Raw genomic sequence first — 72,089 nt, 5'->3', positions numbered from 1 at the left:
CTTTAATTCAACTAAACCTGAAAATCTTTTACTGTCTTCCTCTCGAGTGTCATGCATGTGAGTTCATATCTGACACCTCTCTGAAAGCCTCTTTCTCTTGTTCCTAATTTTAATGTCTGAAAACTGTTGAACGAATTTGAATGTTTAGATAAGGTAGTGGTGCCACACATGAGATGTGACCATGGTCAGTCTCCTTCATAAGGATGTCAGTTCAGACTGGATTCACTGCAACTTGCAAACTCCCAACACTCAGAGGAAAACAGACGACGAAGGCAGCCTGAGAGCATCCACCGGATATCACTCTCCAACCAACAGGTAAATGAAATCATCACCTTATTGTGTAACTTAATGCTGTGTATTAGTGGTGCTTTAGTTGTTGACAATTGCGTACTGAAAGAGTGAATGTTGAAGACAGTTGAGTCACATTGTCAGTGATGTTTTGCAGGTGCAGTCATTAAAAACATTTTTTCATTAAGCTGATTAACAACGTAATTCGACCAGCATTATGTTTTCCCTTAACGTATTTACTGTTAGAAAGTAGTAGTATGTAAAATGCCATGTTTAGGGGACAGGGTTGCAGCAGTTGAAACTTAAAATACACTTAAAATCGTGATTACATTACCCGTAAGGGATTTTACAATATAGATATGTATCACAGTATGAACATGAAGTCCAGGACTGAGGTCACAATCTGTGTTCCACTGTTGTGTGCACTGATTATAGATAGATAGACAGTTCACAGTGGGTGAATGAGGCCCAATGAATTCTCGCCCAGGCCTCTAGCAAGTGTTCAGGTTAGCTGTCAGACAACTCAACACAGCGATGGTGCAGATTTAAAATAATTCAACACAACATTCCTCTGCTCCTGCTCTTCATTAACTTACTTACCTTTTGCTGGTACATGAAAACAATGGCGGTTTTAGGGGGGGGCCAGCAGGGGCCAGTGCCCCCGTAACTCTGAGTCTGGCCCCCCTGCGGCTCCCCCGCCAACAGTCAGAGGGGCAACGCAGAACGCAGAACTAAATCGTCTCGACAGGCTGCCGGTCAGACCACTTAAAGAGGCGCACCCACTGGATCATGCAAAATACACCACACAAGGAGGAAAAGAGTGCGAGTTTTCCAGTGTTTAAATATAGTGTTTCCCATACATTGACTAATTTGCCCCACCATAGTCTCCAAAAATTGGCCAGATATAAAATGTCTCCGGTAAATGAACGTCACTCTGTAGCGCACTGACTGGAGCACCTACTGAGAATTCTTTGGCTCCCCCTCCCTCCCACTCACCCTCCCCATCCTCACCACAGACATCGCTCTCCTAATATGGGCTTGAGTTGATAAAGCAGAACGCATTTCCAAATGGAATACTGAGGAATACTAACATCCACTTCGTGAGGCATTCTTTGAAACACCCGGAAAACATCAGTAGAGAATTGTGTGGCTGTATTTAAGACAACTCTGAGGCTGCATGGCAACACACAGCACCACTGAAGTAAGCTCTGAAAACTTTCTCTGTCTGATTTGGCTCATGGTACTTACATGTCACATCATGTTGATGGAGCGATGTGAAATACAATCCAGAGTTTTCATGGGTGTCTTATTTTGATTTTTTGTCTTTTCTGCGCCTGACTTCCTGTTTGACTCATTTGGTCTGTGCAAATTGGCGTGCGTCCATCAGAAACAGACCTGGCGCGTATTTGTAGCGGAGGGGAGCGTCGAGCTGCTTCGAGGCTGTGGCTGGTGGAGCAGTTTACATTGACTTGAATGGCCGCTATTAGCTCCTGCACCTGCGCCTCGGCTGGATCGCGCACGCCTCGGATCCAGTGGGTTGCCATAAATGGGTCTGTCCCAGAGGCATTCAACTACCAGAGGGCTTTTGATACCTTCTTTTCGAAGCCCCATAAAATTAAATGCTCTGATTCAGGGTGCAAACTTGCAAATCTTGAGGGAGGAAGGGAGGGAAGGAGGGAGGGAAGGAGGGAAGCAGTAATTTGCGTCTGTTTGTGTGTAACTGATTTGAGTCTTACCTTTTCTTTTCTTTTCGTACTGCGTATTTTGTCTTGTTTTGCGTATCTGTAACTGTGTTTGTGAGTGAGAGAGTTTTAAAAGAACATTTTGTCTGCACATGATTTAAAAGAGGCAGATTAGTACATCAGTCATTTTTCTTTTGACTACTGAAATGTTTAACCACTCATCCTTAGCCGTATTTTAAGTGTAACCCTTCACCATAACATACCACTAGTTTTTTTATCAGTAAAAACAGAACATTTTCCACGCATAAAAAGCACAAAGATGTTGAGATCTAGGCATGTCCTGCCATCATAGCTTGGCTCTCAGAATTCACTAGATTGATGCCTTGAAATCAAATATATACAAAATGTTCTCCCAGGGGGAGTTTACCCCTGTGCCCCTGTATCAAAAGGACTGGCCCTAGCTTGGCCCCCCCATTGAAACTGGCCTAGAATCGGCACTGCACGAAACACACAACAACTGATTTCAGGCATCCTTTGCTGAATACTTTTCCCTCGTCAGTTATCTCAGACATGCGAGAAAAAAAGTAATTACAAGTTGGAAGCTAGTCAAAAATAAAAAAACAAGATAATTTCTGTAACTTCCACATGATTAAATAAGCTTCACCACTCTTGAATGTATATCTAACATATGTTGCACATACATATTTCTTATTCTTATTTCTACTTATGTACATATTGTGTTGTACATTGTAGCATTATACACGCGTTTTTACATTTCTAAACTTGGTGCCTTTACACATTGTACTGTAGCATAAGGCACACATTTTTATATATTTCACATTCTTTACATACTCAGCACATTATACATATTTTTAAATATTTTGCATACTAGTGTTAACACTGTAGTGTAATGCACATTTTTTATTGTTTTATTTTTACATACTTTGTACTTTATACTTCTTATTTCTATAATTCTCTAATTTCATCTGAGTGACTGTAACGTATCGCAGTTCTTCTCGGGGATCAATAAAGTATTTCTAAAAGAAGATATTTATTTTAGCTCTTTCTGTGTCTTTTCTGTTGTACTTTCTTTTCCAGATTGACTGACTCTGTGAGTAACAAGAGTGAAGGTAAGAGCTCACAAAACTGCTGAACAAGCAGAGCACAAACTTGCAGAAATGCAAGGTTGAGTGCTCCTCTAACTTGATGTCCTCTTCTAATCTACAACCATACATACAGAGCTTGTTATACTAACCGTGAATTGTTATGAATGATCTAAAAAACAGCTCTAACTGCAGGTAATAGTTGAGCCTAACCAGCTATGTATCTAAAAATTAGTTGAAATCCTGTAGGGTGCTGATATAGAAGTAGCCCTGTACAGAAGGACAACTTGTCAGGGACGAGAATTTAGAGACAAATGTTTTCCCTTTTTACCTACTCGCTTTTATGTTTAAAAATTGAGCATAGCGTAAGTTCAGGCAGGACATGATGTCAAGCTCAGCTGACATCCCAGCTACATCAGCTGATCTCAAGCAGCCCAATCAACTGATGGGGGAGTCAGCTGATAGATCACAGGATTCCTTTCTGTGCAACCAATTCGCAAATCCCATTCAGGGCTCCCTATTTAAACTGCTCTGGCCTGCCTACTGTCGCTGCTTCCTCTGCAACCTGCCTCCACCCCAGCTCCTCCTTTTTTATGCTGTGTCTGACTTATCAAGGTCATTTCTGTTTGTCATTGATGCTGCTCTGTTCTGTTCCCGGGGGTCTTTGCTGCTGCTCTACCCACCTTAGGCTTTCCATGTGGCCGCATGGAAGGGCATAGAGGTGTGCTCTCTCTGCCTTAAGATTTTCTACGTAGGTGCATGGAAGGGCAGAGAGGTGTGCTCTCTCTGCGTTAAGATTTTCTACATAGGTGCATGGAAGGGCAGAGAGGTGTGCTCTACCCACCTTAAGCTTTCCACGTGGGCGCCTAGAAGGGTGAGGAAAGGCAGAGAGGCCCCAGAACAGAGTCATACCGCCAAATACAATACTGCAGTAGAAATAAAGTTTTCTTTGACAAAAATGGTCCTGACTATCTCTTAATAACTTGATTTGTGTGCAGATGGCCGGTCTGTGTTGGATGGCTGTGATGCTGGCCTTCAGCATGTCCGTTGGAAACAGCTTGCCTGTGGATGTGACTTGGGTCACAAATCATGCACACATCCTGGACAAGTGAGTCAATATGCTGCTAGTTGTTGGGGGTGCAAAAGAAAGTTCAGCATTCCTTAACTTTTGTGTGAATATAGATGATGAGACTGTTGTTCTTAGCAACAACCATTCAGTTTTTGCATGCAGTAAATATGTTATTTTCGCCTCATCTAAAAATGGTGTATGTGAATATTACTGTGGTCCCAGACAGTCTTGGAATTGCATAAAGTGGGTATGTCTGGAAAACTGAGTCTCCTGAGGATCCAGTGAGCCTCAACCATAAACTAGAGCCTCAACTACAGACCTAGTTTAGGGCATTCAGAGGATGTTTGGCTTCAGGTAACACTGTTCCTATACCACACCCTCTGCAAAGCACTTGTGCATTTTTTTTGGTCACTCAATAGTCACTGACTGTTGAGTCATGAGCTAAGACCACAGCAGCGGCTAACACCCGACACCGAGCGTCTTAACGGTCCTAACAAACTCAAACAGACAGAAACAGCTCGACGGTGTTAAATATGTTTATAACTTAAGTTAACATAAGCCATTCTATGCTAACAGTTAGCCCCGCAACTGTGTGTGTTTATTTGCGTGCAGGCAGACTCTCACCAACTGTTGCCGGCCGGTGTGGAGCTCACACTACCGCAGCAGTAGTCTCATGATAAATACTGAGGGCCCTATTTAGATGGTCTAAAGCGGACGGCAGAGGGCGCATAATCCATGTCGCAAGTGTCATTGCTATTTAGATGCAGGCGCAGTTGTCATTTTCACGCCCTGCGTCCTCGTCGTCTAACTAGCAAATGAACTTGCGCTTGTCTGGATGTGTTGGTCTAAAAATGAGGAGTGGTCAGGCGCAGTCATGGCGCGTTGCTAGTTAGATGACGTAAAAAGCAAATGCGCCAGTGACCAACAAAAACCTGGTCTAAAGTCAACGGCGCAGCATTTCGCTGTTAAACAAGTTAGTAATATGCGTCTCTAGGCAGGTGCACAACACGCGTGCACTCTGCTCAGACACACACGGAGCAGCCACACATATGGAAAAGATAACAAATAAAAATATGATTACAATGTGAAAGGTTATTATTGTGCACTTTAAAATATTTATCAGAAACACGTCTTATGCCAGGGCCACACTGCCAGCGAAGTGCAGCGCACAGAAAATCTCGCGCGAGCCCGTTCACACCAGACGCGCATTTCTCCACGCTGGTCGACAAGCACTTCTGCACCCAGCTGTTGTCTCCGTCATGTTTGGGGCTGTTTTTCCATCATGGGTATCTCTCTCTGTTTGCGTGTGTGTGCCCCAACCCCTACCCCCTATAGCCGGCCCACACTCACTCACTCTCTCTCTCTCTCTCTCTCTTTCTTGTGTGTGTGTGTGTGTGTGTGTGTGTGTGTGTGCGTGAGTGTGTGTGTGTTCATCTCTCTCGTGCTCTGTTTAGATATCACTGACTAATATGTATAGCCTATATTCCTGCCCGGCTTGACACATTTGCTCGCGGCTCACGCAGAAAATAGACCAAACGCCGAAACAATCGCTGCAGGGCCAGCCGCGGAGCTACGTGGCGCGGCGCGGCTGGTGTGGATAACACAATCGGTTAACATGGGCGCCGAAAGGAAACTGGCTTTGCTTCGAGGCACTTTGAGGCTGTTCGCAGCGCTTCCGCGTCCGGTGTGGCCCTGGCGTTAATGGTCAGTCATTAATCAGAATGATCTAATCGCAGTAATAATGATCATCATAATTTGTAATAATGACAAATGAAATTGTGAAATTATCTGACCAATCAATCATTTTTTTCATTGAAAACCAAAGCCCACACATTGCATTTACTTTAACATGTTATACTAGGCTGCAATATTCTAGGCTACATTATATTATATTATTATATTGTTATCTGAGTGTAGAGAGGACACACATGCAAATAAAAGGCAGAACACAGCTCTAGGAAACATGTGAAAACAATTAACAAACGTGGGTGGGGGAGAAAACGCTAAACAGGTCCTAGCTGCAGGATCAGCACCTTGGGGAGCTCTGCGGCAGTCCTGACAGCTGTGCTCTGTTATATGATGAAAACAGGTTTGAATAATATTCCACAGATATTTAGTAAGATCTTTCTTGTGTTAGTGATCCCACACCTGCTTTACCAGCTGAGGAGATCCGTCTCCTCAGCTGTAAAACGCTCACTCTTTCCAGTTGGTAGGTCCGCCATCTAACTAGCTCTCCGCCATGCGCTCCAATCGCGCCTCTTTTAAAGGGAATGAGAGGTGACACTCTGATTGGCTTACTGAATGATACGCCCAAAACACACCCATGACTAATTCACAGAGTAAGTCCAACCCTTTTAGACTCTCCGCCATGGTGGACAGTCTGAAAACGCACTGTCTAACTAGCAAGTGACTGGGACACGCCCATGCGCCACACGCCTGGCGCTTTGCGTTTTAGACCATCTAAATAGGGCCCAGAGAGAGAAAAGAAAGAAAGAGCGGCAGCGGGGCAAGGGATTACTAATATGCTACACGCAGCCCTGACATAAGATAAGATTTTACCAATTCATATATAGTACACAGATGCATGCAAAAGTTTGGGCACCCCTGGTCAAAATTGTGTGTACTGTGAACAGCTAAGCAAGTAAAAGATGATTTCAAGAAGCACCACATCCTCCGCACTAAAGAAAGCACTTGTAAATTATTTTGGTCACTCAATAGTCACTAACTGTAGAGTCTGTAGAGCTGCAATTTATGTTCACTGCTTAAGTGTTTAAGTTCATTTCATTTATTTTATTGAGAACCTCAGAAATCTCATTGAGGGAAAACGTTAGTTCTCACAGAATCTCTTTCACATCTCGTATCCCTGCTGTAGACTTCTAGTGTTGTTTTATCTAATACTGCTGACTTCTTATTCCCCTTTTCCACCAAATTAACTCTGGTTCTTAAACCGGTTGTTAAACAGGACCTTGGTGCTATCAAGCAAACCAGCCTGCATTTCCACCAGTTTTGATTAGAACCACTGTAATCAACAATATGTCATCAACAGAGGGCATTGCACAACGTCAGCAGTAGAGACAAAGCTGTGGATTGGATTAATTACCTGCAAACTTTTGTTCTGCAACTTCAGATATTTATTTTTAACTAAAAAAACCCCAAGCATGAATAAGACCACTGCATGTATTTTTTTGTAATGATTTCTCACTTGACTTCTCCATCCTCTCTTTCCAACCTGTAAAATATGGCACGCCCACTGATGTTGTCACGGTTCACACTTTAGGTCAAAGAAAACCTGCTCTATTTTGATTCCTGCTGAGAACCAACTTTTATGGTTCTGAACTGATATATTTTGTGATAAAATGCTCTGAAGTGTTCAAAATTAGGGGCAGAAACCAGAACGGAACCGGTTCCATGTTGGTGGAAATGGGATATTAGTGAAGTCTCCACTATGTTTGATTCTAAACCTCTTTGGCTGACTGATATGGAGCTACATTAGGGTCAAATGTTTTGTACTTGAAAAAATAAAATTTGGAAATGAAAATTCATGTGTTGATCTTGAATTTTGAAAAATACAACAATGCATTCAAAATAAAAATAAGTCTATGAAATGTTTTTTCAGGTTAAATATAATTTTGATTCACTTTGGTAATTCTTTTGAATAAATAATTTATTTTCACTTTTCACTTCCATATATATTTTAACATTTGAGGTCTTATTTTTTTCAGTTGCATGTTTTATCTTTTCAGATTCAGATCTTATTTTATTCACTTTCAAATCCGTTTTTTCAGTTTCAGACTTTTGACCCTGATGTGGCGTGGGGGGCGTGGCATCAACTGAGAGGGGTGTGGAATCATGAGTGACAGTGCCTTCAGGGAACTAAAGGAACTAAAAAAATTCTGACTCAACACTTACATACACCATATTCATGTGGCCGGCAGTGTAAAAATTGATGCCAGTGACAAACTTCCATTTAGAAACATGTTTTAGACAGTACTGAGCACCAATTGCAGTACAAGAGCGATAAATTATGCCAGATTTTGCAGTTCAACAGCCACATTTTAAGTGGTGATATGTCCGCTTCGCTTGCGATGATGGCGTCCAGTCGGTCGGGTCAATCTGCTGGAGCCCATACATCCAGCACACCGGTGAGACATGTTAACTAAGTTTTGGGAAATCATAACAAGTATTAAGGGGTCGTTTTTATGACAACATACTTTGCTTTGTGACGTCTTTTAAGTGGCGAATTTGTCAGAGCTGGAAAGTGTGATTGTCCACAGCTCCATCATCACGGCCCTGTTGATGCTTCGTCATCCATTAAACGTGTCCCCTGGATGAAACCTTTGAGCTTGGGGAAAAGGAAACAATCCTAAAACACCTCCCTACTGACCTGACCTGGCTCCAGGTGATTTTTGTGGCACCAGGTGAGTAGGGAGGTGTTTTAGGATTGTTTCCTTTTCCCCAAGCTCAAAGGTTTCATCCAGGGGACGTCTGGCTGTGGAAGCATCAACAGGGCCGTGACGATGAAGCTGTGAAAATGTATGTTGTCACAAAAACGACCCCTTAATAATTGTTATGATTTCCCAAAGCTTAGTAAACATTTCTCACCAGTGTGCTGGATGTATGGGCTCCAGCAGATTGACCCGACTGACTGGACGCCATCATCACAAGCAAAACGGACACTACGCTGCGTTCACAGTGCTCAGTGGAAATCGGACATATCAGCACTTAAAATGTGGCTGTTGAACTGCAAAATCTGGCATAATTTATCACTCTTATACTGCAATTGGTGCTCAGTACTGTTTAAAACAGATTTCTAAATGGAAGTTTGTCACTGGCATCAATTTTTACGCTGCCAGTCACATGAATATGGTGTATGTAAGTGTTGAGTCAGAATTTTTTTAGTTCCTTTAGTTCCCTGAAGGCACTGTCACTCATGATTCCACACCCCTCTCAGTTGATGCCACGCCCCCCACGCCACATCAGGGTCAAAAGTCTGAAACTGAAAAAACAGATTTGAAAGTGAATAAAATAAGATCTGAATCTGAAAAGATAAAACATGCAACTGAAAAAATAAGACCTCAAATGTTAAAATATATATGGAAGTGAAAAGTGAAAATAAATTATTTATTCAAAAGAATTACCAAAGTGAATCAAAATTATATTTAACCTGAAAAAACATTTCATAGACTTATTTTTATTTTGAATACATTGTACATCTCCATCCATCAAACTCTGTATCTATAATCATACTCTGACACAAGGTAACACTGTGTGTGTTTTCTTTGGCAGGCTCCTCACAGAAAACGTGCAGGTCTGTTTGGCTGTAAACTTCCCAGTGGACGACAAAAAGCTCGAGGAGGAAATGAAAGAGACTCCCAAGGTGATAACAGGGTATGGAGGAGGTGATGTGTACAAAGGGACCAATGTGGTTGCAGCAATGCGTAAAGAAAATACATCACCATCTGGAAAGACATACACTGAACATGCAGAGGCACGTGTTCTGGACAATATACAACCTTTAGTTATCAACAGTAAGGATCATATTCTGGTCCTCTATTCTTACCTTTCTCCATGTGGTCAAAAGTGTACCAGCACAGATCCTAAACACAAACACACCAATATCTTGGACAAGATTAATAACGCCTTTCAGAATTCCAAATGGGCAGACCATGCCTTTGTGTTTACTAAAGTATTCGATGGGTACGGTAGAACTCAATTTTCCGTAGATGATATTAAAGAGACCTTTAATAGGCTCTCAGGGACTCAAATTGGTCAGAACATATTCCGTTGTTACTTCTCACATAAAGGTACCAGATGCATCGAGTGCTTCAACAATGGAGTACTTTCAGACGAGTGTGTTAAAAACTAGGCCTAGATGTGTCAAAGCCACAACAGGGACTGTGGTAGAGTTTCCATGGAGGAGAGGAGATCTGGGGACCACAGTGATTCAGGTTCAAGTGGAATTTTAAACAAGTTATTTGCTTAAAAATGCACTTTCCTCTATAAAACTACAAGCTATGTCACTGCTGCTGAGGACCCTCACACACTTCAGATGTGTTCTTTGGTCCAAACCATTCACCAGCAGAGCTTAGATTTCTTTGCACACATACTGTTGAGGTGTATGGTCATTGTTTACCTGAGTGTTGACTGATCTGGGCTTGTTTCATGGAACTGATGTGAATCATGTTGTGTACTCATGGCAGTTTGGTCTGAAGAGGACAGAGACTCATATTTTCAGGAGTCTCAGTGTGGTTTTAGGTTCAGAGGCATTTTCTGCCCTGTCCAAATTAATCGAAACTGAACTAACTGAAATACAGTAGACTGTGCTTCAGAGTTTAAACAGCCACACAATAAAATGACTAACTGTATTCAGTTTGAGTTTTGCTGATATAAACAAAACAACTTGACAAGATAAAAGGGAAAATTGAGATTTGGTAGAAAAGTAGTCTGACTCCATGAAACCTTAACAGTGACTGTAACTCTGAGAATAAAGCAAAAACATATTGTACCCTATTTCAAAAGTCAAAAGTAATATTTTGCGTTTACTTGATTACATGTTAAATAATAATAATAATAATAATAGTGAATGTGGATGTTTAAAGTATATCAACCTCAGGATTTTCAGGACGCATGTCATTGTACTCAATACTTGTGTAAAGCATTACCAAACCCTCTGATGTTCTGCTCTTTGTGATTAAAGCTTGGCTCAGCATTGATCTGTCTGTGTGTCAGTCATTTGGGAACTCCTGCATCACAAAACTGTTTCTGATAACAGTACTAGTTTATAGCTTATGTGTTTACACCTGAAGGGAGGTGTGCTACTACAGTGTGAGACTTTTCAGGGGTAAAAAGAAGAAAGAAAGAAACAGGTGTAGTTGATTTAACAAGATTATTTTGGAGGATGTAGGTTGTGGTGCTGTTGTTTCACTGCATTATACAGAGAGGTGTCTCTGTTATTTATGTTACCCTCTCTGTATAATTCTAGAGAGTAGTGATCAGCTTTCACAGTCATGCATTTTATAATGAAGACAACTTGATGAATTTTAGAAACAAACACATTTCCTTCTTACACTGACATTTGATAAATACCTTTTAAAAAGGTGTTTGTTTGTTCCCATGCTCTTCTTCACAGGCAGTAAAAAAACACACTGCCCTTTCTTCTCCATTTTGTCAAAAATCACCATCTTCAATCTGCAAGTCACGATGAAGCAGCAGACTTGGTTTTAATCTCTAATATGCAGGACACTTCCTGACAGAGGCAGCACAAGCTCTCTGAGGGCCTTTTTTCAAATGTTCCTACACACTGCCAGGGCATTATTAGTTACACGCAGGGCATTATTAGTTACACAACCTACTATATCTGCAGCCTTTTATCCTTTCATACCAGCAACTATTGCACTCGTTCTACAAAACAGGTTCATTTAACTGTCCCCTGTGTACGCACAGAGATAGGTAAAACTGCTTTCTCTTCTCATCCACCCTGGGCATGAAATGAGCTCCAAAATGCTGTCACTTTAGAAGTACTCCCCGCCTTAAACACTTTTTAAAAACTGTCCTGATGGGAACATGTTGTCGCTTTATACAGTCCTTGACCAAGGTGGTTTGTGTATGAACGTCACTGGCATGACCTGTTTACCTCTCTTCTCTCATTATTTGCCCTTGTTTTGCTTTTATGTAGTGTGTGTGTTTTACTGTGTAACATAGTTAATGTTTTTAAGATATTTTTTTGGCATTTTTAAGCCTTTAATGGATAGGACAGACAAGTGTGAAAGGGGGGGGGGAGGAGAGAGAGACATGCAGCAAAGGGCCACAGGCTGGAGTCAAACCCGGGCCGCTGCGGCAACAGCCTTGTACATGGGGCGCCTGCTCTACCACTAAGCCACCGACGCCCCACTGTGTAACATAGTTAATGTTTTTAAATGGAACTGATTATTCTGATTGTGTTGCCGACTTGACTAGGACCCGCTGGAAGAAGAGATCTTGTATATCCATGGGACTTCCCTTCAAAAAGACATTTACTGTCTAAGAAAATTGTCAAAATAAATAAAAACAAAATACATTTTTAAAGTAAATTAGACTACCCCCTCAGAATTATGGCGTACAGAGATAAATGTGTGCCTTTAAAAATGTCTTTCTCAGTCAGTGGTAAGACCTACTTGTTAGTTGGGGTCGACAACCATTGGGCAGACAACCATCAATTTTGCTGTGCGTAACACGTCTGACGAGGATTATCCTACTGATTTTGATCTCTCTTCTAGCGCCACCTTCAGGGCAAAAGTCTCCTTGTGTACAAGAAAGGAGAGATTACACACTCAAACATCTCATGGTGGTTCTCAAAGTCGAGGATGATTCGTGTCATACAGGGGGGGTCGTTCGACATTCCGAAAATTCATTTCCATTATTCGGAGTGGCGGCCCTTCCTCTTTTTTTTCAAAGGGTCCGCCATTCCGAATTCTGTTCCTTGAGTCCGGACAGTAGCCGTATTTCCCATGCATTTCAGCGATTTTCACTGGGGACGCACGCCAGTAATTCAGGCTGACATTAGACTACTTGTTTTTCAGCGAACTCCGGGGACGCTTGTGAGTAATTCAGGCAGACAATCATGAAAAGGAATAGGCACTCGACTGTGTAGACATGTGCCAAATGAAATGGACACTCCAAAATCATATGTAGCCTACCGTTGCACGTCTGACCACTGTATATCTATATAATGTATCTGGTGTGTGTAAATATTAACTCATTCATCAAACCTTTGCATTGACTGAATTCATCTAGTTAAAAGCTATCAGAACTGTCGTGAAAGCTACATCTGTTCCACATCAAATATATAAGTGTGTAAAAGCGCGCACAATTGCGTGTCCTCCCACCGCGAATGCTGTGATTTGATGGTCCAGTACTCATTGTTGCCCACTCTTATAAGACCCAATAATAATAACAATAATAACTTACTGTAGGCTTATATGCTATATGCTTTTTAATAAAATTACCAGACGAGTTCGCTGAAAAACAGGTAATGTCAGCCTGAACTACTCGTGTGTGTCCCCGGTGAAAATCGCTGACATGCATGGGAAATACGGCTTCTACAGGCTCGCCATAGCTTACTGTCAGAAATCAGGGACCAGAATTCGGAATGGCGGACCGTTGTAATGGCGACATTTCGGAGTGACTGCCTGTAACCATCATACAGAGGTTATGCCAGACTCTTTCCCTGCATTCAGTGCACACATTAAAACTGGCTAGCGAGTGCCCAGGTGTGCATCACTGAAGAGGCCCCGTGAGCCTCTTCAGTGATGCACACCTGAGCAAAGAACTGTGGGTACTTCATGCGGAGGATACACACATGCATCCTTGAAAATTCTCTGAAGGAAGGACTCTGTTCTTGGTAGAATTTGAAAGAACCTTGACATTAGAACAGTTCTTCAGTGGATTCAATGATATAGCCACCTTGAAATTCAGCCGTTTAAAGATCCTTCCTTGACTTTGAGAAGCACCATCAGAATCCACAGGGGAGAAGAAAGATTTAAGGTACGATTGCAGCCACACTGTTGACAAGACACGCAGCAGGTGTACACAACTAGGTAAGTATGTTTTTATAGTTGTGGTAACAAGAGGCATAAACACATTCTTTTTACACTACCTGGTGTACCTATAGTGTAGAAAGAAGCTGGAAGCAAAATGAATACATGAATACAGTTATAGAAGATCAACAGGTGGAGTTTGGTTACACCTCAGTCATTTTGAAATGTCCTGTCATACCCATTCTCAGATTTTACTGATAACATCTTAACCTTCCTCATTTCTGACAGGATGCAAAACGGGAAATATTTGTGTTGAAATAAGGTAACAGTACGTTTTTGAGGGCACTGCAACATTGTCATGCTCCACTATAAAAAAGTTCATCCCTTCTGACTGTATTCCCTGCAGCAACAGCTTGCATCCTGAAACAGGAGAAGACGTCAGCTACAGAGGTTCAATCAAACATCTCCACCAAGAGAGGTAAAGTTACAGCATAAAGAACACCAAAGATCTTTGTTAAATGTATGCAATTTTTATGAGATATGATTTTATCAGATATGTTTCAATGTGCATATTTTAGTTGCAAAGAATGGCAAACAAAAAAATACTATTAATCCTAGATTTGTTAAATCTGCAAAGCATCTATGAACATATACAGTATACATTCAGTATATGAATGTTATATTAGGGGTTGAAATTAGTCAGTGGTGCTCATTAATAAAAAATATATTTTTCTCTGTAACTTCCACGTGATGTAAATAAGGTGTATATTTATTTTTGCTCGTTTTGTGTCTTTTCTGTTGAAGTTTTTTTATCAGGCAGTCCGACCCTGTGAGCAACAAGAGTGAAGGTAAGAACTCTGCAACTTTTGTCTGCCATAAAACTCTTCAATAAGCAGAACCTGAACTTCTAATTGTCTGTCCCTCCTTCTTAACAGTGGAGTCAAGGCTTTGTAGAGTTATTCTAATAGTTTCTGTAGCCTATACAGGCTTGACAAAAGAGGATCATCAGGCAGTAGATGGCCCACAAATACACTAAGGTCGTGAATGTATGGTTAAAGTTCTCTAAATACTGTTGTTGTATCAGGAAAATAAACTTGTTGATCCAAAAATTAATTATTGTCCTTTTGACATTTTTGCATTTGTAAGATTAATAATATAGGTTATCGTTAGAGTTGTACCGATACTGCCTAAAATGCAGTATCAGCCTATGACCAATCCGATACCACGTCATGCCTCACGTCATTACGCATACGCACGCTACAGGCAAACGAAACGGAAACAGAGCAGAGTTTAAAAAGCATTCTACTGTAGCCTTTAAAGTGACTGAAATTGTGTGGCTGCACTTTAACCTGTGTCTTGATCTGTGCCAACACTGGATAATAATAATTAAAAAAAAAGTTTTATGGCATTCAGTCTACTATCATGTATTTATTTCTTAATATTTTAGTTTTTAGTTTTAGGAGTTGAGACATACAACAAGTCATATCCCATCCATTTTTTTTTTTTACGCGCTGGTATCGGATTGGTACTCGGTATCGGGAAGGAAAAAGTGGTATCGGTAAATCTCCAGTTATCGTGTTGGTATCGGTGAAAACACACAGATCATTTTCAGCTATTGTTATCTGACCTGAAATTCTATATCCATTAGAGATGCGCGAATGGCGTTTGAGCGCACCCGAATCCTCGTGCACTCACCAATCATCCACCCTCCACCCGACATAATTATCTTCTGAAATTTAGAGACCCGCACCCAAACATTAAGTTATTGTATTTACATTTCCTGATTTTAATTTCTCTCTCACTGTTTTGGCATCCATGGCAAGGAGGTCTGGCGCTGGTTTGATTCAGGACCCCTCACGTGGGGCGTTGCCATGGAGATATTATACAGGGCGTTGCAGACAGTCTGACATCTACAGTAGTTGGTCATTTTATGCCTGATGGAAAAAAAAATATAAATACTTTTTTTTTTTTTGAAAAGTGCTATATAAATATAGGTTATTAAATACAAATATAACTGACAAATCCACCCGCAATCCACCTGACATTAATTACAATGTTTTACTGGCCCACCCATCCGCAGATTGTGGATATCCGCAAAATTTGCATCTCTAATATTCATGTTCATCTACACAAAACTGCAGCTTTTTCTGTTGTTTCATGATTGTTGATAATTTAAGGTTCAGACAGACGTGCTTATAAGAGGCAGGCAGGATTGGGTGTTATCGTGAACTCTTATCAGACTGCTTTTCAGTGAGCAACAATTTTATGTTTTGCAGGTAATAAAAATATCCAAATGAAAATAAAGTCACTGTTTCAACAGCATCGCGCGGACTTCCACAACATCCCCATTCTCATTTCATTTCATGCGCTATGAACTTTATATGATATTTATTAAAGGGAATGACGTGTCAAGGACGAGAATTTAGGGACAAATGTTTTCACTTTTATGTTAACATCTCTTAATAACTTGATTTGTGTGCAGATGGCCGGTCTGTGTTGGATGGCTGTGATGCTGGCCTTCAGCATGTCCGTTGGAAACAGCTTGCCTGTGGATGTGACTTGGGTTCAAAATCATGCACACACCCTGGGCCAGTGAGTCAATATGCTGCTAGTTGTTGGGGGTGCAAAAGAAAGTTCAGCATTCCTTAATGTTTGTGTGAATATAGATGATGAGACTGTTGTTCTTAGCAACAACCATTCAGTTTTTGCATGCAGTAAATGTATTATTTTCGCCTTGTCTAAAGATGGTGTATATGAATATTACTGTGGTCCCAGACAGTCTTGGAATTGCATAAAGTGGGTATGTCTGGAAAACTGAGTCTCCTGAGGATCCAGTGAGCCCAACTGTATTCATGTATGATGATGTTCAGATATGTCTAGGATAATCAAAGCTCACAAAACTTCACAACCATAAACTACAGACCTAGGGCATTCAGAGGATGTTTGGCTTCAGGTAAACACTGTCCCTATACCACACCCTCTGCAAAGCACTTGTGCATTTTTTTGGTCACTCAATAGTCATGAGCTAAGACCACAGCAGCGGCTAACACCCGACACCGAGCATCTTAACGGTCCTAACAAACTCAAACAGACACAGAAACAGCTCGACTGTGTTAAACATGTTTATAACCCTAAGTTAACATAAGCCATTCCATGCTAACAGTTATCTCCATCCATCATCTCCATCCATCATCTCCATCCATCAAACTCGGTAACTATAATCATACTCTGACACAAGGTAACACTGTGTGTGTGTGTGTGTGTGTGTGTTTTCTTTGGCAGGCTCCTCACAGAAAACGTGCAGGTCTGTTTGGCTGTAAACTTCCCAGTGGACGACAACAAGCTCGAGGAGGTCAAGAGAGAGACTCCCTATGTGATAACAGGGTATATGAAACATGGTGTGTACCCAGGGACCAATGTGGTTGCAGCAATACCTCAACAAAAGACATCACCACTTGGAAAGCCATACACTGATCATGCAGAGGCAGTTGTTCTGAACTATATACAACCTTTAGTTGACAACAGTAAGGATCATATTCTGGTCCTCTATTCTTACCTTTCTCCATGTGGTCAAAAGTGTACAAATCAAAACCACAATTACAATATCTTGGGCAAGATTAATAACGCCATTCAGAAAGCCAAATGGACAGACCATGCCTTTGTGTTTACTACAGTATTCGACGGGCCTGGTATAACTCAAGATGAGATTAAAGGGACCTTTGATAACCTCGCAAAGACTGAAATTGGTCAGAACATATTCCGTTGTTACTTCTCACATAAAGGTCACAGCTGCATCAAGTGCTTCAACAATGGAGTACTTTCAGACGAGTGTGTTCATAACTAGGCCTAGATGTGTCAAAGCCACAACAGGGACTGTGGTAGAGTTTCCATGGAGGAGAGGAGATCTGGGGACCACAGTGATTCAGGTTCAAGTGGAATTTTAAACAAGTTATTTACTTAAAAATGCACTTTCCTCTATAAAACTACAAGCTATGTCACTGCTGCTGAGGACCCACACACACTTCAGATGTGTTCTTTGGTCCAAACCATTCACCAGCAGAGCTTACATTTCCTTGCACACATACTGTTGAGGTGTATGGTCATTGTTTACCTGAGTGTTGACTGATCTGGGCTTGTTTCATGGAACTGATGTGAATCATGTTGTGTACTCATGGCAGTTTGGTCTGAAGAGGACAGAGACTCATATTTTCAGGAGTCTCAGTGTGGTTTTAGGTTCAGAGGCATTTTCTGCCCTGTCCAAATTAATCGAAACTGAACTAACTGAAATACAGTAGACTGTGCTTCACAGTCTAAACAGCCACACAATAAAATGACTAACTGTATTCAGTTTGAGTTTTGCTGATATAAACAAAACAACTTGACAAGATAAAAAGGGAAAATTGAGATGTGGTAGAAAAGTAGTCTGACTCCATGAAACCTTAACAGTGACTGTAACTCTGAGAATAAAGCAAAAACATATTGTACCCTATTTCAAAAGTCAAAAGTAATATTTTGCGTTTACTTGATTACATGTTAAATAATAATAATAATAATAATAATAGTGAATGTGGATGTTTAAAGTATATCAACCTCAGGATCTTCAGGACGCATGTCATTGTACTCAATACTTGTGTAAAGCATTACCAAACCCTCTGATGTTCTGCTCTTTCTGATTAAAGCTTGGCTCAGCATTGATCTGTCTGTGTGTCAGTCATTTGGGAACTCCTGCATCACAAAACTGTTTCTGATAACAGTACTAGTTTATAGCTTATGTGCTCACACCTGAAGGGAGGTGTGCTACTACAGTGTGAGACTTTTCAGGGTTAAAAAGAAGAAAGAAAGAAACAGGTGTAGTTGATTTAACAAGAGTATTTTGGAGGATGTAGGTTGTGGTGCTGGTGTTTCACTGCATTATACAGAGAGGAGTCTCTCTTATTTATGTTACCCTCATTTATATAAATCAGGTCAGTATAACACTGTATAATTCTACAGCTCCACAAACTCCATCTTCAAAAATGATCATAAAGTTAATATAGTTGAGTTGTCTCAAACAGTTGTCTGTTTGTTCCCATGCTCTACTTCACAGGCCGTAAAAAAACCCACACTGCCCTTTCTTCTCCATTTTGTCAAAAATCACCATCTTCAATCTGCAAGTCACGATGAAGCAGCAGACTTGGTTTTAATCTCTAGCATGCAGGACTCTTTCTGAGAAAGGAGGCACAAGCTCTCAAGGTCTTCTTTTTTTCAAACGCACATTGTTATTCAGTGCCAAGATCTAAATCTTCCTCATTTCTGAGAAAATGCAAAAGAGGAAATCTCTGCGTTCAAATAAGGCCATGGTGCCAGAGTTCATTCCTTCTGACTGTATTCACTGCAGCAACAGCTTGCATCCTCAAACAGGAGAAGACGTCAGCTTCAGAGGTTCAATCAGACATCTTCTTCACCAAGAGAGGTAAAAGCTATGCCGTAAAGGAACACCAAAGCTCAATGTTTAACGTATGGATTTTTTAAATGGAGATATGTTTTTAGTAGCATGAAGAATGACAAATGATAAAATACTTTTAATTTTAAAACTGTCAAATCCGCTAAGCATCTGTGTACATACAGTACATGCATGGTATATTGGCCGTTGGGTGGCTCATGTTGAAGACAAAAAAATATTTCCTTTGAAGGGTCATTTAAGTCTGCAAAGTTTTGGGAACCACTGGCCTATGTACAACAATATGCCAAGTTGCTTTACGCTTTCCTTTGTGTTAAATAACAGAAAGGAGCAATGTCTGTAAAATAAGTAAAAGCACTCATTTGGCTACTATGGGGTATTAGCTATTACATCTTGCTCGAGTTGATGACTAAAATGCTTGATATCCAGAAGTGCAACACAACCCACCAGTAAAGGGAACAGTATGAGCAACTGATTAAACCTGTTGACAAACAGAACATAAACTCCAGAAATGTGACATCTTCACTGTCCCCTCATCATCCACAGTCAGTATGCTGTACAGAGACATACAGAGCTTCTCACGCTATTGGTTAATTGTTATGAATGAGCTTTAAATGAACGCAAATTGCAAGTAATAGTTGAGCCTATTTGAGGATTGGCTATAAGTGAGAGATGCCAATGCGAAACAATGACAGGGCAAATTCATTTGAATTAATCTAATACTAGGGTTGGGTGATAATATGGTAATAAGGTATCCCGCGGTATCTTAAAATAGCAACGGTATCAATTTCATTACCGTCATTAAAAAAATCTGCCACACATATAGGCCTATTGGGGCCTGATATAATATCAAATATAATTTATTTAATACCTAAATAATGAGTGTTTGTCCAGCACCTATGTATGTGTGGTTGAGTTTTCAATTTAATACTGATTACAATTTAAAACTAATAGTAGGCTATAATGTTTCTCATAACTGTTGTCGGGAGATGACATTTGATAAAGTTTTTGGATGTGGCGTCGTCACATGACAGCTCGGACGTGAGAAAGAGAAGAAAAGATGGCAAGCCGTGCATCAAGCGAGGTGGTCCCAAAAAAACCCACAACTTCTGCAGCAGCAGGTCCAGTGGCCATCAGTGGAGGAGGGAGAAGCGCAACCCGAACTACCCAAAAACAGATGACTCTGGGCCGTCTCCTTCGATGAAAAGCTGATGCAGCACCAGGTCCACTCGGCACCATACAGGAGCGAGCAGGAGCAGAGATACGGCCCATTGTCGCAGGCTTGTTATTCAGGGAGACGGAGACCTCCCTCTCAGGTGGAAGTGTGATGGAGCCAGGCGTTTCCCTCTGATGTCGACTGCTGCCACAAAGTACCTGTGCGTTTGTGCCACCATCTCTCCATCAGAGCGCATATTCAGCACCGAAGTTGTCAATTCACTACGTGCCCTGCTCCAGCTGGAAAAAGTAAACAGGCTGGTTTTTCTGGCGGAAAAACCTTGAATAGTTTTGAAGCGTAAGATGCTGCTATAGTTATCATTGTACTTTGTTTTTATTTCATTTTCAATGAGGAGTAGCCTGTTCTGACGGACAGAAAAGTTTGGACTTGGAGAGAATGAACTTTTCAGACTAAAGGTAGGCTCTAAAAATACACCAACGAACAGTATTTCCTGTTGCATCCTCAGGACAGGATTATATATGCCCATTTTCAGTCATGCCTTGTTATTTATTGTTCTGTTTTTCTTATTTGATAAGCCCTAGTACTGGATGCTGTAGAGCTGAGCGTTTAATTTATTTGATTTTGATAGGTTCTATAAATAAACCAACAGACTTTACCCTTTGCGGTCTGAGGATACGCTGTATAGCACACATTATCGTTACTGCCGTTATTTATTGTTACTTTTTTGGAAGTGGACTGTAGCCCACAGACAATTTGTTGTTATTTCATTCTGTTTGGTTGACTGCTGTATTTGTACTGTTTTAAATATTTTATTAATAAAAGTTGTTAATGTTGTATGTTTTGTTGTTATTGTTTCAGTATTCTTAGGCCTCTGTAATGTTTGCTATTCTGTTTCTGAACAGTATAGGCACAAGTGACATTTTGGCGACTCCCTCTGAGCCCTTCAAAGTGATTTTTAATTAGTCACGGTAATACCGTATACCCTGGGAAGATGTGGGGAAGGTTTAATTGTAACAAAATTTGGATATCTCCCAACTCTATCTAATATCACTACCACTACTAATAATAATATAAAAGCCTACATGGTTCGGAAAACGAGCCAAACGCCATCTTGAAAATGGCAAAGACATCGCCTATATTAGCTAATGGCACATGCAGGTGAGACTGTAGAGACCAGTGTGTCCCCTCCAGATGATCCTGTACAGTAAATACTGAAACTGGGGCGGCTGTGGCTCAGGAGGTAAAGTGGATCGTCCACGAATTGGAAGACTGGCTGTTTGATCCCCTGCTCTTTCAACCTGCATGTCAAAGTATCCTTGGGCAAGACACTAAACCCTAAACTGCTCCCAAATGAGTGTGTTTAAATTGAGTAGCAGGTGGCACCGTGTACAGCAGTCTCAGTCCCCGTGTGTTAATGTGTGTGTGAATGGGTGAATGTGACTCTCTAATGTAAGAGTGTTTTGAGTGGTCGGAAGATTAGTAAGGTGCTATTAAAGTGCAAGTCCATTTACCATTTATTGTATAGCTCTGGTTTTCTTAATTGTAACATGAATATGAAAATGCTTTTTAAAAAAACTTAATTTACATGTTTTGTTTTTTAGTAAATATGCTTATACACACAAACATTCAAACACACACCCCACCCTCCTCATACAGAGGGATAATAATGACAATGATGATAAAAATGTCTACATATATGTATGTAATGGAAATTGGTAATCAATTATTATATGAAAAAAGAGGGCATTGGATTGTTATTACAGTTAGAACTGCTCATATAGTTTACCTTGTACAAAAATAAGCTGCATACTCACATCAATTCTTTTTTAGAGAAGACTGCACTGTGTGTGTGTGTGTGTGTGTGTGTGTGTGTGTGTGTGTGTGTGTGTGTGTTAAGCTTGGGGTACCCAAAAGGAGATCTACAGCACTGTTAAAACACTAACACATTTTTTGTGTGTGTGCAGATGGCAGGCCTGTGTTGGATGGCTGTGGTGCTGGCCTTCAGCACGTCCATTGGAAACAGTCTGGCTGTGGATGAAAGAAGCCTCACAGTTATTGTAGGAGAAATCCTGGACAGGTAAATCAATTTGATTCTAGTAATACAAAAAGTTCAGCATTCGTTGATTCTTTGAAAAAGAGTTACTGATGTGTGAATACAGCTGATGAGACCACCAGTCACCCATTCATGTAGTGACATCATCAGGTCAAAACTGTAAGTTGTCCAATATGTTGGTTTATGAACAGATACTTGTTATACTGATGACACTCCCATCAGCCTCAGCTGCACTTTGTGTTCACTACTAATTAGCAAATCTAATCAAAACCCACTAAGGACAGCATTGTTACAGTGAGCATGTTAGCATGTTGATGCTAGCATTTATGCACTGCTGTGATGATGAGACTGCTAATCACCCGTTCATGTAGTGACATCATCCAAAAGGTGCGCTAAAAGCTCGCCAGCTGAAACCAGGTCTACTGTCAGCGCAGGCGGAGCGCAGCTGGTGCGCACACGTGATCAAAACCTCACAGGCAGGTTTCCAGAATGTCAGGCACATTAACGATGCAATAAATACCCACAAAAACCACAATTCAGTGCAACTATCTGCAATCAGCACATAAATGTATCTCTTATCGACTGTCCCGTCACATCTGATCAGATCAAAGGGGATTGGCACCGTTTGGCACGTTTGGCATGCGTAATGGAAACCCAACCTGATTTGATTAACACAGCTGCAAACTATTGAGTTCACATCCCTCTCAGCCAACCACAAACAGCCACAGCATCAGATAGGGAGTATATATTCAGCATCTGTCATCTTAGAAAAGTCAAAACAAAAGAAACAGAGTGAGACTGCGAGAGAGAAAGAGAGAGCGCGCGCACGAGAGAAACGCAACATTGATTTGCAATTGTGGTGACCTCCTCCCAGGCTACCTTTGCATCATCAGCCCGTGGAGGTCTGCTCGCAGTTCCGTATATTCGGACACTGCGAGCTTGGACGTCCCGGAACAAAACATCAGTTTCCTCCTGGGAGGAGTCTGGCCGTCTGACGCTGCTGCTCTCTTCTGCCATGGCGAATTGAGTAAAGGGCGAGGAGAGGGGCTCATTTGATTGGTTAGGGTTAGGCATGTGAATCGGATGTGTAAAACCCACTCCACGCCTTCTCTCCTCCCTCTTTCCGACTTGCGAAGGTAGGAGGGACGGAGGTGGGAAAGGGGAGTAGCTGCGCCAGTGCGCACGGTTTGCCAAACTTGCAAAATCCGCCTGGCCGCACTCAGTTGGCGAAGCACAGGTGCGCTGCGCCTCCATCGCGCCCGGTCTGCGAAACTAGAGGCCAAGGTGTCAACTGTGTCTGTGACTGTGTCTGCTTTCTTTGGCAGGTACTTCATGAACAACGTGCAGTTCAGTTTGGCCGTAAACATCCCAGTGGACCAGAAGATTAAGGAGGCCCTCAATAAAGACCCCTCTACCAATGTGCAAAACAAGGTTCGAAAGGGTGAAGTGTACAGAGGGACCAATGTGGTTGCAGCAACATTTCAAAAGAAGGACACATACACTGATCATGCAGAGGCACGTGTTCTGGACAATATAAAACCTTTAGCTGACAACAGTAAGGGTCATATTCTGGTCCTCTATTCTTACCTTTCTCCATGTGGTCAAAAGTGTACAAATCAAAACCACAATTACAATATCTTGGGCAAGATTGATGACGCCTTTCAGAATTCCAAATGGGCAGACCATGCCTTTGTGTTTACTAAAGTATTCGATGGGCGTGGTATAACTCAAGATGAGATTAAAGAGACCTTTAATAGCCTTAAAGGGACTAAAATTGGTCAGAACATATTCCGTTGTTACTTCTCACATAAAGGTACCAGATGCATCAAGTGCTTCAACAATGGAGTACTTTCAGACGAGTGTGTTAAAAACTAGGCCTAGATGTGTCAAAGCCACAACAGGGACTGTGGTAGAGTTTCCATGGAGGAGAGGAGATCTGGGGACCACAGTGATTCAGGTTCAAGTGGAATTTTAAACAAGTTATTTGCTTAAAAATGCACTTTCCTCTATAAAACTACAAGCTATGTCACTGCTGCTGAGGACCCTCACACACTTCAGATGTGTTCTTTGGTCCAAACCATTCACCAGCAGAGCTTACATTTCCTTGCACACATACTGTTGAGGTGTATGGTCATTGTTTACCTGAGTGTTGACTGATCTGGGCTTGTTTCATGGAACTGATGTGAATCATGTTGTGTACTCATGGCAGTTTGGTCTGAAGAGGACAGACACTCATATTTTCAGGAGTCTCAGTGTGGTTTTAGGTTCAGAGGCATTTTCTGCCCTGTCCAAATTAATCGAAACTGAACTAACTGAAATACAGTAGACTGTGCTTCAGAGTTTAAACAGCCACACAATAAAATGACTAACTGTATTCAATTTGAGTTTTGCTGATATAAACAAAACAACTTGACAAGATAAAAAGGGAAAATTGAGATTTGGTAGAAAAGTAGTCTGACTCCATGAAACCTTAACAGTGACTGTAACTCTGAGAATAAAGCAAAAACATATTGTACCCTATTTCAAAAGTCAGAAGTAATATTTTGCGTTTACTTGATTACATGTTAAATAATAATAATAATAATAGTGAATGTGGATGTTTAAAGTATATCAACCTCAGGATTTTCAGGATGCATGTCATTGTACTCAGTACTTGTGTAAAGCATTACCAAACCCTCTGATGTTCTGCTCTTTGTGATTAAAGCTTGGCTCAGCATTGATCTGTCTGTGTGTCAGTCATTTGGGAACTCCTGCATCACAAAACTGTTTCTGATAACAGTACTAGTTTATAGCTTATGTGCTCACACTTGTAAGTAAAGTTTATCAGTCTGTACTGAATTTGACTGAATATAGGTAGGTACGCAGTGTCCCAACTTTTTTGGTATTGGGGTTGTACCAGATGACATTAGTTTTATATATGTATGCCTATAAATAAAATAAATGTAATAAGAGTGGCGTTCAACTTACAACTTACATTAATATATTTTAAAATGAAGAAAACTTGATTCAATTGTTTTTCTTTTAAAACACATTTTAGTAACAAACACATCTCATTTGTGTATTGCCACTGCACTAATATTTTAAAGTATATATTAAAAAGGTGTCTTTGAATTTAGCCAATGTTTTTATGCTCTAGAAAATTCTTCCTCTTTTACACAGACAGTAGAAAGCACACTGCCCTTTCTTCCTTATTTTGGCCAAAACCAAAATCTTGAATGTGCAAGTCACAATGAAGCAGCAAACTTGGCTTTACGCCTTCTGAAGGGGCAGCACAAGCTGTCTGAGGATCTCCTTTCAATGTTTAAAGAAAAGCTATTTTAACTGCAAATTTATAGTGTCAGAGAAAAGTCAAAATGAATAATTACAAAATACTTTTTTAAAAAAAAAAACAAATGAGACGAATTTTGGTGTACAGAGCTGAATCTGTGCTTCTTTTGGGCTCACTGGTATGATCTACTTGTCAGTTGGTCTCGATAAATACTGGGCAGATTACCATAAACTCTGCTGTAAAAAATAGTCTGATGAATCCTAATGATTTCCATGACCACCAATCTCTCCTCTAGCACCACTATCAGGACAAAAGTTTCCTTGTGCACAAGAAAAGAGAAATGACAAGCTCAGACATCTGAGTGTCTGCAGCAGAGCAGGTAGATTGAGGGTACAATTGCAGCCACACTGATAATCTGGTTAAAAGACTGTAGCTGTACCTGGTGTAGACAACTAGGGGGCACAGGGCCTAAATACAAATCCAGGGTAAAGCACACATATAGTCCTGAAGCCACAGCTTGTGGGAAGTGCACCAAGCACAATAATACTGACCTCACCAGCCAGGGAGATTTGCAGGTACACTGTGATTCTAAAGTTTGTAATCTCCCGTCACAAAAGCTTGATTAGGTCCAGTCAGATGTGGTGGGAGGACTACTCTGTCTATGTTGGAGTGGTCTTTGCTTTCACACCACCAGTCATTTCAGTGAGGGGATGGCGGCAGAGGGGACGCGGTTTCCAACATGGCAGTAGGGGTATAAAGTGGCTGCCGCCCACGTGCATATTCACTGAGTTTGCTCTGAGTTCACCATGTTGAACTTCGGCTGCTGCCTGGCTTTGGCCAATCAAATAGTGGGCATCATGATAGCAGAAAAAAGACAAGATGGAGGAGCTGATAACGTTGGTGTCTGAATACCCGGAGTTACGCTGCTGGCAACTCATAAAGACAACCAGAAGAAAAACTGGGCTTGTGATGACATTTCCACCGAACTTCAGATGACTGGGAAATTGTCCAAATATCTAGAAATCTTTGGTAATAGGAGTGTGCCACAATATCTCGGTCATGGACCTTTATATGATGACATGAAATGATCTGAAAAATTCCTAACGTGATACTCGCAATATTTCGACTTGTTGACATAGTGACGTCATACTGTTACCCCCGGCGACAACAAGCATGGCTGATAGTGAAATTATTACCAACTCTGTGGTGGTTTTAGAAAGAGGAGCAGCTTCAGTAGTGTGGAATAAACTGTGGCATCCTGAATGTTTTACTTCTCACTCTTTTAGCAACTTACCGCTCAGAGGGAACTCATTCAGCGGGTCCTCTGGCAGCAGCACAGCGTCTCTCCCTCTCCTCTCTCGCCATGGGTACACGGGAGTCAGTGTCATCAAGAAATTTTGTCATAAACCTTTGGTAATGTAAACCTACGTGTGGGCACTGGAATGACCTATTTCACATTTTATACCACTTCCTGTGTCCACTATGTGGCGCTGGAGAAGACGCTAATTATACGTCATGTTGCTGTGAATCAATTGTAGACCCCTCCACATAAATTTCAGTTAAACTGAAAGAGAAGCGTCTGAACAGACATACTTCATGTTGCCAGAAGGCAGCACAATCACTATGACACCTAATGTGCATGTAGTTGGCTTCAGGCCTGGAGCGTCACAAAACAGATGAAGTTTGGTGCAGAATGAACAAGGTACACGGAAGTCACAACAACTTCCTGTCTGGTGGCGACACATGGAAATTTGACGGCTAGCCACGGTCACTTGGTTCGACAAAAACTCAAGCTTTAAGCAACTTTTGATGTTCAGTGTCTTAAGATGGTACAGACAAAATTTGAAGTCAATCAGATTAAATCTGTAGGAGGAGTTAGTTGAAGTACAACCTTATAAAATTACACATAACATTCAAAATGGCTGACTTCCTGTTGGATTTACGGTATTGCCCCATTTTTGCGCGTCTTGGGATGTTACATGTGCCTACCAAGTTTCGTACATGTAGGTGAAGCCAGCTTTGGGGACTGCTTTGTAGAAATTTTGTAGGGGGCACTACTGAGCCATTTTTTGGAACCCAGGTGCAAGACCCCTAAAATATAATTTTTTTTACTAGATGTGATGTGTTTGCAAAGTTTCTTGAGTTTTTCAGTATGTTAAGCCTCTCAAAAATGCGATTAATTTGGAGGAACAATAAAAATCCCTTGGATTTCAATATGGGCCTTGCACTGCGTGGTGCTCGGGCCCTAAAAACCAAGGTAATGTTTTCTGGCATTTCTACTTTTTTGCAGTATTAGAAACGTACTAAACCTTAACACCACTGTATCGTACTGAACTGTGAATTTCCTGAACAGTAACACCCCTAGTAGATGGATAGGAAAACACTGTGTTTACTCCATTGTGAATATTGATTAAATCTTTTACAATGTGGTACAACAAATGCATGCCTACAATGTAGAAATGAAACATCGGCCTTCAGCTCCTGCATCAGGCAGTAACAGAGGCAGTCATTTCCCTCCTTTGATATAACCTCTGCCCTTTCACAGAGAACATTACATGATCACATGAATGCAAATGACTACCTGAGAACTTTCTAAAGCTATGGCGAGAGTTGAACACTCCCACTGGTAGATTTCATTACTGAAAATGGAGACATGACTTGAGTTTGAGTAAATTGAATGAATCATTCTCAGAGTTCCCCTTTACCTTTTCTAAACGTTTATCTCCAAGGTAATCAAGTCTAATATGCTCTTTAAAAAAAATCGCTCCTACTCAAAACTTCTGCTTCGAGGGTGACTGTTGTTCCTGCTGTCTTTGTGCTGAAATCTTCATTACACAAGTCAGAACCAAGAGTTACAAATTCTTTCATACTGTACAACAGCTTTCTCTGACTGGCCTCAAGAAGCTAACAAAATACAATATAAAACAACACTGCATATTGTACAAAAGGTATTTAGGTTTTCTGCTGAAATGTGAGCTAGAGTCAGAGAACCGGCCCGTCCAAGTAACAACTGAGTGAAGTTTGCAAAACTTTAGGTCCAAATAACTGCTAACCATGTAGTGTCAGTGTGTCACTGTTTGTGCTGTGTGTACAAACAACTGATCAAATACATTTTTCAGTCATAAGATATTAAAGGTCAACAGAAGACAAATGGGAGACAGCACTAGAACAGATTCATAAAGTGTGTGCAAGACATGGCCTCCTACAATTCAAGGTAATACATCGCTTACACTGGTCTAAACAAATACTCAGTCGGACATTTCCTGAAGCAGATCCTTCATGTGTAAGCTGTGGGCTTGCACCAGCATCATTGGCTCGTGTCTCCTTGTGTTGCCCGAGGAAGTAAAAATGCTGGAGCAATATTTCAATAACTTCATCAAGAATTATAAGAAGACCTACAGACTTAGATCCTTTGATGGCGGTTTTAGGAGTTTCAGACTCAAACATAGTTAAGAACAGTGTGGAACACATCGTGGTGTCATTTGTCAGCCTTCTAGCATGCACACTGATTTCACTCAACTGGACACAGAGAACTGCACCAAAACATTCTACAAGGGAGGATGAAGTCCACGCCACGGCTGCCTGGGGTTCCTTCTCTTTAAAAAAGTTCCGTTGGGTCCCACCTTCTGCCACCGGTCGTGGGGAAGGTGGGAAGTTTGGGAGAAATGCAGCCACTTTCCTCTCTCTAGGGAGCAAGACCCAGGCAAAGTAGGAGTTGGCCTCTTCTAGATGACAAAGACCCAGGTAGAGGAAGCACAACTCGGGGGCATCTGACGGGGGCATGGGCACAGTACAGGTGAGGCCCAGCTTGTTGTCAGTCATATTCTTGAGATAAGTCACATAGAGAGAAAAATATGCGACACCAGAGGGTAACAAAACTCACGGAAGATCCGTTTCAAGGTGGCTGAATGAAAAAGAGTCGAGCTGCAGAGGTGAGGGGTTTACATAGAGGGAAGATGCTCATCGCCCACTACCTCCTAACTGGATGGTGCGTTAAAATGATTCTTCTTCAGGGCCCGTTAGAGGACTACACACATACTCATTGAACTGGAGTTTCATCCAGGTAACTACTATTTTTCTACTATATTTTTGTTTTTGCTGTGGTGTCCATTTGTCCATAACGTTATCAAAGCATCATACATTCAAAAGTATTGCTGCTCGACTTGGCGGGAGAAATGACACAGTTTGCAACCAATGCCTTGGGCCTTGGCACATAAAGTAGAGTACCACATGTCACTGTACACAAAGCACACTAATGCGTGGGTATTTTCCACTGCATTAGCAAATGCTCAGACACTATAAAATATATCACTACATGGTGTCAGTGTGAGTCACATATGGTCCGATACAGACTGATTTGCAGTTTGGTCTGGATCCTGTCCCTGGTCTGGGCTTTGAGGAGTTCTGTTTTGTTTAAGCTACAGTCTGTTGCAAAAATAAAACTTTTGTGAGAATTTTGTGAGAACTGTAACGGCTTTCGCCCTGTGACATAAGGTTTTCTTATCTTTGTTTCAAGTTTCTCATGAAAAGATGAAGAGGCAAGATGAAAAGAGGAAGATCTTGGTTTAGGGTTGAGCCTTCTAGTCATCCACCAAGCAGAAGTCTTCATCTTATCTAAACGTCTTCATGACTAAGCTATCAGCGAGCTCACACAACAGTGTGGGATTGCTGCTACAGTTTGTTCCCATTGAAGGAGTTGTGGGCTGTTGCTCAAAGGCACATCTAGGCAAAACTCACAGAAAAACCCGTCTGACAGACTATACTAATTAAAAAAGATAAAACCATGAAACTCCCATCCTTGCAACACTACACTGGCTACCTGTGAAGTGTTGAATTGATTTGAAACTTTTACTTATAACTTTTGAAGCTCTACATGGCCTTGCTCTAACATACATTATAGAATTATTCATGAGCCTGGGTGCTGCCTGCACTCCTCGGGTAGCACCCTGGAAATTTTCCGTTAGAGCCCCACAGCTGTGGAACTCCTTATGTGAGGAACTTAGGTTGGCACATTCAGTGTCTTCATTTAAAACACTTGTCAAAACATACTTTTATAGGAAGGCTTTTTTGTGTGTCTAAAACTGTATCCTTCATCCTATGGGGGGTGCTCTGGGATTGTGGGGTTGGTGGCCCCGTGCTAAGGGCCATCCAGTCCCTGTACCGAAGGAGCGCGAGTCTGGTTCACGTGGCCAGCAGTAAGTCGGACCTGTTCCTGGGAAGGGTTGGACTCCGCCAGGGCTGCCCTTTGTCACCGGTTTTGTTCATAACTTTCATGGACAGAATTTCTAGGCGTAGCCGAGTGGTGGAGGGTGTCAGGTTCAGTGACGGGAGGATCTCGTCCCTGCTTTTTGCGGATGACGTGGTTCTCCTAGCCCCATTGAACAGTGACTCCAGCTCTTGCTGGGACAGTTCACAGCTGAGTGTGAAGCGGCTGGGATGAGAATCAGCACCTCCAAGTCTGAGGCCATGGTCCTCAGCCGGAAAAGGGTGGATTGCCCTCTCCAGGTCGGGGGGGAGGTCCTGCCTTAGGTGGAGGAGTTTAAGTATCTCGGGATCTTGTTCACGAGTGAGGGTAGGATGGAGCGGGAGATTGAAAGGCGGATTGGGGCGGCGTCAGCAGTGATGCAGGCACTTAACCGGTCTGTTGTGGTGAAGAGGGAGTTTAGCCAGAAAGCGAAGCTCTCGATTTACCAGTTGATCTACGTTCCAACCCTCACCTATGGTCACAAGCTTTGGGTAGTGACCGAAAGAACGAGATCGCGAGTACAAGCGGCCGAAATGAGTTTCCTCCACAGGGTGGCTGGGCTCAGCCTTAGGGATAGGGTGAGGAGCTCGGACATCCGGGAGGGACTTGGAGTAGAGCCGCTGCTCCTCCACATCGAGAGGAGCCAGTTGAGGTGGTTTGGGCATCTGGTAAGGATGCCTTCCGGACGCCTCTCCTGGGAGGTGTTTCGGGCATGTCCAACCGGGAGGAGACCTCGGGGCCGCCCCAGGACACGCTGGAGGGATTACATCGCCTGGCTGGCCTGGGAACGCCTCGGGGTTCCCTCAGAAGAGCTGACGGAAGTGGCTGGGGAGAGCACTGTCTGGGCTTCTTTGCTCAGGCTGCTGCCACGACCTGGACCCGGATAAGCGGAGGATGACGAGTACGAGTACGACTAGTTTTTATCCTTCTTTTATAAATTGTATTATTATTATTATTTTAATTACACTGCTTTATCTGGTCTTAGCCTATAATGTTCTTATTGCTGATTTTATCTTGATGGTGTGTACTATTTTATTTGTCGCATAAAGCACTTTGTAACTGTGATGCCATACAAATAAAGTTTGTCATTATTATTATCTTCTTTGGCATAAAGGTCACATCCAGTTTAATAACCATTTACATCTTAATGAACGTCTCCGGGGATAGATGACAAAACATAACGCATTGTTTTGTAAATACGATCCTCTCTGGAGACTGAGCTACAGCATGACTGTGCTCACACACTGATGTCACGGAAGGTGCTGTGAGTTTTGCTTTTTGTGCCAAATCACAGGGAAGAAAAAAATATAGCGTCAAGAATGTCAATCACAATTTCCCACAGCAACAGGTGACGTCCTGCTTGTTTTGTCAGACCTACAGTCACAAAGCCAAAGATGTTCAGTTTGCTTTCACATAACACAAAGAAATGCAGCAATATTTAGCACTTGATTAATTAAATGTAACAGATTTTCTGTCAATCGAGAGATAGTTTGATGGTTTTTTACATGAACTCTCAGGAGAGGAGTTTTTCTGCAAAGGTGTTATTTCCTGCATTTTGTTTTGCCTCCAGCACTGATGTCTAAAATCTGACCTGCATATAGATAGTTTGTTGTTTAGCTCACTCATCCTCGTTAACTGTAGGGCTGCACGATTATGGTCAAAATGAGAATCACGATTATTTCTGATTAATACTGAGATCACCATTATTTATCACATTAATTCTTTATTTTTAGTGACAAAATATTTTACTACACTGTCACATTTGAATTAACAGAGCGCTGCTTTTACCTCCATGTTGTACTGCATTCCTGTCAATGTACAAATCTTAACATCAAAATTAGTTTTTATTAACAGTGCATCTTTTAGTAACTAAATATGAATAAAACTGTACCAAAACATTTTACCCAAGATTTAACCAACAGAGGACTGCTTTTACTTCATATTGTGCTACATTCCTGCTAAATAACAAATCTTGAATCAAAATAAAGACTTACAATAAGATTCTTCTTCACCTGGAGTCAGTGCATCTTCCACAGATATGTATCCGCTTCATACATTTTTTTCTTACAGTGGCCACAGGACTGTGACACACCGCAGTGTTGCTGTTAAGACTGTCTGAGTTGACACTGGTCAAGGTCGGGGGTCGGTGGTTATGGCACAGCAACATTAGTGACGTTATTCTACTTTGCCTTCATGCGTTCTTCATGCTATAGCAGATTGTGGTGTTTTATCAGGTGGTTTAACAAGTGAGTTGTGTTGCTTTGCGGCACAGACACATCTCATTCACTCTTTGCGCATAATTTGTTCTCTCCTGTGTCCAAACAACAGATGATAACAGTTGATGACAAATGATTTTTGCTCATCTACTGTTGAAACATTCAGAAAAGTTTCTCTCAAGCTGCAGGGTGCGTGTGCAGCAGACAGCTCTTAAAAAGTGCAGACTGCTGTTAGTTAAGGAAGTGCTTGATTTGACATGCAGCAGAGTTTTCTGTGAGCCAAGCTTGTATTTTTAACATCAATATCACAGTCAATCACGTTCATTTAACTGTGGGAAGCCAAAATTGTGACTGTGATTATTAACTGATTAATTGAGCAGCCCGAGCTAACTTTGTATCTTTATCTCTATCGTCCAAGCGGCAACCTCCGAGGTTGAAAGATGAAGCCAACACTGAATGCTGAAAATTGCAGTTCTCTTGATGGCTACTTGAGGCTGGCTCCAGAAGCAAGTCAATAAAAAATGTATAGCCTGGAACAAAAAACAGGTTTGGTCTCTATAGCTAATTTCACCCCTTCATGACAACTGTATAGGGCTGAATTTTTATAGAACTCACCAGTTAACATTTTATTAAATGTTAAAGTTATGCATAATTATGTACGGGCCATTTTAAGTGACAGGTTGTCTGCTGATAGTGTCTTTGGCTTCTAAGCCAGATCCACCCCTCACTCCTCTACAGCTCTGGACTCTTACCCAAATACGGTCTCTTCTGGTTTAAAAAAACAAACAGAGATGGCGACAGCTGAAATGCCAAAGTCAGAGTGTCAGAGTAGCTTTGTCCATTATCCATACAGTTTTTTAGAACATAGCGCTCTTAAATACTTGATTCTGATTGGTCAATCAACTAAATTCTGTGGTGTTTATTTCTTGAGGTATCACCGTTGCGCTGCTGCTCCATTGCTAGGGACGCCATAGCAACGGCCTTAGACTGAGGAGCATCAAAATCAGTTATCGTTCGTCCACACAGGCCAAATAGGAAACGTTCGCTATGTCCCGTCCCCGGATGCAGACTGGCCAATCATAACGTAGCATCGGGTCGGCTCAGACCAGGGTCCAACAACAACACCGCTCTAATGCAGTCGTTTCAGATTTCCTTCATTTTCAGGCTGGTTTTGTGGATTTGGAGCTAAATGTTGTGCCTGGGGCACGTCGTGTATTAATGATACTCGTTACCTGGAGAGGTTGGAAAAAGATATACTTTTCTTCCCTGTTCCAAAACCAAAATCAAACCCTGAAAAGTGTAGGGTTAGCTAGCTAGCTACTGAAGATATAGCCTACTGAATGTATACACATGCTGTTTTTGCTTTTTAATGATTATAACAGTGAAACAAAGACCGACCCTGCTGTACAGGAACCAGTGAAGGGAAGCAGGGGAACTTTGCTGATATCCAACCAGCTGTGTGTCAACGCATTGTGCGCAGATGAACATTATTTGATTTCTTCTGCAGCCCCCTGACAGTCCAGCTGCCAGTCTGGGTACTGGGAGTGTCACGAGGGTGAAGCTAAACACTGTTCATCTGCACACACTGTGTTACCTTGATTTCGTTGCTGTGTCAGTCTGACATCCTGAATATATCCTTCAAATGCATATTGTAGAATTCTGAAAGTATTTCTCCAGGGAGTGCAGTTAGCGACAATGGGAGCGCCATGCCAGCCTAGCTCCGAAACCGAAAGTTTGTCGGACTTAGCAACCGTAACTAAGAGGGGCGGGCCTTAGCGAAGGGTGAATTCAATATTAATAATCATTAGGCTGCCGTTGCCATGGATACAGAGTACAGACACATTTCGTTTTGCAAATTTTAAATCAATAAAACATGCTTTTGTCATTATTTTGTGTTACATCACTGGATGTTTTGGTAGTAAGCCATGTTCTAAAGGGATAATGTATAGTGAGCCGGTGACAGTTTAAATAACTCCCTTCAGGGGAATGGAACCCCTCCGCTGCGCAGTCACCGGCTCACTATACATTACCCCTTACATGTTGTGGTCCTGTAAATTTGTTCTCTGCACTGTGTTATGTATGCTGAAAGCGACTGAGAAGAGCCTGACAGTTAATTCTTGAACAGAGGAACTGTAGTCGGACAACAGACGAATCTTAACGCAAAGTTGAATTATCTCATCCTCTTTTAACCTCTCAAACCACATTGTAGTCATACCATACCTCTTTCTCTGATCTTCCTCTTCCTACATTTTGACAGACATGTATAAATTAAAATATAATAAGGGGTGTGGGGTTTGGCTATGTTCTCTATAAAGAAAATATGCATTCCCTCTGACTTCACTGCAGCAGCACCTTCCCTTCCAACACAGGAAATCTTCAGAGCATCTGTCAGACATCTCTCTCCACCAAAGAAGGTACATGCAAAAAAAGGGTGTACATTTTCATTCTGTCTGCAACTGATGATTATGTTCAATGTTGATGAATCTCCTGATAATTTTTATGATTTTTAATTCAATTTATATTGAAAACATCAGAGAATAGTGGACAAAGACCAATCACTATTTCCTACAGCACCAGGTTACATCTTCAGCATGATTTTTTTTGCTGACTAACAGTCAGAGACTCAATAAGACGGTTTAATGTAAGAAAACAAAAAGTATCAAGTTCTCAAATTTGAGAAGCACTGAGTAGCGTATGGGGGCAGAGAGGCGTACAGGTGAGCTCACCAGGACAGGTGGCAGGTGACTGGGAGGGACTGGAGACCAAGATGAGCACAAAGTTTTGATCATGCACATGCTATTGTTTGTTGTATTGTTGGTCGTAGAATAAACCGTCTTGCAAGCTAGAAGTTGTCTGTACTGAGTTCACACGTTCAATCTAGTTTTACCCTACCTAGCAATGAGTTGCACGAGTCACTAGGATTCAGTAGGATTTCTAAAAAGCTTGTTAACAGAATATCGACATTTCTAGAAATACACATAACAATGCCTATTTGTGTAATTTCAGTGGGTGTTAGAACCAGCACATCCTGCTGGCAACAGCGATAAAGGTGAGTTATTTATGTTTATATGAGCTAGTTCTCTTAATATAATTGAACATTGTGTTCAGTGGGCTAAGAAGAGCAGCAGCGGACTCGTCTGCCTGACTGCTGGCTGTAAATTATTTCTTTGGAATCCACATTTTAAGTTTGTTGGTTTAGTTCTTTCTACTGTCATTGCTTATAATCAGCTACGTGACAAACCCGCTCTGCTATTTAACCTGACGTGTGTGCAGATGGCTGGCCTGTGCTGGACGGCCGTGGTGCTAGCCTTGTTTCTGTCTACTGGACGAAGTTCGGCTGCTGTGGACCAGAACTGGCTCACCAGTGTCATAGAAGGCATCAAGAAGGAGTGAGTCCACAAAGACTGTCACTCTCTGCCTTTAGTGATGACTTTTCTACTACTACTTCTGCTACCACTGGTACTAATTGGTGCTAAACGATAAGTTGTATTTTGATCATCACAATAGGAACATGCACAATCGACACATTGCAAAAGATTGATATGCAATGAATAAGAAAAATAATAATAGTAAATAGTAACTCTCACGACAATGTTCATACCAAAATAGCCGTGTAATAAAAACTATACAGAGTATATGACATTTTGGTGTCATTTACGGTCACACTGCGTCTGTCCTCTGCTGCCCTGACACAGGAACAGGAACTTCATGGTGCATTCAGGTGCACCTTGCACACTCGGTGATCTATACTGAAATGGCCACAAAGGTTGATTAAAACAGGAAGATTTCTATTTGTTTTCTTGTTTTCCCTGTTGAAATACATGGGTCTGCTTCAGTTAATACTTTCTAATTCTTTCATTGGATCATTTTGAATAATTACATGCAAAAATCATTACAGTATTCCATTCACGTCTACACAGGCAAATTTTAAAAAAATTATGTTAAAAAATCAAACTGTTATTGGCAAACTCCACACTGTTCTTGTACAGCAGGTCCCCAAGTGTCTCTGTGAACATTTTCAAGTTGTTTTACAGCAGTATTTTCAATAATTTAAAACAAAGTCATACCCAATGTGACTATAAGCCCCTCAGTGGTATCCCGGATTCTGTGTGCAGTCACTAAACTTCCTCTCTGACCATGTGAACCTTCTGTGAGACAAAAATGTTGAGGACTACATCAGATCAGTTTTTTAAATTTCATCAATGTATGAGAACTGTGTGTATTAGCACTTCAACTATTGAAACTTTCCATCTATACTGCCATCTACAGTATTTTCTTTTTATCACATGAACCATTATATGGTCACTTCACCGTTATGCACTTTTATTACAGTTTTACTACCTGTTGCTTTCATCACCGCAGAACTTCTCATTACCGATATGCATCATCATATTTCTTGATTTCATACAGTTTATTCCGTTTGCAATTACCTGTCTTACCAGTGTACTATTTTATATCTTGAATTCTATTTTTATTTACTTGCGTGATTTTCTGTCTCACACTTACTTAATGAGCATTGTTAAAGGGAGCCTGTGACTTAAAGGGATAGTTTGGATATTTTGTAGTGGGGTTGTTTAAGACACTTATCCATAGTCAAGTGTACTACCTAAAGTACTGTAGATGACAGTCAGCATGCCCCCAGTTTAGAGAAGCGGGCATGTAAGACACCGAAGTTAAGCAATGTATTGCTGTGAATGGGGGCAGTGACAAAATATTTTTTAGCCACCTAAAGGAAAATCAATATAAGTTTAAGTGTATGCTATATTGAGAGTATTTTCCCATCTTCACCTTTCCGCTAGACAGCTCTTTTCAAGGGGTAAGCCGTGAATGACTTTATTTCCCCATCTATGCTCTCTTCAGAAAAACAGTCATTTTAGCTTGCTGAACACAGGAGCTGCTGGTCTACTGCTGCTTCAATCAGTTAGTTTGTGTTATTGTGTGACTTTGGTGAATCTGAACTAACCATTTTAAACACCAAAGTCACACAACAGTACAAACGAGCTAACTGATCGAGGCAGCAGTAGACCAGCAGCTCTTGTGTTCAGCAATGTAAAATCACTGTTTTTCTCAATGGAGTCTGGCTTTGAAGAGAGGAACAGAATGGCTTCATATTCCCGTTAGAAATCACAGTCTGACATTACACATAGCATACACTTAAACTGACAATGATTATTTCAGATGGGACTTTTTTAGGTGGTTAAAATACGTTTTGTTGCTGACCCCTCCACAGCAGTAGATTGCTTAACTTCAGTTTCGGTCCCCAGCCTGCTCCTCCATACTGCGGAGGTGCCAACTGACATCTACTGTTTATTATATACTGTCTGTGGAGTACCCAGTACAACCCTACTGTCAAACTATCCCTTTAAGATTTTTACTGCCAACAACTGCTCCTCTGTAATTGTTGTGAATATTATTATTTTGACACATTAACTTGAAACTGCAATATTCATTCAATGTTTTCCCTTGGCAGGTATGACCTAGGTGACACCTTCAGTCTGACAGCGAACATCCCACAGGACCAAGACATAAATAATCTTCAGCAGGTCTTTCAGGGTGACCCTGCAGACACAGTGAAACAAACTGTTTCAAAGGGTGAAGTGTACCAAGGCACCAGGATATTGGCAGCAACAGGTTCAAAGGCACTATCACGTGTTCTAGAAAACATGCAACCCCTCATCAACAGCAGTCAGGGTAATTTCCTCGTCATCTACTCTGAAGAGTCCCCAAGTGCCAATGAGGACAACATCACTGGCAAGATAAACGATGTCATTCAGAACTGGAAAGGTTATGCATTTGTGTTTTCTAAAGTAGTTGATGTTCCTACCGCAAACAAGTCTCAACTGGCTGAATCCTTTAAACAACTTGGGGTAGCTAAACTTGGGCTTGACAACATCTTCCGTTGTTATAAACCTGGAAATGATCCTTTTCAGTGCACAAGCTGCTCCTCAGGTGCAGATGTTACGCCCTCATGTGTTGCAAACGATGCCCCAACAAATCAAGAACAGGGCGTAGGTGAGGAACAAATTACGACCCCACCAACAGGCACAGACACGGGCAAAGAAATAGCACCAAGTGAAGGTATAGTGCCAGGTGAAGGAACAGCACCAGGTGAAGGTATAGCACCAGGTGAAGGAACAGCCCCAGGTGAAGGAACAGCCCCAGGTGAAGGAACAGCACCAGGTAAAGGAACAGCCCCAGGTGAAGGTATAGCACCAGGTGAAGGAACAGCCCCAGGTGAAGGTATAGCACCAGGTGAAGGAACAGCCCCAGGTGAAAGTATAGCACCAGGTGAAGGAACAGCCCCAGGTGAAGGAACAGCACCAGGTGAAGGAACAGCACCAGGTAAAGGAACAGCCCCAGGTGAAGGTATAGCACCAGGTGAAGGAACAGCCCCAGGTGAAGGTATAGCACCAGGTAAAGGAACAGCACCAGGTGAAGGAACAGCCCCAGGTGAAGGTATAGCACCAGGTGAAGGAACAGCACCAGGTAAAGGAACAGCACCAGGAGTCAGCAGACATGGAAAAGGTGGCAAGATTAGGAGACAATGCAAGCGAAGAGGAGGCTGCAAGCGCAGAGGACGTGGCAGGCGTGGAAAAGGTGGCAAGGTTAGGAGACAAAGCAAGCGTAAAGGTGGCAAGCGCAGAGGAGTCAGAAGGCGTGGAAGAGGTGGCAAGATTAGGAGACAACGCAAGCGTAAAGGTGGCAAGCGCAGAGGAGTCAGAAGGCGTGGAAGAGGTGGCAAGATTGGAAGACAACGCAAGCGTAAAGGTGGCAAGCGCAGAGGAGTCAGAAGGCGTGGAAGAGGTGGCAAGATTAGGAGACAACGCAAGCGTAAAGGTGGCAAGCGCAGAGGAGTCAGAAGGCGTGGAAGAGGTGGCAAGGTTAAGAGACGAAGTATGCTTAAAAGAGGCAAGCGCAGGCGAGGCGGCAGGCGTGGAAAAGCCGGCAGGGTTAGGACAGGGCGCAAACAAAAAAGAGGAGGCAGAGGTAGAGGATGGGGTAAGCCTCGAGGAGGACGCAGAAGCAAAGGTAAAGGATGGGGAATGGGTAGAAGCCGCGGTAAACGTAGAGGAGGTGGTAGAAGCCGGAGTAAGCGTCGAGGCAGGCGTAGTTGGGGACTGCAATGATACAGGTAACATAACTTGTTACCTGAGAATCTAAGCAGCAGCCCAATGAAGCTGACGGAGACAAAACAATACCTTACACTCAATAAAATTTTGCTTTTTTTTTTAAATCTCTCATAGATTTCATGACTCCGTTCTGACGTTTTATACTGCCTATGCATCTATATTACGCCTGAGTTTTGGCACAGATACTGAATAGGATCCTTTTTTTTTTTCTAACTTTCAAAAAGATTAACCTGGTCGTATTCAATATTTTTCTTATTGTCAGACCAAAAGAAGCAATGTATGAATCTACTAACAAGTGTGCTAGATCTTCTTTCTCTGTGCCACAGCGGAGCTCCATTGTTGCTAAAAACACATCAGTGAGCCACACTATTGCATTGGGGGACATGCTCCTCAATTAACATGAACACACACACTGCTGCTTATTTTGACCAAATGCCACAAAAACCATCACGCTGCCACAAATACTAACGAGAGCACCAAATGTGGATTTCAAGCACCAGGGCTGCGGCCAGAGTCAGGTTAAGGAAGTCAGAAAATATTTAGAGTAGGGATGGGCATTTTCAGTAATTTTAATGTTCAAGAATTTGTACTTGAGTATTTGCAAAAAAATAAAATAAATAAATTTTAAAAAGCCATTTATTTAACTAACCATGGATTCAATGACAACATAAACAAATGAGTTTACTGATACTGTCATGCTGACCTTTATTTCATTAAAATTCAACGTGGATCTTTTTTTTTCACTAGATGCTTCTGCAATTAGTGTACATGATTGCCAAAAAATTGTTTCGATTTTTTTTTGGGCTTCTGAAGGGGGGCATGACAGAAACAATTTACGAACCACTCGGTTAGATGTAGCACTGAAAGACCATCTCCGAGCCACACTCCTCCTGGTCAGTTCAAAGACTGTACGGTTAGCATGCGATAACACTGCAGCAGCTGCTAACATCTGTAACCAAGTCATTTAACACTCCCAACAAACTCACATCAACACCGAACAGTTGGATTAGAACAAGTCGTTTTCAAAAATATTCATCCACTGATTTACAGATGTCTTTTTTTTTTTTTTACAATGTAAGTCTTTAGGAAGAAAGTTTCTGGAGCTCACATTCCTGCAGCAGTAGTCTCCAGTGTGTCATGATAAACAGAGCGAGTGACAGTGGGGCAAAGAGCTGCTGAGCGAAGCAATGCGCTGCGTACGGCTCCATGGTGCAATAAGATTTTATCCATGTTAAATAAAAAACAGAAAAGTCATGTTCACATTTGGTTGGTTGGGCAGTGATTACTGTATATGTTGAACTAATACTGATGTCCAAATCTTGTAATAGAGTACTCATGCCCATCTGTGATTTAGAGATTGACTTACACATAGTTGGTTTTGGTCTTTGCACGGGATTTGTTCACAATAATCAAAATATAGAATATCATCAGCCTATCCCTGAAAGCTCACTGTAGCCCATGAAGTAATTAATCATGGTCAGCAGACTAATGACCGTTTTTTACACCTGCTGCTGCAGACAGTTCATTCACTCAAAAGGTACTGAGCTTTGTACAGTTCCCTTCAGGTGCTTATGAACCCAAACTATTCCACAATAGTACAGCCAGTGTGTTTTAGTTGGGCCAAAGCAAAATGGCAGATCTCTTTTTTCCTTTTTTACTTGTTCTTAATTTGTTTCTTTTAACAACCAAACATCAAGCACCTCTGAGCCGTGATTTCAACATTATGAATTGCTTTTACATGTGCCTAAATTAAGCCAATTAAAATAAGAGACTCTTCTAGGTTTGAAAAGGCCAAAAATGACTTGGGGTGAATATAGAGTTCAAACAATACCATAGTCTGAGCCAATTCCCAGGTTGACATTAATCCAAGTAAGTCCCAGCCCATTTGCTGGTACTATGGAGTTATTTGAAATAGTTAAACATGGAAAACAAAAGTAGCTCATTCGCAGTGTCACAATCAAGAAAAAAAAATGCAAAGTGTATTTCTTTGGTTTGTTTTATCTGCAAATTAGGCCCTTGGTCTCAATGTGTTAAAGCCTGAGTTGCAACCAGTTCACCTGAATATGTGACCTCAGTGTCTTTCTATTAGTGACACAGAGCATTGACCGCTTACGCCATTTAGCTGATGAGGAAACATTCACTGAAGGTGAATGGGAGTAATGACTGAGACAAAGAAGAAGAAAGGGAGGGTAAATGTAAATCAAGCTCAGTATCTTTAGTACTTACAAACTTGTACTTTGTACTTCTGTAAAACCAAGCCTGCTGATGTTCTGTTCTTTCTGATTAAAGCTTGGCTCAGCATCCGTCTGCTCTGTCTGTGTGTCAGTCATTTGGGAATATTACAGTACTGTGTGCCCTCAAGCCTAGTAGTAAGTTAACTGGTACTGTAGAGTTAAGTATCAGTATTATTGCTATGGTTACCTGCAGTTTAACCTATGAGTTTAACATACTTCAAGAATGTTGGATGAACGGTTTGACACATCCTGTTCTGTGGTTGGAATCAACACTTCATGTGCAGTGCAATACTGCAGACAATATTACAAACTATAAATTTAAGCTGTAGTGGGTAATAGTAGTAATTTCAAGTAGTGAATGAGTATTGGGTGTGAGAGATGTTGGTGCTTTGGATCCACAGTGAAACCCACACAGAAAGCAGGTGCAGATCTTATAGGTGTATTCCACTGTCGGTCACATGACGTTCAATATTGTTAACAGTTCCCTACAATCAGGAGTCTTCTCCTCTTCCCTCAAGCATGCCATTATTGCACCGCTACTGAAAAAGAACAATTTAGACTCATCTCCAAAATCCCTTTTTTTGGTAAAATGCTTGAAAACGTTTTCTACATACAGCTGAATAGTTACCTATCACTGCAAAATTTGTGTGATTCTCATCAGTCTGGCTTCAGAACAAAACACAGCACTAAAACAGCTCTAATAAAAGTAGTTAATCATCAAAGACCATCAAGATCATCAAAGACCAACAGTGCTGCAAACAAACCTTCCATCCTATTATTACTAGACCTAACAGCAGCACAACCACAACATTTTACTCAGCAGACTGACAGATTTAGTTGCTTACCCGGCTGTGTCCTCTGTTCTCCGTTCTCTGTATCTCTGGACAACTTCCAATCTAGCAATGTTAACAATTGCTGTGGGGTCCCACAAGGCTCAGTTTTAGGTCCATTATTACTTAACCTAGATATGCTGCTGCTTGAGTGGCATGGTGGAGCAGTGTCGCCTCACAGCAAGAGGCTTCCTGGTTCGAACCTGGGGTAGGGGGCTTGAACCCCAGGTTAGGGGGATAAAACCCCGAGGTTGGGGAGCCCTTTTGCGCGAGTTTGCATGTTCTCCCCCTGTCAGCGTAGGTTTACTCTGGGTACTCCAGCTTCCATGCAGACATGCAGGTTAGGTTAATTGGTGACTCTAAATTGGCTGTATGTGCCAATGTGAGTGTGTATGGTTGTCTGTCACTTTGTGTCAGCCCTGTGATAATCTGGCAACGTGAACAGGGTGTACCCTGCCTCTCGCCCAGTGTCAGCTGGGATAGTGGTGGCATCACAACCCCTAACAAGACAGGCAGTCACAGAAAACGAAAGAATAAATGAATGCCCTCTACTTGTCTCCATCATACCGACACATGATAACCTCAGCCCTACAAATGACCAAAGAGCTGCTTGCCAAATGCTGCTGACTGAGACCACGCCTGACTTCACCAGAAAAAAAACCCATCAGCACCATCTAGTGGACCGAAAAAACTATTTTATTATTCTAGTACCAAAAGTTGTATTAAAATGTGTATTTGCAAAAATTACCCCTACTATCTGTACCCATGATAAGTTGTGCGAAAGTTAAGGCAACAGAGTTATAACTTGAAGGGAAAAAATATATCAGAATAACTCTGGGAGAATTAATTATTGTACAGATTTATACTGATGGGGAGCTACATAATTGACTATTATTATTTACGGAGAAGGGGTGGGAATAAATAAGTTTGTACTTCCTCCCACTGCTTTTTGGACATGTAAGCCAAATCCTTATGCTGTCTCCAGTTTTCATGCTTCTTTTAGTAAACTGTTTCTTTATGTCTGACTACCACTGTATGATTATTTTGTTTATTTGCTACTTACATGTTTGAAATAAACTGCTACTAACTAGTTGTAAATCAGGCGGAGGTGCATTCAGTTATTATGGGCCCGCTCTCTGGGACAAAGTATCATGATTGATGATGTCCCACAACTATGTTGTCTTTTAAAAGCAAGCTTAAGACCTACCTGTTCTCTCAGGCCTGTCGCTAGCTAGTGCTTTAATTTCTCTGTCTGTGTCTTGTTCCTTCTCTCTTTCTTGGTATGTGTGGGTGGGTATGTTACGATGGTGAGTGGGCAGGGATTGAGCAATTAATATCTGAGTCTTCTAATTAGGGGGCCAAGCCCGAGGGGCCAAGGGGAACACGTATGCAAGCAGACGCGTTTCCTAGGACCAGCGGTGCTAGGAACCCTATTGTATTTGTAAAGATTTTTATAGTTCTCTATTTTTATTTGATTTTTTGTCCGATCTGTGTGAAACTTGGCACGTACACTCTTCACCTGGACCTGATCTAAAGTTATCAAAAGAATTTTGTTCCGTCAAAAATTCCGCAAATTATGAATGAACAAATTTGTGTAGCTAGCTATAAAAATGTAAACTGTTGCATATCTCAGTCAAACTTAGTGCTATCAACACCAAATCTCAGATCCTTAGTTGGCATGACACTGTGAAGGTACGAGCCAAATTTGGCGAATGTTGGCCACTAGGAAGCGCTACAAATATGGGAAGTTTATATCTCTTAAACGGCTACACCCATTTCTACGAAATTCAGTCATTCAATTTTATAGGATAATTCAATATTATAGGATAAACAACAAACATTTACTACAGCTGAACTATTATGCTGAGGGCTGTGAAATTAGTAGGGTACATATAGAATAGGACACAGATCTTCCATACCAAAAATCGTGCATATGCTCCACTAGGTGGTGCTATAACGGATGCAAACACGTTTTTACATGTAACTTCCACATTTTAAATGACACATTCATAAACATTATATCCATGTGTTCCCTGAATAGAGCTGGGTTTTCTGACACAGGCCCCGCCCACTTCTGCTGCACATTCTCTTTGCTAATTCGCCACATGTCCAAAACCTACTTTTTCGAACTCCTCCCACAGTTTAAGCACCACCTGCATGAAACTTTGCACATAGAATCTCCAGATGTGTCTGATCAAAAGTTACCAAAAGAATGTTGGCACTCCAAAAAATGCGCTAGTTATAATCAAACTATTTTTTTTTTTTTGCAAATTAAAAAACACATTGTTTCATATTTTGGTCAAAGTAAATGCTTTTAACATCAAACTTAATTCACTTGTTCTGGAGGTCATCCAGAGGCTCTGTGCCAAATTTGGTGCAAATTGGCTAATGGGGGGTGCTAAAAACCCACAAACATCAAGTCTCAAGTACAAGATTTGAACAAAATTTGGCGAGTGTGATGTGGGGTCACTCCTGAGGCCGGACATAAAGTTAAGTAATGATTGGTCAAAGTGGGTGTGATTTATTACAACAAATCCAAATCACCCCACTTTCAGCCTTTCACACTTCCAGTGCACTTCCCATTACAGCAAATACCACGGCTCGGACGCTTGCCCTGAGCCCGTCATGCTTCAGGCCCGACTTCCGTGGGCTCCGTGGGGCACAGGGGCCAAGTTGTGTGGGGAGGCTTGGCCCCTGTTCATAACTGCTTGCAGTTCTAGTTATTTTTTATTTTTTCTCTTTTTAAAATGTGTATTCTTGCCTTATTCTATTTTGTTCATATTTGCTGTATGTGAAGCACATTGGGCTTAAAGTGTAAGAAATGTGCGATACAAATAACGACGATTTCACCTGATTTGCAGAGTGAGTGAATACAAACTAAAACTAAGTAAAACATTTAGTCAGACACTCACAGTGCAGCTGTCCTTTGTCTGCTCAGTCACTGCTTCAAGCAGATATCCCTCAGTTGAACCCCATGACCTCACAGCAAACACCAATTCGTCAACAGGCTGAAGACAAGGCAAACAGTCCAGTGGAAGATCTTCATCTACATAAAAGACAAAAAAATAGTTGAAATATGTACATATCTATACTTTGGAAATCCAGGAACATAATTGCATTTTCTAAAGGTTGCAGTTTAACAAAAAAATTACATGATAAAATCCTATATTAGGCAAAATAGTAGTAATAATCATACACATGTAAACTACTGGATTAGAACAATAAGTCTCTCTGACGAAAAAAGAACATTACCTTCAAATGCTTTTACAATGAGCATTAATCATTCAGTTCTTAACTACCTTAAACCTTTCGTTATGTTTGAAAAACACTTCATATGTTAGCTAGTTTCTGCCATAATGATAAAAGTATGCCTAAAAGTTCAGAGTGTAGGACTTCAGGGGATATATTGGCAGAAATTAAATACAATACAGTTTGCATTCCCAAATACAAAAAAATGATCCCTGGGATCTATATATGTGAAGAGCGTCACATAGGTTTACAATTCCAAAGGTTTATGACAAAATCACTCGACGACACCGACTCCCATATGCACACACTGAGAAAGGAGAGGGAGAGACGCTGTGGTGCTGCCAGAGGAGCCGCTGAATGAGTTCCCTCTGAGCAGTAAGTCGCTAAAAGAGTCTGAGAAGTAAAACATTCAGGACACCACAGTTTACTCCACACTACTGAAGCTGCTCCTCTTTTGGTAATAATTTCGCTTTCAGCCATGCTTGTAATTGCTGTGTGTAACAGTATGAAGTCAATATATTAACAAGTCGAAATATTGCAAGTAATATCAGGGATTGCCCTGCCTATCTCAGACAAAAGCGGGCCGCCTGGGTGATTTTGGCCGCTGCCTTGGTTAAAGCGTGTGTGTGTGCATACCTGACAGTAATATTCTCAGCTGTCAGGATGTGCCTGCTGTAAAGGGTAAATATAATCATAGAAGGCTGAAAATCACAGGACATGTCTGTTGTGATTATACAAGTCAGCAGTGTAAAGCTCAAGCATGTGGGGGCCTCCTTTCATATTTAATTAGACCGTATCTAAATGTACAGCTGTCAAGATGTTAAAAATTATACCAGTATCGGGGTGTCGGTGGCTTAGTGGCAGAGCAGGCACCCCATGTACAAGGCTGTTGCCGCAGCGGCCCGGGTTCGAATCCAGCCTGTGGCCCTTTGTTGCATGTCATCCCCTCTCTCTTTCCCCCTTCATGCTTACCTGTCCTGCCCAAAATGCCCAAAAAAATATCTAAAAAAAAAAAAAAAATTATACCAGTATTATCGTGAACGATATGATCTGGCCCAGCCTGGCAACAATCTGCAATCCTCACCACTAGATGCCACTAAATCCCCCTAAATCTTACCCACTGGATCTTTAAGATTCATAAACAGTCTCTAACTGTATTCATGTTTGTTAAAGCTGTTATGAAAATAAGAACAAAGAAAAAAGCTGCTTTAACTTCAACAGTTCTTGCTGTACAATGATCAGTGGTGGAACGAGTATTCAGTATTCCTTTACTTAATTAAAAGTACTAATACCACACTGTGAAAATACTCCACTGCAAGTAAAAGTTCTGCATGCAAAGCCTTAAGTAAAAGTATGTAACTATTAGCAGCAAAATGTACTTAATAGGGATGCATGATATTGGATTTTCTGTCGATATCTGATATGCTGTTATACAACAACTTATCTGGCTGATAACTAGAATTAATCCCCAGAGGCTGCGCGATACAATATTATCACAAGACTTCATGATACAATATTATTGTGATTTTAGGCATGTTGCAAGTTGAGTATTGTGAGAAAAAATATTGTGATATATTGCGACTTATGACCTTCTTTCAACTGCATATTCTGTCCCCAAAGGAATACTCTACCAACATCTGTATCATTAAATACAATTGAGATTTCAGTCTGTTCATCTCACTTGAGTCACGTTTATTGCAGCAAAATGTATCCAGTGGACTGAAAAGGCAATCGATTATCGAATATTATTCTAGTAGGCTACCACATTTTATTTGTAACTTGAATCATTTGCATAAGAAAAACCTCTATACTATCCGTGTAACAATACGATATTGCCACACAAAACTCAATTATTTACCCCGCCCTTACATCGAGTCTCTTCTGCAGTGGGATTAACCTATTATGCATGGTACTGTTATCATAATGGCCCACCAGCAGATGGAGGCATGAAATAAAACGCTTTGTTAATGAATGTAATTTTTTTGTGCAAAATAAAAAGGATGTTTTCTGATTCTGATGGTTCATTTTAAAGCCATTATCAGCCAATGCTGATGACATGCCAATATTACAGTGCATCCCCGGTACTTAACATATGAATATGAAAGTATTAACTGTGCAGCAAAGTGTTCCCTGTCCTTTTTTTTAAAAAATATATTTTTCTATCTGATGTTTTTTTGTATTAATATTTCTGCTGCATTACTGCGTATTTGTCATTTTACTGCCGTAGATGTGCTAGCTGTGCTGATTTTAGCTACTTTATATACTGTTGGGTAGTTTGATGTACCTCAAGTCTGTGTTTACGTGGTATTTGAGTAAGCTAACTAGCAACATACCACCACTGGTGATGATAAACGGCCCTAACTTTGACCTGAGGCCAGCAGCAGCAGACACAGGTGCCTCTCTCTTGGTGTTAGCTGACGCCGTTTAAAAAATGAGCTCAAAGTTAAGTTACTTCAAACATCACAATAAACCAGCACTTCTCTTAAATATAAAAACAAGACAAACAAAAACAGTCGCAGGTCGCTTGAGAACACTCACCGCTGTTCCGATAATACTTCTTGTTCCCCACAAAAACCGTTATCCACCGGGAACAAAGATAAACCGCAGAGGACTTCCTGTCACCGTCTCCACCGTCACCTTCCAAACAAACATGGCAGCCGGAAGTGTTCACCTATCGTCCTCTTTGCAAGCAAACAGAAATACGTTATTATTTATTACATGAAAATAACACTGAAATATTAGATAAATTAGAGTTTCTGGTCGTTAAATGTAATATGAAAATGTATAAATAAATTAAACTGGATGTTGATTAAATTTTGGTGGAAAATAGGTTAAAAAATAAAATAAAATAAGAAAGGTAATTAAATTTGGGAATATCTTCAAAAGAGAAGTATTGTCAAATAGGTTTTTTTTAATTTGTCTTCAGAAAAGACAGATGCCATGAATAATCATGAACAAATTCTTGAATAAAAGAGCAGATTTTCCGTTATTAACGGACATGATTTTTTTTTAATTGACATATTAGATTAACAAATAATAAATTTGGACTTGTCTTTAAAAAACAAACCGTATGATATTGTATCTGGCTGCAATACTAGACAAATGATGAAATTATTTAATAGAATAGTGGATACTACATTATATGAGTTTGTTTGTTTTTAATTGACATATTAGATTAATATAAACAAATTAACCTAGCTGTACATTAAATCTTGATGGACATTTAGTGAAACTTCATAAAAACAGTATTTTAAAAAAAATCAAGCTTTTAAAAAAAAAGTTAATTAAATTTGGAAATATCTGCAAAACAGAGGTACGTGTTGTCAAAGGATCTGTGGAGGTTTTTTTTTTTAGGTTAAATTTGGATTTGTCTTTTTAAAAAAAAACAGACACGATGATACTGTATCTGACTGCAGTAAAATACTAATTATCAAATTTCTAAATAAAGAAGCAGATTTTACGTTATAATATATTTTTCTATTGAAATATTAGAGTAACATAAATAGATTAACCATGATGTAAAATCAATTTTGATGGGCATTTAGGGGAACTTGTTAAAAACAGGTTGGAAAATGTAGCTTGTCAAAAAGCTTACATTTGGAAATATCTTTAAAACAGAAGAAAGTGTTGTCAGATGATCTGTGACGTTTTTTGTTTTTTTTTTAAAGTTTACATTTAAATTTGGATTTGTCTTTCGAAAAAACGGATACTATGATACTTTATCTGAGTACAATACAATACTAATAATTGAATTCTAAATAAAATAGCAGACATTACGTTATTATATTACATATAGGCCTATATAATTGTTATTGTTAATTATAATAACACTGATACTAATAATAATAATAATTGATCTTCTTGTTCTATTTTTAAAGCTTGGCTTGGCTTTGTCTTTCGGAGAAAAAACCCCCCAATAATTAAATTCTTAAATAAAATTGCTGACCACATGAGAGTAGACAGATGAGAGTACATTTTACAAACCCTGTGAAATAAATGATTAAAGTTTCGATTACAGCACAACCTCGCCTTACTGAACCCAACCATTAACTAATAACTCATCTTCGGTTTTAATAAAGTGACATTTGTTGGGAAAAAATCCGAGCAACGAAAGAATAAACGCTCCTGGCTTTATACAACTACAACTCCCACAATGCCGTGTCGGGCCGGACTTCACGTGATTAGCTCCATCCGCTTCATGTGACCGTGCTGAGAGGAAAACATGGCGGACGTGGATGTAGCGAAGTCTCTGAGCGGACTGTTGAATGGAATAGCTCAGAAAGTGTATTATAACAAGAGTGAGATCACAGAGGAGCTGCTGAAGAGCGAGCTGTACCCGGATGTGTCTCACGAGGAGTTCAGGGCTCTGCATGAGAAGATGAAAGGACTGCTAAAGGTAATGAAGCACCTTCATCCTGGAAGTAACACAGCAGAAATACTAGCCACAGTAAAGTATTTAAAATGTAATTGATAGTGTTTTCTCTGCAGTTTTACAGAAGCTGTAAAGTGTAGTTGAGAAATGTAAGTGCAGCACTTGGAGCAGTATACCTCTTTTACTGCACTACATGGGTCTGACAGCTTTAGTTACTTTACAGCCACGTTACAAACATTTGATGATCTTATAGAACATGATGCATCGCTGCAGATTAAACTACCCGACAGGATATAAAGTATTTAAATGAGCACAACCTGAAACATCTGCAGCAGGAAAATGACACATTAATGCAGCGGTGATATTAATCCAAAAACATCAGAGAGAATTAAACACGGACTGTGTGTGTGTGTGTGTGTGTGTGTGTGTGTGTGTGTGTGTGTGTGTCACCTGTGGTCAGCAGGGGGCAGCACTGCCATTCATACCTGTCAGCGCTGCTCACATTTCAGGTGCACTATGATGTCAACAACAGAATATCAATTATTTTTCTCTTAAAAATAATAATATGTTTATTTTTATCGCACAGTTCATAGAGCAAGTGCAACTCAAAGTGCTTTACATTAATCAAATGAGAAAGTACAGATAAAAGACAATAAGATAAAGTAGATAAGATACAAATACACACACAGAGACATAAAAAATAAAAATCACTTTGGTATCAATTAATTAATTAAAAGCTACATGCAGGTCTTATGTTATGTGTTGCTGACGTCTATATAAGCAATGCATGTTTAGTGTTCCTTTATTCATCTGAGTAAAAGTATCATTTATACTCAATAAAATAAATAAAACGAAATGCATTTTTTGTTAATTTTTGATTTTTAACAAAACAACTTTCACAATTCCCTGTCTAAACATTGTTTGACTGATAGACCTTCCCCTCCTTCCACCCATGATAACATTCAGAGGGTGTAAAACAAACTATGCAAGTAAAATATATAAACATGAATATTCACATTTAGTTAAAGAAAATAAATTGAAAAAATAACGCAAAAATGTAGTTTAATATTAGATAAATTGAATCAAAAAGGAGAACACCCGCACACTGTTTGCACTTGCAGAAAAAGGTTAAATTTATTAGACTACAACGTTTCGGTCTCGGACCTTCATCTACCTGCCGAAATGTTGTGATCTAATACATTTATCCTTTTTCTGCAAGTGCAAACAGTGTGCGGGTGTTCTCCTTTTTGATTCACTGTTTGCCCCACCTACACATGAATAATAGATAAATTACAAATAGTGACTTGTTGGGGGTCTGAAGCGGTACAGCGTGTCCTCTGAGGCACTGATATGCATAAAAACAGGCACAAGTGGGAGACAGAAAAATGTGAGCACCAAGACATGTTAGGAATCTGTCCAACACCTCATTTGCAGAGCTCCTAGTTACATACGTAAATACTGTAGGTCAAAAAGAATTTGCAAATCTCACACAGTCCCAACTTTTTTTGGAATTTGAGGTTAATTATTTCTGTGGGATTTGCTCAGAATGGTTGTGTCTGACACTGATGGAGTTGAAGGACAACTGTGACAAACCTGTGTTTATTTTTAAGGATAAATGCTGACAGTGGTGTCTGATAGGGCCGCTGGTCTTTGTGGTGCACCTAAGCTGATCCTCCTCCGTCTCTCAGTCTATCGCCACAGCAGACATGGACCATGCCCAGCTGGAGGCCTTCCTCACGGCGCAGACCAAGAGGCAGGGCAGCGGTGGGGTGACTGCCGAGCAGGCCGCCGCCCTCTCTCGCTTCTGGAAGAGCCAGCGAGTGCGGGTGAGGGAGAGCTTGCTGGCTCAGAGCCGCTGGGAGCCCGGACTCAGGGGCCTCTCCTGGAGGGTGGACCTCCAGACTGCAGCCAGCCGGGGGGATGCAGCCCACAGCGGCCCGGTCGCCCTGATGGAGCTGGAGCTGGGCAGAGCCGGACAGGTGAGACTGACATCCAGCGTTTCTACCAGTGCTCATTCACTCTCACATTTAAACTGGGAACAGACCAGTACAACCTCTACTGCTGCCGTGCTTTCAGGGATCAGTGCCTTGCTCGAGAGAACAATGACCATATGTTAATCAGTTAGTCATGCTGTGTCACCTTGAATTCATGAAGACAGCATTTCCTTCTCTCATGCCTCCATGGAAAACTGCAAAGATATTGATTTTTTGATTGATTGAGGATCGTGTTTAATAACAGCAAAACTATATCACAACATCCGCTTATCCACTGAGCTCTCTCTAACACAACTCATGTCTGGCAACATGCCATTTTATGCTTTGTACGTCACTGATGCTATTTTAAAATCCTCAGGTTCTACAGTTCAGTAAGTGCTGCACAAATTAGAAAGTAGTGCAATAAACTTTATATTCAGTGTTAGTAGATCGTATGCAGTGTTGACACATCTTCAGTCTACACACGATAAACCTTTTATTGTCGCATCAACTAAAATATTTATAACGTATACATGAATTAAAACCATAGAAACTGTAACAGTTAATGGACTCGCTGTAATGTAGATGCAACTGCATCAACTTAACACTAACCTTACGTCCCTGTTTATGAGTGTGTTGACATTTGTACGGCTGTGACCAACTGTAGAACCTGTGGGGTGAGAGGAGGGGAACGTTCTTGAACAAACATGTACTTTCATGCTGTTTAAATACCAGTAAACACTGCCGACAGCGCAGGCGTGAGCTGGTTTGGGTCTAGAAGCCTGGCTGTGGATGCAGCCAGATTATTGGTGTGTTTTAATAAGCCTCGGTCGCATGAGAAAGCTAAATTTACTCAATCTGGGTCCTGGACTGAAAACAGTATTAGAGCCCCTCCCGGGGGCAACACTGCTGAGGCGTTGCTACTCTCGATGTGGTGACCTGCATTTCAAAACAAAATCCATTTTGGTGGGAAAAAGGTTGGAAGGTGTGTCACTGGCATCTTAAAGTCGTTATTAAACTGACACAGTTGGCAAACAGAGAAGAAAAACTTGTTAGCCACAAACAAGCCCAACCGTTGTGTCTGTTCAGCTCCGCCCCTTTTAGTTTATTTGAGTTGATGATACTGGAAGCGCCTGTTCTGAGTGAGTGTGCTGGAAGTGATACCAGGTAAAAAGAATTATAGGTAAAATATACCTTGTAGTGTAATCACATTTGTAGATAAGTCAGGGAATGTGTCACACAACATCGATGCAACATCACCAGAGACATATTTGAAGGCAGTGGTTCCAAAGCGGTGCAGCCACAGGGTCCAGATTTCTCCTCAGTGATTAGTTCAAGGTCCACACAGTTTTATACATTAAGCATTACACTTGTCGTCAAGCTAGTTTGCAGTCTCTGTCAAGTAGCCATCTGTTAGTCATTCATTTTACAGCAGGAAACGGGACTTCAAAATAAAAGCCTGGTGCTGAAAATTCACCGAACATAAAAATAAAGTTGTTTTTTGTTTTTTGGGGTATTTTTTTTTTTTTTTTTTTACAAATTTTTGGAGCGTTCCTGGCGGTGGACCTGCAACCCACTTTTGGACCATGACTCACCAGTTGGGAACCACTGCTTTAAGGGACAGTTCAGTCAAAGATACTGTATTTCCTCTTACTTTTAGTGCTGTTTATCAGTCTGTGTTGTTTTGGTGTGAGTTGCAGAGTGTTGGAGATATCGGCTGTAGAGATGTCTGCCTTCTCTCCGGTATAATGGAACTAGATGACACTCGGCTTGAGGAGCTCAAAGTGCCAAAAAAACAAAAAAATACATTTGAAAAACTCAACATCAGTGTCTCTTTTCAGAAATCATGACCCAGTTACTCAAGATAATCCACAGACCTTGTTGTGAGAAGGAAGTGTGCATCTACTGCTAGCTCACCTAGCACCACTGGGCTAGCTAAAGTTACAGCTCAGCCGAGGAGGAAGCCATTAATGTTTACATCTCACGATGTCACAAGCCTCTCATCCATGAGTAGATGTACGCTTCCTTCTGCGCAATGATACGGTCGGTGGGTGAAGTTTGGTAGAAGGAAAATAGTTCCTACATGAAGCTGCTCACAACAAGGTCTGTGGATTATCTTGAGTAACCAGGTCATGATTTCTGGAAAGAGACATTGATGTTGAGCTTTTAAAATGGATATATTTGGCACTTTGAGCTCCAAAGTGGCGAGTGTCAACTAGTTCCATTATACTGGAGAGAAGGCAGACATCTCTACGACCGATATCTCCAACACTCTGCAACTCACACCAAAACAACACAGACTGATAAATAACTCTACAGGTGGGAGGAAAAATATGTTGTTTTTGATTTTGATGTGAAGTGTCCCTTTACAAAAAGAACCAAAGCAGCATGGGCAAAGATATCCTGACTTTCAGTCCCTTATGTGGCCCCAAAAAGCTTCCTACGTTTCCCACAATGCAACTCACTGACACCTTATATTACTTTTATCAACCCTTCCTCTTACTTGATGTGCAGCGTTCCACATCCACTGTAATTTTTGGGCTTCTGTTGACCATTTGTTGCTGCATTAATCCTGTTGTAGAAGAAAATACCCAAATCCATACTGAAGCCTTTACCTGCTACAGTCCTGCTGCTGCACTCTGACGCCATAAACAGTTTAAGACCTGGATTATGCTGATGGATTTTATTATCCAACTACACTGTGGATGATTGATAGGTCTAAGAATGGTTTACCTTGTGTGCTCCTGCTTCAGTGTTTATGATTGAGCTGAACGTTGCAGTTTCATTGGCCAGGAAAAATCAGGGAAAATTACATTTTATTGTTTGGTTTGTTAGATGGGATAGATGCTGCAGTGTGTGCCCAGATGTCCACAGTAGATTATCCATTGTTGTTCGAGGGAACGTAAGCGCGTGTGTGGCCACCAGCAGACCTCCACCACAGGGCTCAGTCCAGTGCAGGTCAGGAAATCCTGTTTGTCACTGGACTGATTTTTACATCTTCCACTGTGGCCACAATGCTTCTACCTGTAGCAATATCAAGACCACCTAAAGCAATGACACAAAAATGTGCCATGACCTTTCTTCTTGTGGCAGTGATGCTTCTATCCAGAGGGTCGACCCTATAAAGATATGAAACGTAGCCATCATGACGTCACACATTGGTTTGTGGACTCTGTTCTTGGAGCGCTGAAGCCGGCAGCTTCAAAACAGACTGTAATGTAATCAGATTACATCCATTAAGATCTGAAAAGTTGTAGAAGGTGCCAATGGAACCATCCCGTACCGTCTCCATGTTTGGTCTCCCCTCTGTTGGGGTACCTAGCACACAGATCTGGTACTAAAAGGTGGAGCTGTGAACACTGCAGTCTGATTGGTCAGTAGAGGACGCTCACTCTGCTCAGGGCTGAGTTGTGTCTGGTTTTGAGACTCATGTAACCACTGTTCATACTGTGGAGAGTTTTATTAGTAAACTGTAACTATAAAATGAAAGTTGCAACATGAAATCTAAATATGTTGTTGATGAATTTAAAACATAAATTTTAAGGTCAAGAAAGTCATACTTTGTGGTAAAACTGCTGAGATATAAGCTTTTTAATTAGAAAGTCTCAAGAGTACACAGGAGGAGGTCGCGTATGTGACGTCATAGCTTTCGCTCGCTTCCTGCAGCTTGGCCTCCCCACTGAAATTCCACTGTTTTATGATTAATTGATTTATGATTGAAGATGTCTGTGTGTTTTGTGCCAGGTTGCAGTCACTCCAAGCTGCTGGAAGCGAGCGAGAGCTATGACGTCACATACGCGACTGCCTCCTGTGTAGTCTTTCTAATTACGTTTTTTCCACAGCTTATATCTCAGCAGTTTTACCACAAAGTATGACTTTCTTGACCTTAAAATTTATGTTTAAATTCATTAACAACATATTTAGATTTCATGTCACAACTCAAACGGGACCAAAAGATAATATTTCTCTCCTCATTCACTGCCATTCATATTTTTCCGATCTAAGGTCCCATGAGCTCTACCAGAAGGGGCGTGACTTCGGCACTCTATTGGCTTCTTTTTCAGCTCTTCACATCTCTCCTCTTTTTTTATTCGTTGTCCTTTTATTATTAGGGAGAGATTGTGTGTTTCACTTTTACAATATTAGGGCACTAATTAGGGAAGGGTTAATGCTGCTTGTGAATATTTTAGTACGTTAAACTAGAGGATGGACCGTAACGTTTATGTGGTTCCAAACTGTTGTGTGATTGTGAGGGTTTTTCACTCTGAAAGTTTAAGTGTTGTCCTAGAGAGGAGTTGACATTGTGTGTGATGTTGATGACAGTTTGCGCTTCAGCAGTCTGTCTCGTCCCTGTTCTCTATGAATCTGACCCAATCTGCAGGTCCCACAGCTCAGAGAAAGTGGGTCAGCAGACTGGTGCAGCATGCTGTCACTGACTCTGCTGTGCGACTGCAGGATATACGCACACTATTATCTGTCCATTCAATTCATGTCTATTTATAGCCAGCAGAAGTAGGTGGAGGAGGTAACGTGTAACACTAAACATCAAGGTGTCCTTAAACTGCTGAATCCCAGAGGAAGATGAGACGATGCCCTCCATCAACGTGGAGGAAACTTCAGACTGTAAATTAGGCCAAAATGTTTCCATTTACTCCTGCATGAATTATGTTCTCTGATGAAATGAGTAGGTGATTATTATTGTTATTATTTATCGAGGAACACATGCCAAACTCTCTGTTTCCAGTGTCTCAAATTATGATTTGCTATTATTTTATATCTAAGTAAAGTGTAGTCAGAGCTACAGTGAATAACTTTGGGTTACAGATTATTTTAAATAATGAATGTGTCTCAAATCGTATACTTGTGTTGGAACACTTCACTGTGGTATATAGTACACTTTGTACCCTGCATACTTGTAGTGTGGTGCACTAATTTCAACGGGGCAGTGTTGTGTTAAGTTGCGTAATGCCATTTTGCATTTACCGGAAGTGATGACGGCTTGGCATGGGTTTTTTTTTCAAATGCCTCCTCTTCTCCTTCATCTTCTTTTCAAACGGCAAATTGCAAACAGACAGTGGGGCATGATCGCCAACATTTGACCGCTGATTAAAATGTGCTGCTGTAGCTAAGAGCAAGTAGCTACAAACATTACTGACAGCTTCGATTCGACAACAGTATTCGTACTTAGTGCAAAAAACACGTGGAACTACGAGGCTCCTTGTTGTTCCCAGCTGCCATGTCAAAAGTTGAGAAGTTTGCTACGTCACAAATATGGCGACCATTGAGGGTGAGAAGTGTCCATCATTCCTCACTCAACTTGAGAAACGTTTTACTATGCAGCGTGAACGCAATTGACCTATGGCTAAGTCTCGCCCTCAAACGGAGATTTGAAGTTTAAAAATGGTCAAACGGTGTGCATGGGGTACATGCAACTCTGACACAAGGTATCCTGAGAGGCTGGGCGATGGGGTGTAGTTTTTACCCTTTAAACCACATCTCAAGCGAGAAAAGTGTCTCCTTTGGATAAAGTTGTGTGGTAACGTTAGACCACAACATCAACTCAACGTGAATAAGATTAACAATGATGTCTACATCTGTTCTAAGGTAAGTCAACATCGTGTTTGAGGCAACATATTGTCACTTTGCTGGAAAGAAATATAAAGTTATCTTTAACATCTCTAGCTAACGTTAGCTAAAGTTAGCCTAACGTTAGCTCCTAGCTGCGTTGTTCATCATGTCACCTTGTTTGCTGGGAGTTCATTAGCCTATTTTGTTCTAGTTTTGTACTTGGGCCTTGTGCACTCAAAGTATAAAGTGTTTACTACAGAAGTATGCGATTTGAGACACTGTGTGTACTGTGACCACGATGGTTAGTATTGTCGTCTCGCAGCGAGAGGGTTCCCAGTTCAGATCCATAGTGGGGCGTTCAAACATCAGGGTGGGGGAGCACCTCTGTGAGTTTTCTCCAGGTGCTCCAGCTTCCTCCCACAGTCTAAAGACATGCAGGTTAATTGGTGACTCTAAAAAGTCCATTTACCATTTAAATACAGAAATGCACTGCAAACACAGTTGTGCGCATTGTCTTTTCTACTTGCAGCGTGTTTCTGTATTTAGTTGTGTTTTCTCATTTTTTTCTGAAGGCATGTGCGTCATATTAGTGAAGATGTTTTCTATATTTGCTTGTCTTTTGTCTCTAGACATGTGTTTTCTTATGTTGCAGTGCGTTGAGATCTTGTTGCCACCGTAGTGTTGGAATCCAAAACTAAAGATACTCTGTGATATCACTAAATGGGTGCACAGGTGGCACATAAAAAGCCCTGTAGCATGGTTTCCATTTCTTACAGTCACTGGCAGCTTCTGTTTCAGCCTGTCAGGAGAACAAGCCACTGTACAGGTTTCTACAACTGTTTTTATATTAGCGCCTGATCACGGCGTCTCAAGCTCTAACTGAACAATAGACGACAGATAGAGACAATAGCTGTATCCATGGAAACCAGGAGAGGGATCATCGCGGTGTGACGTCCATTCTTGAGGACAATTGGAGGACACAATGATGGGGGCAGATGGGATAGTATACCCTGGTATTATAGCTGAAGAAGGCTTCATTAAATTTTAAGTAGCATGTAATGAGCACAGTGCAGGTCAGAGAGAAGAGTTCATGTTACTGTTTCAAACTATCCACAGACTTCCTGGTCTGTATGTCCACAGGTTTACAACACAGACAACAGTGTCAGTGTTCCAGGAATAAAGTACATGTTCTCCCTGTGTCAGTGTGGGTTTCCTCCAGGTGCTCCAGCTTCCTCCCACAGTCCAAAGACATGCAGGTTAACTGGTGACTCTAAATTGTCCGTAGGTGTGAATGTGAGCGTGAATGGTTGTCTGTCTCTATGTGTCAGCCCTGTGATAGTCTGGTGACCTGACCTTACACATATCTATAATTTAGTTTTGAAGTGTTATAATTCCAAGGTAACATATCTACGATGGAGTATTAGGGCCACATTGAAGAAGAAAAAATTTGATTTCGAGAATAAAGTCATAAAAAAAAGTCATAATATTATGAGAATAAAGTCGTAGTTTTTAAGGAAATAACCAACAACAAACAGAATGGGTTAGAGGATGAACCTGATTGTGGTAGCTGCTCTTTGTCTCAGGTGTGTTGCCTTGACACACACATTTGGAGGCAGGGCCGGAGTGAGACTAATTTTCAGCCCTGGAGTTTCATGCCTCAGACCGGCCCACTTAAGATCACGACCTATTAGTTGGAGATGTATGCGTAGTCAGACGCAGCTGCTGAGCTCCGTGGAGCCGTTGTCTCGACCTCGGGTGCCGCAGGGACTTCGGCGTTCTCCGTCCACTCTTCTGATGAGGAGGCGTGTCGGTGGTTGATTCCACAAATTGTTGGAGCTGTGCGCGTAATCAGACCACCACCGCAGAGCACCGCAAAGCCGGTGTCTCCACCTCACCAATTCAGCTGCTGCAGAGACTTCACCTTCATACGTGCACTTTGTTAATGAAGAGGCGTGTTGGTAAACGACTTCAGAATTCATCACTGGAGATGCGCGTGTAATTGGAGCGCAACTCGCACAGCCACGCGGAGCCGCCAGTGAAGGTGGCCCAGGTATAGCGGTAGCAGCGTATGTGATACCCAGTGCCATGACTGAACACCAGCCCAATAAAAAAAATAAATAAATAACTCAAGACCGGCCCTCATGGCCCAAACGTCAGATCGGCTCACCGGGAATTGTCCCGGTCCTCCTGATTAGCCACTCCAGGCCTGCGTAATATTCCGAGTTCTTTCTCGTAATATTACGACTTTGTTCTTGTAATATTATGACTTTTTTCTCATTAAATTACAACTTTATTAGTGTAATATTATGACTTTTTTTGTCATTAAATTACAACTTTATTCGTGTAATATTATGACTTTTTCTCAGTTACGACTTTATTCGCGTAATATTATGACTTTTTCTCAGTTACGACTTTATTCTCGTAATATTATGACTTTTTTCTCATTAAATTACAACTTTATTCGTGTAATATTATGACTTTTTCTCAGTTACGACTTTATTCTCGTAATATTATGACTTTTTTCCTCATTAAATTACGACTTTATTCGCGTAATATTATGACTTTTTCTCAGTTACGACTTTATTCTCGTAATATTATGACTTTTTTCTCATTAAATTACAACTTTATTCTCGTAATATTATGACTTTTTCTCAGTTACGACTTTATTCGCGTAATATTATGACTTTTTTCTCATTAAATTACAACTTTATTCTCGTAATATTATGACTTTTTCTCAGTTACGACTTTATTCGCGTAATATTATGACTTTTTCTCAGTTACGACTTTATTCTCGTAATATTATGACTTTTTTCTCATTAAATTACAACTTTATTCTCGTAATATTATGACTTTTCTCAGTTACGACTTTATTCGCGTAATATTATGACTTTTTCTCAGTTACGACTTTATTAGCGTAATATTATGACTTTTTTCCTCATTAAATTACGACTTTATTAGCGTAATATTATGACTTTTTCTCAGTTACGACTTTATTCTTGTAATATTATGACTTTTTTCTCAGTTACGACTTTATTCTCGTAATATTATGACTTTTTTCTCAGTTACGACTTTATTCGCGTAATATTATGACTTTTTCTCAGTTACGACTTTATTCTCGTAATATTATGACTTTTTCTCAGTTACGACTTTATTAGCGTAATATTATGACTTTTTTCTCAGTTACCACTTTATTCTAATTCTAATATGACTTTTTCTTGGGACAACTTTATTCTCATAATAATTTTATGAGTTTTTTTCTCGTAATATTACCACTTTATTCTCGAAATGTCCGATTATTTTTTTCTTCAATATAGCCCTAATACTCCGTCGTACATATCCATTATGTAATTCTGGCTGCAATTCTAATTAATGATATCTACAACTCAGATCTTACTAGTTAAAATGTTAATTCTAACTGATGGAAATGTATATTGTAGATATCTAGAGTTGTTCTTACATTACAGTTATCATAAATGGAATCCTAGATATCTCAAATTCAACTCTGACTAGTCAAAATGAAATTATTGATATGTCACCTAGGTACTGTAACTCATAAGACTGTAATTTCAGATATTGGAAACACAGTTGTAACTAGTGGAAATAATATTTGTACTAGTCACAGTTGTGTTTGAGTTAACATATCCAAATTACATAATGGATATGTAACTTGGAATTATAACACTTGAAAACTGAAGGAAACTTAAAAACAGGATGGTTCTCAGACAAGTTCTGTAGCTCTAAGGATGTGGAGCGTCTTTTTTGTCGATGATTTGAAGAGGCTGCATGGGCGTTCACGTTCTGTGTGTTCAGACTTGACTGAGTTATGACTCAGAAGAAGTGCTGCGTGTGGGAACCTTTGAGCTCTTTGGGTTTTAAAGTACCTTAATATCCCCCAGCAACTGTGTGTCACAGCCACTGCTGCATTTCCAACACACAAGTGAAAAAGTAAATACGTTTTAGAGCACTGGCATGTTCCTGTCCTCTCACGTCACACACCTCTGTTCCCTACCTTTATTTGTCCAGGTTTGTCGTCCTTGTTCTTAACTGTTGCATCTTTGTTTTGTGTAAGTACATTGAGAGCAATGCAAGTCAAATTCCTTTTGTGTGCACACAGACTTGGCTAAAAAAGATTATTTTCATTCTGATATATATATAAAAAATAAAATAAGTTTTGCAGGTTTACCCAAATTAAATATCGCAGATGTTTTACAGCACTACATTCGAAGATTTGTGGTATAAATCAGAGTTTGTAATGTGTCGTAATATCATGTCCTCCTTCTGTCTCTCTCTCAGGACTCAGAGTTTGTGTGTCTGGAGTTTGACGAAGCTAAAGTCAACCAGGTGCTGAAGAAGATGTCCGATATCCAGGAGAGCATTGACAGAATCGTTCAGCGCACCTGAAGCTGTGTGCCAGAGTTTTTTCTTCAGACAGCAGAGAGACAGTGAGGTGGAGAGACGACATCTGAAGAACTGTTTGTTCCTTGCAGATCTGTGTTTGTCAGAAGGGATCCATCGTGGCTTTAGCAGCTGCCTTCAACTGATCAACACAGCCACCCCAAGTTTTGTTTACTTTCGTAACCTACTGTAACTCAAAGTGCTGTTTTATTATTGTGTTTCTTACATCATATTTACAGCCTCCTCTGGTTGGACGATGGTTCCTTTATGGTTCCCCTGCAGCACTGTCCTTTTTTAACCACCAGTTTGAAGCAGTGAATAATTCTGGATGATGCAGTGAAGCTGTAAGCAGAGTATACAGTACCCCACTGAAGCAGGGTACTGTATACTCTAGGTATGAAAAACAGATACCGCCCAAGCCTTATACCTACCTGTATTATTAAAATGCTAGCACATTAACAAAGTTACATCAACATTAATCTCAAAGCACAGCTGACAAAGTCCAGGTCAGACTGATGAAAGTTGGCCTGTTGTTGTCATTAACATTATCAGGCAGCTGAAAAGAGTTCAGAGCGTCCTGGTCCTTTAAGACAGTGGTGTCACCGTCTGGTCCTAAGCCCTGATATCAGGAGGATACAGGTACAGAGCACGTCTGGCTCATCGGGACATCAGGACAGGATTTAACACCACAGCTTTGAGAATCATTACACAGCTCGATCCCCCAGTTCAGTTACAGAGTTTCAATCTAAATACAGGTCGTAAACTCTCCACACAGGAGAGCGGGATACACGACTCCCTTTAATTTAAACATTAATGAGCAAGTTTTCTTTTTTCATCTTGGTTTTCTGTTGCTGTGTTCAGGCGGCAGGCTAAATCACTTCACAGGTGGATGACACTGAGAGTAGCATGCAACAAAAGGCCGATGTCAGCTTCACAGTAAACTCAAGTCAGTAAAATTTGAACCATATAAACCTGCTTCAGGTCACAGCTCTACTTTAGATCCACAGGACTGCACTTTCGACCCAACTCAACGTTATGCTCCGATAGTATTGTGACACACTGTATATAAAATGTTCTTACGCAGGTTTGTGCCAATGAAGATTAAAACTTGAAGAAGTTTCCCTTGACTTTTTTATTGATGTGTTTTCATTCAGTTCTTTATCGTGTGTCAGATACTGATACAAATGTCAGATTTATTGTTTGATGGCCTTCAATACAACAATGATATAATCTATCTTAACAGGGAAGCTGTTACAGGTTCAGTTCCCCATCTGTGCTTTCCTCACAGTCACCAGACTCCACTGAGAAAAGCAGTAATTTCAGCTCGGTGAACACGGGAGCTGCTGGTCTACCACTGCCTCAGTTGGTTAGCTAGTTTGTGTTATTGGGTGACTTTGGTGAATCCGAACTAACCCTTCACAGTGCCAGAGTCATGCAATAAGACAAAGTAAGTGTTAAAGGCAGCACCAGACCAGCAGCTCCTGCTTTAGGTACTGTTAAATCAGTTGGCCCGTTTCCACCGCAGGAACCACCCTCGAAGGACAGAGTTCCAGAACTTTTACAGGGGCTAAACAAGTCCCTGCCTCGGAGTAGGTACTCAGAACGGCTCGATAAACTCCTGGGTGCTGATTGGATATACTCAAGGCGGGATGTGACGTCAACAGAAAGCGACAAAATAGCCGGCATTTTTAAAACTCAGCAGACGAGGAGTTGCATTTTTATAGCTTCCACCACCATGTAAATGAAGAGACACGCCAGAAACCCAGCAACCACCTCAGCTCCTTCCATGTTGATAATCGTCTTTCTTATGTCTGCTTTCTTCTTCTTGCTTCTGCTTCGTACGTTCTTCTTTGTTTGTTTCTTTGCCGTGTCGCCCCGGTCAAAATGGTCGTGCAACGTTTACATCACATCCACAGCCCGGTAACTTTACAGGAACCTTCCTCCTACTCTGCCCTCTCAGTGGAGACACGGTGGTTGAGAGGGCAGAGCGAGAGGACGTTCCTGTAAAGTTCCTGCCCCCCAAATAGTACCAGGAACTTCTTCAGTGGAAACGGGCCTAGTGTTTTTCTCAGTGGAGTCTGGCTTTGAAGAGAGCGATACAACAGCTTCATTTCCCTTTTGGAAATGGCTGTCTGACAGCAAAATAAAGCAGTGAAAATATTCTAAATAAAGCATACACTTCTTAGGTGCTTAAAGTGTGTTTTGTTGCTGACCCCGTCCACCACAGTAGATCGCTTCCATATCGGACTCTGCCTGCTTCTCCAAACTGGAGCTGATTGACATCTACTGTTTGTGATATACTGTCTGTGGATAAGTATGTGACTCAACTTCAAAAGATCCGAACTTTGCCTTTAATCCTTACGATGTAGGAAGATTTTTGAAGTACTTGCAGGGTGGAGTTCAGCGATGTTTTTTGTCTGATGCTTTATTAATCTGTAGAAAAACAGCTCAGTGTAAATATGTCTTTGTCCTTGTCATAATTGCTTTGTAATAAACCTCAGTGACATCATGTTGGAGCATCTCATCACTTTCATTACTGCTCACCAGCTTGTGGCGTCTGTTAACCTTTGACCAGCGCGGTGAGATGTGGGATGATAAGACAGCAGAGTTTCCGCCATGAACCAAACTCCTCGCGATTCATGAACAAAGTTCACACTTTCTTTTTCTGCTACTTTCAATTGTATTGTACTTTTTACTGCACTACATTTATCTGACAGCTTTAGTAAGTCAGTTTTTCTTCCCCTTCCTGTCCAGTAAAAACCACACATATCCAGATGTGTTGATGTTGAATGTTTGTGATAAACTGAAGATTATGGATTTAGAAAACTCTCCTACTTCTTTCCTCTCGGATCATCTTGAAAATGCATCGTCACAAAGCTGAAAACAGCTGTTTTTTTGACAGTGTGTATAGCTGACTTTTTAGAGGTGGGTGGTTCTCACAGGACAGCCACGCTACAAACATGATGATCTTATAGAATATGATGCATTGCTGTAGATTAAACCAACCAACAGGATATAAAGGAGTTAGAATGAGCACAACCTGAAACATCTACAGCAGGAAAATGACACATTAGTGCTGCAGTCATACACTGCTCAAAAGGATTAAGCCAACACTCACATCACACATCAGATCTTGATGACTAAATAATTCAAGTTGTAAATCTTTACTGATGTACATCATATAATTTGTTGAGAAAACCAAAGATAAACATTAAAATCACAGGCTGATCATCCTGGTGTCTCCTCCATGCTCTTGAGACTGTGCTGGGAGACACAGCAAACCTTGGTATGGATGTGCCATCCTGGAGGAGCTGGACTACCTGTGCCACCTGACTGGGCTGCAGGTAGCGCCTCATGCTACCAGTAGTGACAAGGACACTAGCAGGAGACCAAACTAGAGAAGAATCAGTCAGGAAGGATAAGGAGAGAGCAGCTGTCTGTGGACACCACATGTAAAACCATTTCCTTGTGCTTCCTAAACAGACACATTGAGATCCCTGAAGTTGAACTGACTTCCTGTTAGACTGTGATGAATAAGTGATCCCTTACTTTTGTTTGAGCAGTGTATTAATCCAAAAGCATCCGATAGAATAGAAGAACACTGAGATTTTACTGCACAATGAGTACTTTTACTTTTCAAACTTAAAGCATTATTTACTGACACACACTCTAACTAAAGTAAGGCTGGACTTTTTGGAGTGTTTTCACAGTGTGCTGTTAGTACTTTATTAGAGGAGGTGAACACTTGTTCCACTGCACGTCACACCAGACTTGAAGATGTTAAATGTTGAGGATGGAGTGAAGAGGGTGGGTGGCATTCAGGCTGATCAGCCCCCCAGTATCGCAGCAGCTCAGCTGAGACTGCTGTCAGCTCCCATTCAACCTGAGGGAGGAGTCACAGCGCGTGCAAGGCGCAGGAGGGACGCACGCTTGTACACTACCTTTCTACCTTTCTCCACTCAGTGAACGGTGGATGTGACCTTTGTGTGCATGTCGGACATTTGAGGATCAGCGTGGAGTCTGGTTTTTATTTTTAATTCATACTTTAATGAGGATCAGTGCGTGTCCACGTCTCCAAAACGCGCCGCCTAAAGGATGAGGAAGGAGCTTCAGTTCAGGTGACACAAGCTGCAGCCTGTTGATCAGACTTGTCTTTTATTTCACAACGAGGGCGTGAGGAGCCAGTCTGAAAGGTTTGTTTGTCTGGGAATTAACTGGCTTTATATGGAATGTTGTAACAGCGCAGAAGAAATGGAAAAACCCACGTCTCATCTGAAATTACTCAGCATTAGTTTGACTTTGTGTTCGTGGACACCGTGCATTATAACCTGAATGACAGCTGTTCAACAGTTTAAGCGTTTATTCATAATTAACCTTTGATACACTGTACAGTGCTCTCACTTAGAGGGACATCACAGAAACACCCTGTGCTTCTTCTGCTTCTGTTTTTTTTTTCAGCCTGGACCCTATTTTCCCATGTTTTTGTGTCTAAGTGATTAATGTGAACAACAAGTTTTGAAACTGGTCCTGTATTCAGTGAGAGTGCTGCAGACAGCAGCGGTGAAAAAAGCTGCAGTGTAGTCAATTGGGGCAATTGTGCACCATCAATTTACATCCACTTAAAGTGCTTAAACCATTCTACCAGCTGCCTGACAACGTTATAGAAAGGATCAGTACAAGGATTAAGATCTTTTTTGTTCAACCAGAAACAGCACCCAAATTGCTATGGTCAAACCGACCAGACTCCAATTTTATTATCAGAAAATAAAAAGCTTCATCCAAGTTTGACAGGAGCAAAATAAACTCGCAAAAGCCACATTGGTGTGTCTGTTCCACTGTTTCAAAAATGACCAACTCTGCTTTGGTAGAAATAAACCATTGATTCACCCAGTTAGGTGTGAAAATATGCTGGCTCTATACACGCTAAAATTGATGTTTATTTAAATGGAGTCTGGTGGGTTTGGTGATAGTGATTTTGGGGCTGTTTCTGGTTAAACAAATAGGATCTTACTGTCTTACAAACAGGTCTATCTCTGTAGGGACCTTTTCTATGATGTTGTCAGACACTCGAAATAACAATCTGAGCCTGTCAGTGGCAAAAACATTCAGTTTTATTGGACGTAAATTGATGGTGCTCATTTGCACCATCAAGTGGTGACACTGTGAGCCTGTCTCGCTGCTGCAGTCTGCAGCACTCTGGCTCAATACTGGACTAGTTAAAAAAAACTTGTTGTTCCCATTTGTCACTCAGACACAGAAATGTGGGGAAAATAGGCTCCATGTTTAAAAATACTAAAGTTACCCATTAAGTTTTATGTATTTTTATTTAGCCCATATTTTAGCAGGTAAGTCTCGTTGAGATGAACAGTCTCTTTGACAAGGGAGACCTGCAAACCAGCAGCACACAAGGAGTTACAGCCAAACAAATACACAATAAAAACATAAAAGATCTACAGTAACACGTAGAAATATTAAAACACCTACGCACAATGACAAGTACCAACCCACTCATTCATCCTTGTACTAATAAGAGCTTTAAAATCAGGCAGAGAGACCAGTTCACATAGTTTCAGGGAGAAGAGAGCCGGTGTTTGGTTTGTCCATTTCTGTAGTAACATGGTGGTGCAATGTGGCGATCTCTGTAGACGAGGACCAACTCCTTGTGTAGATATAAACAGCTCATTCTAAGGTAAAGAAAACGCAACAGTTCTTATTTTCAGGTGATTATACACAAAGAAAACACACTTATTACAGTATATTCCGTTCCTGCCAATATATCCTCCTAAATCCAACACTCTGGAGCTTTAACTTACCAGATAATTAAAACACAGCTGGAGCAATTTAACTTTTCATTTGGTAGAATATGAAGCCACAGGTTCAACTGAAACACTTCTGTCTCTTCCAAACAAGTTGTCACAAGGCTGCAGTGGAAACAGAAGTAGCTAGCAGTAGTGCTCCATTCATCCATTACCTGTAACCAGTTATCCTATTCAGGGCCGCAGAGGGGTGGTGGAGCTGGAGCCTATCCCAGCTGACATTGGTCAGGTCACAGGTCACCAGACTATCACAGGGCTGACACATGGAGACAGACAACCATTCACACCTACGTGCAATTAAAGTCACCAATTAACCTGCATGTCTTTGGACTGTGGGAGGAAGCTGGAGCACGTGGAGGAAACTCATGCTGACACAGGGAGAACATGCAGACAATACATTGCTATAAAAGCTATAGAATCATGGGGCGTCTGTAGCGCAGTGGATAGTGCCGGCGCTTGATATACAGAGGTATATGGAGGTATAAAGGCAAAAGCCTGAAAAAATAATCTAAAAAAACTCATAATCTGTCTGCACACAGGGTCGGACAGTTTATTACATTTGCCCTGAAATTAAGTTGAATTGTCCCTTTGACATTTTGCATGTGTTACTCCACCTCTGTGTGATTAGATCGCATTAGTGTATCAGTCTAACAGCATGTCAAGTAATCATCATCATCATCATCATCAGCTTTGGACACGTAATCATAACGTACAGCCCAAATAGTTCCAGCACCTCAGTGAGTTTCCTCCTGGTTAACCTGTCTTTGTGTTAAACTGCAGATGACTTGGTTCTTCTTGCTGACGTCCTTCTCCACCCTGCAGCTCATCCACACGAGGCCAGCAGAGATCTGGCTCTCCACCAGACCCAACTGACCAACTATCTCCACACCTGTCACAGGTAATATACGAGTGAGGACACATGACAAGTGTCACTGAATAAGAGAACAGTAAGTAAAAAGCTGTACCTGATTTTGTCCATGTTTTTATATCAGTGAGGGGTTAAATTTTAGAAACACTGCGATAAAGTTTTCCAGCACAACAAACTACCAGCAGTGGAGGAAGTGCTCAGATCTTTTACCCAAGTTAAAATAGCAGAACCACAGTGTAGAAATACTGTGTTACTAATGAGAGTCACGCATTCTTAATTTTATTTTGGTAAAAGTACAAAAGCACTGGAATCAACATATCTATGTTATATTACTGAATTATAGGGGTGGAAGGAAAATTTGATACAGCATAGTATCATGATATTTTTGTGTGGCAACATCGCAACATCACACATTGCCAAGTATCATTTTTTTGAATATATAAATTATTAATATGACAAATACAAATTAAACTTCACGTAGCCTACTAGAATAATATAATCAGTCGCTTTTTCAGCCCACTAGATATATTTTTCCTGAAAAAAAAAATGGCTTAAGTGAGATGAACAGACTGAAAATTTTATCTTTTTAGATAAAACGTTTTCATTCATTCATTCATCTTCTAACCGTTTCATCCTCTTGAGGGTCGCGGGGGGGCTGGAGCCTATCCCAGCTGACAACGGGCGAGAGGCAGGGTACACCCTGGACAGGTCACCAGACTATCGCAGGGCTGACACATAGAGACAGACAACCATTCACACTCACATTCACACCTACGGACAATTTAGAGTTACCAATTAACCTGCATGTCTTTGGACTGTGGGAGGAAGCCGGAGTGCCCGGAGAGAACCCACACTGACACGGGGAGAACATGCAAACTCCGCACAGAAGGGCTCCCACGCCCGGGATCGAACCGGCAACCCTCTTGCTGTGAGGCGAGAGTGCTAACCACCACACCACCGTGCCGCCGTAAAACGTTTTCCTTCGGGGACATAATACAGTTGAAAAAAGTAATGCATTGCAGTATATTTTATGGCAGTCCTCAGCATATCGAAATATATAAAATCGTGATAATATTGTATTGTGGATCCTCCACTGATTCCCACCCATACTGAATTATATATACTATTAATGCTCCACAATTAAAGAAGATACAAAACGACCTCAAAGAGACACAAACAACAAAAAAAACAACATAAAGTCTAAGAGCTGGTGGGGTCTTTTGCATATCTGCGCCCAGGGGCCCATTGTCCCTTAGTTCAGTCATGGATAACAGTTAGAATAAAAAAAATACACACACACACACAAAAAATTCTCTCTGCCAGTTCTATTTACTATATTTTAACTACCTCAGTGAAAATGGCAGTAACGCTGGAAATTTATCACAACCAAAAAGTAGGTGCGTTACTCAGTAGTGCCGACAGTGACATCAGGTGGTAAATCTGTTGATGTCAACAGTGTAAAGTTTCTGCGTGTGTTTGAGTGACTGAAAAACATCGTCAACGTCATGTCTAAAAACAGTGTTACTCATATGTGTGTGCTCGTCCTCTGTGTGCAGTCAGCACGCTGTGACAAAGACTGCTGCCAGTTAACTGGCGTCATGTGCACGGCTGAATTGGAAACGTGTGATTCTTGTCTGAAGGAAGAGGAGGAGGGAGGAAGGCGGGGATGAGGGAAACAATGTTCATGGGTCCGTTCTTGCAGGATTAGAGATAAAAATGCGGGCTTGTTTGCAGCCGGTCTGAGCTCTGAAATCCAGCTTCCCATTGAACTGCTGCACCAGGTTCTGGCAGGCTTGTTCTTGCTGAAGGCTTCAGGGTCGACTGAGCTGTCTCTATGTTTCCAAATGTCCCGTTATATCCTGGCTTTGTTGTAAGTCCTGACTCTGCAGATTGATGCTTGCTTGTTGAATTTCAGTGATTTATCTTTGTTTGTGTCCTTTGTGTAGACACAGAGGGGAGGCAACATGCCGGTGGCCCGCAAGAAGAGGGTGCTCTGCGTGATGATGATGCTCAACATCTTCATCTGCGTCCTGGTGGGCGTGTCGTGGAACCTTGGGCGTGACAAAAGTGGCCATCAGAAGGTTCAAATCCCACTCAAGAGGTTCTGGCACCAGCCGGTTCTGAGCAAATCCTTCTGGAACAGGGAGCAGCAGCGTCTGGACTTTATTTACAACCCTATCGTCAACTTTTTGCTCTCCAGCGACCCTCTCATCGAGCTTCCTGATTGGCTGAACGAAACCAGGCCGCTCAACCCCTGTGAACCAGACCACAGAGTCTCCACACAAATCCCTGACTACAACACTCTGCCGCAGCCCTTCCAGGATTTTCTTTTGCACATGCGCTGCAGGACGTACCCCATGCTGATAAATCAGCCCCATATTTGTGATGAGAAACCCTTCCTGCTGCTGGCGGTCAAGTCACTGATCCCACATTTTGACCGGCGACAAGCTATCCGAGAAACGTGGGGTCGAGCAGGCATAGTAACCAATCGGACCGTGGTGACGGTGTTCCTGCTGGGCAACACCTTGTCAGTAGACCACTTCCCAGACATGCTGGGGATGCTGGGCCACGAGGCAAAGCTTCACAATGACATCCTCC

The 72,089-nt window shown here is 41.2% G+C and overlaps 4 protein-coding genes across 37 annotated transcripts in view; all 4 read left to right on the top strand.

The window, feature by feature from the left end:
• Window positions 1–19,012: 19,012 nt before the first annotated feature.
• LOC125886382 (uncharacterized) lies at window positions 19,013–25,047 on the top strand. Its single transcript, XM_049572566.1, has 3 exons — window positions 19,013–19,109; window positions 22,239–22,351; window positions 23,653–25,047. The coding sequence occupies exons 2-3, from the start codon at window positions 22,239–22,241 to the stop codon at window positions 24,200–24,202; spliced, it is 663 nt and encodes a 220-aa protein (XP_049428523.1). The 5' UTR covers window positions 19,013–19,109; the 3' UTR covers window positions 24,203–25,047.
• Window positions 25,048–35,361: 10,314 nt separating this feature from the next.
• On the top strand, window positions 35,362–42,487 carry LOC125886358 (translation initiation factor IF-2-like). Of its 31 annotated transcripts, none has more exons than XM_049572530.1 (6): window positions 35,362–35,470; window positions 36,063–36,105; window positions 36,330–36,445; window positions 38,527–39,218; window positions 39,345–39,380; window positions 39,489–42,487. In XM_049572530.1, the coding sequence occupies exons 3-6, from the start codon at window positions 36,330–36,332 to the stop codon at window positions 40,181–40,183; spliced, it is 1,539 nt and encodes a 512-aa protein (XP_049428487.1). In that variant the 5' UTR covers window positions 35,362–35,470; window positions 36,063–36,105; the 3' UTR covers window positions 40,184–42,487. The 31 variants fall into 31 exon arrangements, with proteins under 31 accessions (XP_049428487.1, XP_049428486.1, XP_049428484.1 ...); XM_049572529.1 differs by having other exon boundaries at window positions 39,471–42,487; XM_049572527.1 differs by having other exon boundaries at window positions 38,527–39,236; window positions 39,363–39,398; window positions 39,435–42,487.
• Window positions 42,488–50,707: 8,220 nt separating this feature from the next.
• On the top strand, window positions 50,708–65,324 carry commd1 (copper metabolism (Murr1) domain containing 1). Its single transcript, XM_049572575.1, has 3 exons — window positions 50,708–50,895; window positions 52,560–52,850; window positions 62,706–65,324. Exons 1-3 carry the CDS (start codon window positions 50,722–50,724, stop codon window positions 62,811–62,813), a joined length of 573 nt encoding a protein of 190 aa, XP_049428532.1. The 5' UTR covers window positions 50,708–50,721; the 3' UTR covers window positions 62,814–65,324.
• A 1,416-nt stretch (window positions 65,325–66,740) lies between these two features.
• Window positions 66,741–72,089, top strand: part of b3gnt2a (UDP-GlcNAc:betaGal beta-1,3-N-acetylglucosaminyltransferase 2a) — an 8,846-nt gene continuing 3,497 nt past the window's right edge. The window contains exons 1-3 of one of the 4 annotated variants that reach the window (XM_049572554.1): window positions 66,741–66,925; window positions 69,404–69,521; window positions 71,438–72,089. The exon at window positions 71,438–72,089 is cut by the window's right edge and continues 3,497 nt beyond it. In XM_049572554.1, coding sequence (XP_049428511.1) covers window positions 71,456–72,089 — 634 coding nt within the window. In that variant the 5' untranslated portion in view covers window positions 66,741–66,925; window positions 69,404–69,521; window positions 71,438–71,455. Of the gene's footprint in view, window positions 67,001–69,403; window positions 69,522–71,103; window positions 71,362–71,437 lie in introns of those variants that run through there. The other 3 variants (XM_049572555.1, XM_049572553.1, XM_049572552.1) reach the window with 3 other exon arrangements.

The sequence above is a fragment of the Epinephelus fuscoguttatus genome, linkage group LG3 (assembly GCF_011397635.1).
Source record: "Epinephelus fuscoguttatus linkage group LG3, E.fuscoguttatus.final_Chr_v1".
NCBI lineage: Eukaryota > Metazoa > Chordata > Actinopteri > Perciformes > Serranidae > Epinephelus > Epinephelus fuscoguttatus.
The sequence above is the reverse complement of the archived record's forward strand: the minus strand, read 5'-3'. Positions and strand labels throughout refer to the sequence as shown.

Coding starts and splice junctions, on each gene's coding strand:
- LOC125886382 (XM_049572566.1), top strand. CDS start 22,239: ATGGCAGGCCTGTGTTGGATGGCTGTGGTGCTGGCCTTCAGCACGTCC. Junction 22,352..23,652: donor GTAGGAGAAATCCTGGACAG/GTAAATCAATTT, acceptor TTTCTTTGGCAG/GTACTTCATGAACAACGTGC.
- LOC125886358 (XM_049572498.1), top strand. CDS start 36,330: ATGGCTGGCCTGTGCTGGACGGCCGTGGTGCTAGCCTTGTTTCTGTCT. Junction 36,446..38,526: donor ATAGAAGGCATCAAGAAGGA/GTGAGTCCACAA, acceptor TTCCCTTGGCAG/GTATGACCTAGGTGACACCT.
- commd1 (XM_049572575.1), top strand. CDS start 50,722: ATGGCGGACGTGGATGTAGCGAAGTCTCTGAGCGGACTGTTGAATGGA. Junction 50,896..52,559: donor AGATGAAAGGACTGCTAAAG/GTAATGAAGCAC, acceptor TCCGTCTCTCAG/TCTATCGCCACAGCAGACAT. Junction 52,851..62,705: donor AGCTGGGCAGAGCCGGACAG/GTGAGACTGACA, acceptor TCTCTCTCTCAG/GACTCAGAGTTTGTGTGTCT.